The sequence below is a fragment of the Trachypithecus francoisi genome, unplaced genomic scaffold (assembly GCF_009764315.1).
Source record: "Trachypithecus francoisi isolate TF-2019V2 unplaced genomic scaffold, Tfra_2.0 Lachesis_group0, whole genome shotgun sequence".
Lineage (NCBI taxonomy): Eukaryota > Metazoa > Chordata > Mammalia > Primates > Cercopithecidae > Trachypithecus > Trachypithecus francoisi.
In genome coordinates this window covers 16375753-16431537 of record NW_022681453.1, presented here as the reverse complement: position 1 = coordinate 16431537, position 55785 = coordinate 16375753, and the positions used below count along the sequence as shown (strand labels likewise).

Here is a 55785-nt window from a genome sequence, read left to right as displayed (position 1 = left end):
GCAGCTAGCATTCTAACTTCTGTCCTTCATAGTCAGTTTTTCTCCTTCTCATTGGTCACTCCCGCCTACTCTCCCACTAAAACTTCCACCTAACAATCTCTTCCCACACAAGGCAAATGGTTCTTAGACCAAGAAAAATATCTCCTTCCAGCCTCACAGGCCGATTCTCTTCTGTCGTCATTTCATAACCTCTTCCATGTAGGTTACAAGCCGCTAGCCCACCTCTAGAGTCTCGCTCTGTCGCCCAGGCTGGAGTGCAGTGAGGTGATCTCGGCTCATTGCAAGCTCCGCCTTCTGGGTTCATGCCATTCTCCTGCCTCTGCCTCCCCAGTAGCTGGGACTGCAGGTGCCCGCCACCATGCCCAACCAATTTTTTTGTGTGTTTTTAGTAGAGACAGGGTTTCACCATGTTAGCCAGGATGTTCCCCATCTCCTGACCTTGTGATCCGCCCACCCCAGCCTCCCAAAGTGCGGGATTACAGGCATGAGCCACCACACCTGGCTCTAGCCCGCCTCTTAAAACCTCTCATTTCATTTCCATTGTGGAAATCTATCCTCAAAAAAAAAATCACTTCTCAGTGTTCCATCTCCTATTCTACTACTCCTCAGGGATTGTTTAGGCCTCTCCCTTCCCTACACATCAAGCTCAGGAATTTGCCCCTGCATTTCCCTGCCCAGGACTGGCAAATTGACTTTACTCACATGCCCCGAGTCAAAAAACTAAAATACCTCTTGGTCTGGGTAGACACTTCCACTGGATGGGTAGAGACCTTTCCCACAGGGTCTGAAAAGGCCACTGCGGTCATTTCTTCCCTTCTGTCAGACATAATTCCTCGGTTTGGCCTTCCTACCTCTATACAGTCCGATAACGGACTGGCCTTTATTAGTCAAATCACCCAAGCAGTTTCTTAGACTCTTGATATTCAGCAAAACCTTCATACCCCTTACCATCCTCAATCTTCAGGAAAGGTAGAATGGACTAATTTTATATATATATATATATATATATATATATATATATTTTTTTTTTTTTTTTTTTTTTTTTGAGACAGAGTCTGCTCTGTTGCCCAGGCTGGAGTGCAGTGGCCCGATCTCGGCGCACTGCAAGCTCTGCCTCCTGAGTTCATGCCATTCTCCTGCCTCAGCCTCCGTAGTAGCTGCGACTACAGGCGCCTGCCACCACGCCTGGCTAATTTTTTTGTATTTTTTTTTTTAGTAGAGACGGGGTTTCACCGTGTTAGCCAGGATGGTCTCAATCTCCTGACCTTGTGATCTGCCCACCTCAGCCTCCCAAAGTGGCTTACAGGCGTGAGCCACTGTGCCTGGCCAAAGTAATGGTATTTTAAAGACACACCTCACTAAGCTCATCCTCTAACTTAAAAAGGACCAGGCTATACTTTTACCTGTTGCCCTTCTCAGAATTAGAGCCTGTTCTCGAGATGCTACAGGGTACAGTCCATTTAAACTGTTATATGGATGTACTTTCTTGCTCAGCTCCAGCCTCGTCCCAAACACCAGCCCTCTAGGTGACTATCTTCCAGTCCTCAAGCAGTCTAGACAGGAAATTCACCAGGCTGCTTCTCTTGCCTACTCCAGATTCCCAGCCATATAAAGACACCCTAGGGCCGGGCGCGGTGGCTCAAGCCTGTAATCCCAGCACTTTGGGAGGCCGAGACGGGCGGATCACGAGGTCAGGAGATCGAGACCATCCTGGCTAACATGGTGAAACCCCGTCTCTACTAAAAATACAAAAAACTAGCCGGGCGACGTGGCGGGCGCCTGTAGTCCCAGCTACTCGGGAGGCTGAGGCAGGAGAATGGCGTGAACCCGGGAGGCGGAGCTTGCAGTGAGCCGAGATCTGGCCACTGCACTCCAGCCTGGGCGGCAGAGCGAGACTCCGTCTCAAAAAAATAATAATAATAAAATAAAGACACCCTAGCTAGATGATCAGTTCTTATTAAAATTCTGACCCCTCAAACTCTACAACCTTGATGGACTGGACTCTACTTAGTCATCTGTAGTACCCCAACTGCCGTCCGCCTGCAGGACCCTCCTCATTGGGTTCACCATTCCAGAATAAAGCTTTGTCCATTGGACAGCCAGCCTGATCGCTCTTCTTCCTCCTGGAAGTCGCAAGTACTCTCCCCTACTTCCCTTAAACTCATTCACATTTCTGAAAAACAGTAATAACTCTTATGAGCCTAATACATCCCTTCATTCTATTAAGTCTATTCATCCTTACCCTACTTTTTGCAACAGGGCTCTACGCAGTCACTCCCACTACTTGGACTGTGCCCCAAAAACCTGTCATCCCTACTATATTCTGTCTAGTCATACTCCTATTCTCCATTCTCAACTACTCACAAATGCCCTGCCCTTGTTTACACTGCCGGTTTACTCTTTTCCTCCAAACCATCATAACTGATATCTCCTGGTTTTATCTCAAACCGCCTTAAGTCTCTCTTGAAGTAAATAAAAGATCTTCGGTGGCAAGGTACACTCCACTACTTTCACCCTGATGAAGTCCTATTCTCTCCATAGTTTTGTCATTGCTACATTGCTTACTTTGATGTCCATTCCTTGCCTTCTGATGAGTTTCAACATCTTTTCATGCTGTGAGGTTCTGTCCATTGCCTCTTAATACCCTTTTCTCCTTCTTTGCTAACAAATCTTGATTTTGTCCAGGAGGGTAAGTGTCCAGTCCCAAGTAATGGACAAATCCTGACCTGTTCTCTGACTTCTCAGCCTCCTTGTGAGCCTGAGAAGTCTGAGTCATTGGTCAGTGAACAATAAATGGAAGTCTGCTGGGGCTTCTGGGAAAGCATTTGCTTACCTGATAAAGGGGATAGATGTGGCTAGTGCCAGCCTACCTCCTACTTTGAATACATGATGTTTGGAAAGGATGCAGCTATCTTTCTTTTTTTTTTTTTTCTTTTTTTTGAGACGGAGTCTTGCTCTGTTGCCCAGGCTGGAGTGCAGTGGCTGGATCTCAGCTCACTGCAAGCTCCGCCTCCCGGGTTTAGGCCATTCTCCTGCCTCAGCCTCCGGAGTAGCTGGGACTACAGGTGTCCGCCACCTCGCCCGGCTAGTTTTTTGTATTTTTAGTAGAGACGGGGTTTCACCATGTTAGCCAGGATGGTCTCGATCTCCTGACCTCGTGATCCGCCCGTCTCGGCCTCCCAAAGTGCTGGGATTACAGGCTTGAGCCACCGCGCCCGGCCAGATGCAGCTATCTTTCAAAGCGAGGGCCATAAGCCTGAGGACAGAATCCAACACATCAAGGATGATGGTGGAAGGATCCAAATAGCCTGAGTTATATGCAACAGAAACAAATGGTGTGTCCACCAAAAGACATGTAACAGAACATTCGGCCAGGCATGGTGGCTCACGCCTGTAATCCCACCACTTTGGGAGACTGAGGTGGGTGGATCACCTGAGGTCGGAGTTCAAGACCAGCCTAACCAACATGGTGAAACCCTGTCTTTACATAAAATACAAAAGTTAGCCCAGCATGGTGGTGCACACCTGTAGTCCCAGCTACTCGGGAGGCTGAGGCAAGAGAATCAGTTAAACTTGGGAGGAGGAGGTTGCAGTGAGCTGAGATCATGCCACTGCACTCCAGCCTGGGTGACAGAGCGAGACTCTGTCTCAAAAACAAAAACAAAAACAATATTTTATATTTTTGTTCTTAGTTAAATATTTGTAAATTAAATATTTTTCTCATTTTTATTCATTTTTAGGGGCCAATTTGTAGCAAATGCTATTATTTTTCATGTATTTTTCTTGTATTTATCACCTTAACATTTTATCTTATTAATTGTAATAATTTTCAAGAAAGTCCTTTGGATTTTCTAGATTTGCAATCATGGCATTAACTAAAGAGATAGTTTAATGTCTTTCTCTCCAATATTTATAGCATGCCATTTTCTTTTCTTATTATATTCGTTAGGACTCTTTTCTTTCCTCCAAAGCCAAATACTTTGGAAATATTTGCTAGAATTCTAAGACAATGTGTTATAATAGTGTTGCCATCATCCCTGTCTAGTTCCTGTTTTAAAAAAATGTTTTGCATATCTGGTGTACCTCAACTTATTGTTATATCGTTTATGTATAGTTTATGTCTGTTTCTTTTTTCTTTTTTTTTTTTTTTGAAGATAGAGTCTTGCTCTGTCACCTAGGAGTGCAGTGGCATGATCTCAGCTCACTGCAACCTCCGCCTCCTGGGTTCAAGCGATTCTCGTGCCTCAGCCTCCCAAGCAGCTAGGACTATAGGCATGCATCACCACGCTCGGCTAATTTTTGTATTTTTGATAGAGATGGGGTTTCGCCATGTTGGCCAGGCTGGACTTGAACTCCTTGTCTCAAGTGATCTGCCCGCCTTGGCCTCTCAAAGTGCCGGGATTACAGATGTGAGCCACAGTGCCCGGCCATGGCTGTTTCATAAATTGTCTCTTTCTGTGTTAGATAGTGGCCCTGTTTATTTCGCTCAATGCCTGTCACCTTAAATCCTACCTTTTCTCATGTGTACTCCTGTTCTCCTCTAGTTTGTGCTGGCCTGATCTCTCTGCCCACTCCTTTATTTTTCAGCCTTTTCTATTCATGTGGTCTCAAATATCCTACAAATAGCATGTGGCTGGGTTTTGTTTCTCTAATCCAGTCTCTATGTTTTTAAAGGGAGTTCAGGATTTATTTACTGTGATAAAGATGTTTAGTTTTGCTCATTCCATCAATTCTTTTTTTTTTTTTTTTTTTTAAGACACAGGATCTCACTATGTTGCCCAGGCTGGACTTCAAATCCTGGGCTCAAGCAGTTCTCCTGCCTCAGCCTCCAGAGTAGCTGGGATTAAAGGTGAGAGCCATAGTGCCCAGCCCCATAATTTAGATTTATTATTATTATTACTATTATTATTATTATGTTTTTGAGATGGAGTCTCGCTCTGTAGCCCAGGATTGAGTGCAGTGGCGCTATCTCGGCTCACTGCAAGCTCCACCTCCTGGGTTCACTCCATTCTCCTGTCTCAACCTCCTGAGTAGCTGGGACTACAGGCGCCCGCCACCACGCCCGGCTAATTTTTTTGTATTTTTTTAGGAGAGACGGGGTTTCACCGTGTTAACCAGGATGGTCTCGATCTCCTGACCTCATGATCTGCCTGCCTTGGCCTCCTAAAGTGTTGGGCTTACAGGCGTGAGCCACCGTACCCGGCCTAGGTTATTTTTTACATTGTAGTTTTATATTTATATTCAGTTGACCTATATAAAACTACTGTTTTTGTAGGTTAAAACAGTTGAATATTAGCAGTTTCATAGGGTCAACCTAATATTTTCCTCTTTCTCTTGCTCTCTGATTAAACTGTCATTCATTTAATGTTTCCCCTTGGTAATTTGAACATTCTACTATTTTTTTTCTTGTTCCATTTATGGTTATTGTTTCTCTCCAGGCATGACAACTGTCCTTTAGCTGGGCCTAGGTGGGCCGATAGTGCACCTGTGTTACGGGGAAGAGTTTGAGGCCAGCTGGCCCTTCTTCCTTGGTATATAATTTGTTTTATCTATCTAGAAGCTTGTATAATGGTCTCTTTCTCCCTGGAGTTTAAGAATTTTACTGTAGTCTTTCTCTTTCATCCTTCTTGGGAATGTGATCAGCTCCTCCCATCTACACACAGCGTTTTCTTTTTTCTTTTCTTTTCTTTCTTTTTTTTTTTTTTTTTGAAAGGGAGTCTCGCTCTGTCACCCAGGCTGTAGTGCAGTGGCGTGATCTTTGCTCACTGCAACCTCTGCCTCCCAGGTTCAAGCGATTCTCCTGTCTCAGCTTCCAGAATAGCTGGGACTACAGGTGCGCACCACCACGTCCGGCTAATTTTTGTATTTTTTGGTGGAGACAGGGTTTCACCATGTTGGCCGGGCTGGTCTCAAACTCCTAACCTCAAGCAATCTACCTGTCTCAGGGTCCCAAAGTGCTGGGATGACAAGTGTGAGCCACCGCGCCTGGCCGACACAGCGTTTTCTTCATGTCGTGAAAGTTTTCTTCTGTAATTTGACTAGCCAATGCCTCCATTTCAGCTGTCCCTTTTTCTCCTTTTAGGACTCCTGCTGTCTGCGCATCAGAATTCCTGGACTTGCCCCCCAGATCTGTGGTCTATTCCTTCATCCTTTTCTGCTCTTTGCATCTTTCCCTTAAGTTCTGAGCTACTTCTTCCATTAGACCCAAGTGGCTTTTTCATATTCCTTCAGAATGTCAAACTTCTTCTTTCCTCAGGGTCTTTGTACTTTCTGTGCTTTTCTGCCAGAAATGGCTTCCTCTAGATCTTTTCATGCTCAGTCAGTGCCTTTGGGCTGATCTTAGCTCAGATGTCCCCTTCTCTACCTCTCCTGCTGCTTTAGACGTAAACACCATACTCTGCACTTTTGCTTGGTTCCTTTTCTCCATTGTAGTCACTCTGCCTATAATTGTGTTATTTGTTCTTTTACTGTCTGTTGCCTCTCACCCACCTCTGGACAAATAAATCATTTTAATTCTTACTGTGTTTATTCATGCTGCATCCCTGGTGTCTAATCTAAGTCAGACCTTGATAAGCACTTGCAAAAGGAATGGAAGAGTGAATAAATGCTCAGGCTGCTCCAAGGAGACTCTGCCTTGCCCAGCCTTATACCCCACACAGAGGAGCACTGGAATGGGAGATGGGGTGGGGAGAGGGTAGAGCACTGGTCTATGTGTTAAGGACCTGAATGTGTAACTGCCCAATGGGTTCACCTTGCCCACTGACTAGACAGAGCCAATTTATCAAGACAGGGGACTTGCAATGGAGAAAGAGTAATTCACGCACAGCCGGCTGTATGGGAGATCAGAGTTTTATTATTACTCAAATCAGTCTCTGGAGCATTCAGGGATCAGAGTTTTTAAAGATAATTTGGCCGGTAGGGGCTCAGGATGTGGGGAGTGCTGATTGGTCAGGTTGGAGATAGAATCACAGGGATGTCGAAGTGAGGTTTTCTTGCTGTCTTCTGTACCTGGCTGGGATGGCAGATTACTGGTCTGGGTGGTGTCAGCTGCATCGAGTGCAGGGTCTGAAAACATCTCAAACATTGATCTTAGGTTTTACAATAGTGTTGTAATCCCCAGGAGCAGTCTGGGGAGGTTCAGACTCTTGCAGCCAAAAGCTGCATGACCCCACTAAACTGTAGTTTCTAATCTTGTAGCTAATTTGTTAGTCCTACAAAGGCAGACTGGTCCCCAGGCAAGAAGGGGGTCTTTTGGGAAAGGGCTACTATCAATTTTGTTTCAGAGTCAAATCATAAACTAAATTCCTTCCCAAGGTTAGTTCATCCTATGCCCAGGAATGAACAAGGACAATTTAAAGGTTAGAAGCAAGATGGAGTCAGTTAGGTTTGATCTCTTTCAGTGTCATAATTTCCTCAGTTGTAATTTTTGCAAAGTCAGTTTCAAATGATTGGTGCCTTTTGAGCCTTTATTCAGCAGCCACTGTAGGTCCTGAAGCCACAGGCAGGGAACAGGAACAGGAACTGGGCCAGGCTTCCCAGTGATTCTGCTGGTATGAGGGGCCTTCTGGGCCTGACCTTAACCTGCGGGATTCTCACCTTGCCCCAACCGCTAGCGGCCCCATTTTATTTTTCTCCACAGTACTCCCCACTTAACACCGTGTGGTACTCAAGTTATTCAGTCAGTCAACTGGTATATCTACAGCTTAATTGGTATTTGAGTTGCTCAGGATACATCCATGAATGAAAGGGCGACTCTCACTTCACAGACCTCTCTTTCTTGTGGGAGAAGCGAGGCAATGCCATATAAGGATAATAAGCATTTACTTTTAAAGTGCGTGAAGCTGAGTGCAGTGGCTCACATTTGTAATCCTAGCACTTTAGGAGGCTGAAGCAGAGGGATTGCTTGAGCTCAGTAGGTCAAGCCCAGTCTGGGCAATATAGCAAGGCCTTGTCTCTACTAAAAATTAAAAAAATAGAGGACCAGTCTCGCTGGCTCATGCCTGTAGTCCCAGCACTTTGGGAAGCTGAGGTAGGCGGATCACTGGAGGTCAGGATTTTGAAACCAGCCTGGCCAACATGGCAAAGAAGCCTCATCTCTACTAAAAATACAACAATAGGCCAGGTGCGGTGGTTCATGCCTGTAATCCCAGCACTTTGGGAGGCCAAAGCGGGTGGATCACCTGAGGTCAGGAGTTTGAGACCAGCCTGACCAACATGGAGAAACCCCGTCTCTACTAAAAATACAAACTTAGCTGGGCGTGGTGGCACATGCCTGTAATCCCAGCTTCTCGGAAGGCTGAGGCAAGAGAATCACTTGAACCCAGGAGGCGGAGGTTGCAGTGAGCCAAGATTGCGCCACTGTTCTCCAGCCTAGGCAACAGAGAGACTCCATCTCAAAAAAAAAAAAAACAAAACTATTCCCCAGTTGTAGTGGTGCATGCCTATAAACCCAGCTACTCGGGAGGCTGAGGCAGGAGAATGCAGAAGGCTGAGGCAGAAGATCACTTGATCCCAGGAGGTGGAGGTTACAGTGAGTTGAGATCACACCACTGTGCTCCAGCCTGGGTGACAAAGTGAAACTGTGTCTCAAAAAAATAAAAAAATTGCCAGGCATGGTGTCATATGTGCCTGTAGTCCTAGCTACTTGGGATTCTGGGAGTTTGAGGTTGCAGTGAGCCATGATAGAACCACTGCACTCCAGCCTGGGTGACAGGGCTAGACCCTGTCTCCAAAAAATAAAAAAAAGTGTGGCCGGGCGCGGTGGCTCAAGCCTGTAATCCCAGCACTTTGGGAGGCCGAGACGGGTGGATCACGAGGTCAGGAGATCGAGACCATCCTGGCTAACACGGTGAAACCCCGTCTCTACTAAAAAATACAAAAAAAAAAACTAGCCGGGCGAGATGGCGGGCGCCTGTAGTCCCAGCTACTTGGGAGGCTGAGGCAGGAGAATGGCGTGAATCCGGGAGGCGGAGCTTGCAGTGAGCTGAGATCCGGCCACTGCACTCCAGCCTGGGCGACCGAGTGAGACTCCGTCTCAAAAAAAAAAAAAAAAAAAAGTGTATGAGACGGTGGTAACTGCTAATAAGCGGCCGGGCGCAGTGCCTCACGCCTGTTATCCCAGTACTTTGGGAGGTCAAGGAGTGTGGATCACTTGAGGCCAGGAGTTTGAGACCAGCCTGGCCTGGATAACATGGTGAAACCCTGTCTCTATTGAAAAATAGAAAAATTAGCCGGGTGTGGAGGTGCACGCCTGTAATCCCAGCTACTTGGGAGGCTGAGGCATGAGAATCGCTTGAACCCTGGAAGCAGAGGTTGCAATGCCATAGCACTGCAGCCTGGGCGACAGAGCAAGATTCTGTCTCAAAAAATAAAAAAATTCTGAGAAGGTGGTAACTGCTATGGAAACATATAGAGCCAGGATAAGGGGATAAAGGTGATCATGAGTGCTGGGGCAGAGTGGGGCAGGTTACAGTCTGAAATGAGGGGCTCTGAGAGCTGGGGTGCAGCCCTTTGGAAATCTGTGCAATCCAGGCACGGAAACAGTCATAGCTCAAAGACTGTGCAGGAGAGTGCATGGGGTGTTATGTGTGAGGAACACTGGAGATTGAGCAGCAAGGCCAAAAGCTGGCCGGGGAGATACAGTCAGAGGGGTAATAGGGAATCATGAGGGTCCTGCTGTCTCTGGTTTTTCCTTGGAGAGGAGGTACTCCATGGTTCTGAGCAGGGATTGGGAGGGTCTGACTCATATATTCACAGGTTGATGTGTGCAGAACAGACTGAAGGCATCAGGGGCGGCAACAGGGGACCAGGAGGCAGCTGTGACATTGCCCTTGAGAGAAATGGTGGCAGTTTGGACTCAGTGGAGCATGGACATGGTAGGAAGTGATTTCATTTTGGGTAGATGATGCTGATGGGGACAACAGAACTTCCTGTTGCACTGGATATAGCTGGGAAAGAGAGTAGTCAAGGGGTACTTTGAGGTGTTTGGCTTGAGCAATAAGAAGGGTTGAGGTGCTATCACTCAATTTGGGGGAAGTGGGGTGAAGTAGGTTTAGCAGATGAGCCAGCGTTAGGGTGGCACAAGTTGCGTTTGAGATGCCAATGACTGGAACTCAGAGTGCAGACATTTAGTTGACAGTGGGACTAGTGAATCTGCCACTCAGGAAGCGTCTGGACTGGACAAATACTTTTAGGAGTGATTGACATGGTGGCATTCGAAGTCATGAGCCTGGATAAGCTTTTGGAAGAGTGAGCGTAGACAGAAAACACACAGATGAGAAACTTGTGAGATTGGAGGAAACCAGGAGGACATGGAGCCCTGGAAACCACATGCTAGGGTGAGAGGAGCTGCTCACAGGAAGTCTCTCCTGTCCACCGTTACAAGGTCAGGGGTATTTATTTATTTTCCCTTTTTGTTCACTGCTGTATTTCCAATACGGAGTGTAAGTGCTTAATAAATACTTGTTGAATTAAGGAGTGTATGAGTGAATTTACACCTTTGCAAATACCCAGTACACAGGGCTGCAACACTGGCCTTCTTTACAGAAAGAGCAGAGATCAGGTAGGAGGCTCTGCTCACTCTCAGTGGCACTAACCCTCTCCTTTGCCTTTCACAGCTACACTCACATTCAGTCAGGTGAGAGCCCTTCTGCCCAACACAGGCCCAAGACAAATGAGCCTCAGACAAGCCCTGTGGTGTGGAGCTTGATGGGAGCTGGGTTGGGCACTGGGTCATCCACCAGTCCCCAGAAGACTCTATGGCCACTTCTCTGTCTATCCTTCCATATCTAATAATCTGTCTGTCTGTATATATAACCATTTCTTTGTCCACCGTCTGCAGTCACTCTTTTGTCCCTCTTTCCGTCTATTCACATCCAGTCTTCTATCCATCTGCGAGAGTCACCAACCTCCCAGTTTGTAGTGGACTGTCTCTGTGTTAGCATTGAAATTCTTGCATCCTGCGAAATCCCTCAGTACTGAACAAACCAGGACTGTTGGTCAATCCATCTGCTTCCCAGGTATCCTGCTGTCCATCGGCTCGCAGCTAGTCTGTCCACCCAATCGCCCATCACACCTCCCGACCATCCTCCCCGACCGGGGACAACGCTCCGCGCTCTCTGGCCCCGCCCCCAGTCACCGCCTTTTCCGGAAGCTGCTGCAGCGAATCCTGGCACCCTAGCAACAGCGCCTTTCAGGCTGTCCAGTCCGCGTGCGCAGCTCCTAGGACGAGCCAATAGCGAGGGGCACCGGGAGCGAGGTGCAGGGGGCGGGGCTCGGCCTGGCTGCAGCCATTTTGGTGCGAGAGAAACAATAGGACGGAACCGCCGAGGAACCCGGCTGAGGCAGCAGGTAACGCTCGCGTCCTATGGCCCTAGTGCCCCAGGAGCTTTGAGGGAGATTTTTTGGGGCTACTGGGAGATGGGGTCTCTGATCATTGGAGTCTCCCAGGTTATTTGGGAAGGACTTCTTCCGTGGTCTTTGTGGGGGAAATCTCCTGGGGTCCTTGTGGATTCGATTTCCCTGGGTAATTTGGGAGGAGCATTTTTCTTCTGATCATTGAGGGAGAGATTTCCCTCATTTTGGGGGTGCAGAATCTTCCCCGGTCATTGGAGAGGTCTCCCGGCTTGGTGGGGGGGGGGCAGGATCTTTCCTGGTCATTGAGGAGATCTCCCCGGGTCTTGGGGAACGCAAGATCTACGGTGTCATTGAGGGGTCTCCCCAGGTCGTTGGCGGCCACGATCTCCCCAGGTATTTGGCGGGTTGGGGGGTCTTCTTCCTAGATCTTTGGATAGGGAGTCAGCTGAGCGCCTCAGGTACTGTTACCTGGGGTCGGCAGATGTGCAGCCATTTTGAATGTTGAATGCCATTTGGGCCCGTCAGATCGTGTTCGATGAGGGAATCTACACACCTAACCTCACTGTAGAAAAAAGGCCTTTAAATGGGTAAGAGGACACCTTTATAGTGATATTTCCACTCTTTACATTTGATTAGAGACCGCTTTTGTCTTTTGCATCCTAATGCCTTATTTCATTTTAGGATTGTATTCAGTTTCATATATCAAGAAAACTACATTAGCAGAAAAATGAGTGAAAATAAAATGTAGAAACCAGTAAAATCTAGTGCTCTTAAATACCAGAGGAAATAGAACTAGTCACTGCTTGGAATTAAGCATTTCCGTAGCAGAATGTACATGGAACAAAAAATCATCTTGAATAGTTTTAAGAAAAAGTACTGGAACTTTGGAACGTAGTAACAAAAATGTTGTAGATCATCAGTTCTATGATATTTTTGATAAAGGACCATGATTACAGTAATTTTGTTGAATTCTAGTGTTTAAAATGTTTGCTGTATTTGCAGTTGTAGCCAGGTAATATTTTAAGTGAACTAAGATGCTTATTTATATAGGTTGTTGCTGTGGGGTTTGTATAATTGCATCTTGTAACTTGGGTGTTAAGTATTTAAAGAGAAGCTTCAGGGTGTTGTTTTAACTTTAGCCACTATCAGAGTTAGAAAGGGCCAAATGAATACTTTATCATATTTGACATAATAGGCAAGTTGATGGCCTAGTAACTTTTTTTTTTGAGAAAAGTTAAACTATTAACTGTCATTAAAAATTTTTTTTTCTATTTTCTGTGGTCTTGTCTGACATTGTCATTTCGATAGATTTACCTGTTTTGTGACTGTAGAATTCACAGGCATTGTTAGAAATCAGATGGAGAATCACTTGAGCCCAGCAGTTCAAGATCAACCTGGGCAACATAGCAACACCTTGTCTCTACAAAAAAAAAAAAAAAAAAAAAAAAGGAGAGAAAGAAATCAAATGGATAAGAACAAGGACTAGAGTTGATACAGTTGTAGAAACTAGTTTTTTTGTTTGTTTGGTTTGTTTTTTATGCAGGGCCTGGGTAGGGAGGGAGCAAGGCAGGGACCTGGGAGATCTAGAAATCAGTGTAACAGATATAATAGACTTCTTTTGTGCTTCAAAGCTTCCTAGGTGACAGACAGGTACACTGTATGCTAGCCCTGTATCTGTCTGAGCAGTGGAATGTGCCGGGAAAGAAGGAGCAACCACTGACTGATGAACCTTTGCCAGTCTCCCTTCCAAGAGGGATGCCAGAGCCTTCTGTAAGCTCCTGAGATGTCACTGGTATCTAGGCAACAGGGATGAGCCTGAACCTCCCTGAGGCCAGCTTGCTGGGGTGAAAATTTTCCATTGTTTGGCTCATAAAGAGGATGCATTGGGGAAGAATTTTCCCTTTAAGTGAAGTTATTTCACCTAGTGAGATAATCTTCTTAAGTAACAAATTGAACACACTCTTGTACATTAGAAAGTAAGCAGTTGATTATTCTCATGTTATTACATTTTAAAGCATATATTTGTTTTTTTAAATAAATTATGTTTTTGCCCGTTTGTGTACCATGTAATAAAAGTAATAAGAAGTAGTTGTGTTTTACAGTATATTCTGGTGGCAAGGAAATGTCCTTTTCTCCAAAAATTGAATTTAGAGCCCACCTCAGGATTTGGAGAAGTCAATTTGCCGAGATGACGCACAGTTGATTTGGGTCTTTCACGCATCACCAGCTTCAGTAGTTACTAATTGCTGGCCAATCTTGTTTCATCTACACTGTGCCCATCCCCATCACTGCCCTACTTTTTTTTTTTTTTTGATACACAGTCTCGTTCTGTCACCAAGGTTGGAGTGCAGTGGTGCGATCTTGGCTCGCTGCAAGCTCCGCCTCCTAGGTTCACGCCATTCTCCACGCTCAGCCTGCATGCCTGGCCTGCCCTACCTTTTAAAGAAAGGGCCAGGGCCAGGCTTGGTGGCTCACGCCTGTAATCCCAGCACTTTGGGAGGCCAAGGCGGTTGGATCACGAGGTCAGGAGTTCAAGACCAGCCTGGCCAACGTGGTGAAACCCCATCTCTACTAAAAATACAAAAACTAGCTGGGCACTGTGGCAGGTGCCTGGAATCTGAGCTACTCAGGAGGCTAAGGCAAGAGAATTGCTTGAACCCAGTGGGTGGAGATTGCAGTGAGCCAAAATCGCGCCACTGCACTCCAGCCTGGGTGACAGAGTGAGACTCTGTCTCAAAAAAACAAAAAGGAAAAATAAAGGGCCGAGGGTGGTGGCTCACACCAGTAATACCAACACTTTGGGAAGCCGAGGTGGGCGAATCACTTGAGATCAGGAGTTTGAGACCAGTCTGACCAACATGGTGAAACCCCGTCTCTACTAAAAATACAAAAATTAGCTGGGCGTGGTGGCGGCAGCCTCTGTCTCAAAAAAATAAAACTAAACAGATTTCTGGGATGTACTCCCTTTAAAATTCAGGGTTTTTTTTTTTTTTTTTTTTTATGAGATGGAGTCTCGCTGTGTCACCCAGGCCTGAGTGCAGTGGTGCGATCTCGGCTCACTGCAACCTCCACCTCCTGGGTTCAAGCTATTCTCATGCCTCAGCCTCCCGAGTAGCTGGGATTACAGGTGCCTGGCACCACACCTGGCTAATTAATGTTGTTTGCTTTCTCTATGTATCCACCTATCTTACTTGAGACACTCCTATGTGTTTTCGAAATTAGAATGTCTAATCCCAAACCTAAGGAAGAGTAAAACTTCTTTAAATGGAATGAAACGTGTTAGTTAACAAGAAGCAGAACATCTGGCTCTAGTGTTGTTGCTTTTGCATTTAGTTTGTGAGAATGTGCCCATTTGGAACCTGGGCTACATCTCCTAAGTCTGGGTTTGTGGAAGGCTGCCACGTTGCTTGGTCTGACCCTGAGGTGCTATGGCCCAAGTTCCCCAGGCCATATTACTCTACCTTAACCCCACCTGTTAGAAGAGCCCACCTGTTATGGCTCCTTGCCTTTTTTTTTTTTTTTTTTGAGACGGAGTCTCGCTCTGTCGCCCAGGCTGGAGTGCAGTGACCGGATCTTGGCTCACTGCAAGCTCCGCCTCCCGGGTTTACGCCATTCTCCTGCCTCAGCCTCCCGAGTAGCTGGGACTACAGGCGCCCGCCACCTCGCCCGGCTAGTTTTTTTGTATTTTTTAGTAGAGACGGGGTTTCACTGGGTTAGCCAGGATGGTCTCGATCTCCTGACCTCGTGATCCGCCCGTCTCGGCCTCCCAAAGTGCTGGGATTACAGGCTTGAGCCACTGCGCCCGGCCGGCTCCTTGCCTTGAACCTTGTCTTGCTCTTTTAGTTTGGGCTGCTTCGGGGCCAACAGGCCTTCCTAACTAAAGCTGCACACTCAAATGAGATGACCCATGGGCTATGTGAGCTTGTCTCAGCTTTCATGGGGATTGCAAAAATCTCACGTCCCCCTTCAGTGTTTGTTTTATAAGAATAGTAGGTTATTTTTGCTTTGCAAGTGTGAAACTAACATTGGATATGACTTTTTGGTATAACTACTGCCAATTCAGATTTTTATATATGTCCAAGTGTCTGAGATTTATATATTTATTATTATTATTATTATTATTATTATTATTTTTGGAGACGGAGTCTCACTCTGTTGCCCAGGTTGGAGTGCAGTGGTATGATCTTGGCTCGCTGCAGCGAGCCTCCCGAGTTTAAGCAATTTTCTTGCCTCAGCCTCCTAATCAGCTGGGCCTACAGGTGTCTGCCACCACGCCTGGGTAATTGTTGTATTTTTGTAGTGATGGGTTTTCACCTTGTTGTCCAGGCTGGTCTTGAACTCCTGACCTCAAGTGATCTGCCCACCGTGGCATTCCAAAGTGCTGGGATTACAGGTGTGAGCCACCGCGCCCAGCCTGTACATATAGATTTTAAATAAAGACGGTCTCACTCAGTTGCCCAGGCTGGAAGGCACTGCAGCGATCATAGCTCGCTATGGCCTCAACCTCCTGGGCTTAAGTGATCCTCTTGCCTCAGCCTCCCAAGTAGTTGGAGCCACAGGCATATGCCACTCGGCCCAGCTCATTTTTAAAATTTTATTGTAGGCTGGGCACGGTGGCTCACACCTGTAATCCCAGTGCTTTGGGAGGCTGAGGCGGGTGGATCACGAGGTCAGGAGATTGAGACCATCCTGGCTAACACAGTGAAACCCCGTCTCTACTAAAAAAAATACAAAAAATTAGCCGGGCGTGGTGGTGGGTGCCTGTAGTCCCAACTACTCAGGAGGCTGAGGTAGGAGAGTGGCGTGAACCCAGGAGGTGGAGCTTGCAGTGAGCCAAGATCACGCCATTGCACTCTAGCCTGGGCGACAGAGCAAGACTCTGTCTCAAAAAAAACAAAAAAACTTTTTTTGTAAAGACAGGGTCTCACTCTTTTTAACCCAGGCTGGTCTTGAACTCCTGGCATTAAGCAATCTTCCTGCTTCAGCAGGAAAAAAGCATCCAGAAAAAATCCTCAGTGTCCAAAAGCGCTGGGATTACAGGTGTGAGCCACTGCATTTGTCAGAGATCCCTTTTCTACACAAATTTGATGGTATTGTTGAGGCTGCAGCCACATTTGTTTGGGGATTAACCTAACTGCAAGCCTGCCCACTTTCATTCTGATGTCCATTTGTTTAGATGTGCTTTATACTTGGTGTCTGTGGACTGTGCTATGGTTCCTTCCTCATCAGCAGGGGGTGGTGGTAAGCAGTTTACCTGCTTTTATGGGGTACCCTAAGGAGGTGTGCACACCTGGTATCTGCTTAGCTCTGGTGCTGAAGAGTCATCATATTTTTTGAGAACTTGCCTAGTTATTCAAGGAAGAAAGGAGGGCTGATTGTAGTATACTTGACCAAGGAATGTATATTTTTATGAGCTTGAACAACCTGAAAGAAAAACAATAACAAATAACTTGTTAAACCAACTTTTTGCACGTTGCTGAGATTATGATCTTCTTAAATTAGTTAATTCTTACTGAAGATTTTCAATTTTTCATCTACTATGAATAGAAGTTTTACTTGTAAGGCAGTAAAAGGTGTCATGCCTTGAACAGTATCTGTTCTTTTTTTTTTTTTTTTTGAGGCGGAGTCTCGCTCTGTCGCCCGGGCTGGAGTGCAGTGGCCGGATCTCAGCTCACTGCAAGCTCCGCCTCCCGGGTTTACGCCATTCTCCTGCCTCAGCCTCCCGAGTAGCTGGGACTACAGGCGCCCGCCACATCGCCCGGCTAGTTTTTTGTATTTTTTAGTAGAGACGGGGTTTCACCGTGTTAGCCAGGATGGTCTCCATCTCCTGACCTTGTGATCCGCCCGTCTCGGCCTCCCAAAGTGCTGGGATTACAGGCTTGAGCCACCGCGCCCGGCCGAACAGTATCTGTTCTTCCAGGCAAGTGCCTCTGGAGGAGAGAGAGCCCAGTTGATTACAGACCCACTACTGAAGGGGCTGGGCTTTTTCTTGCTTTGTGTTTGTATCTGAGCATGAGGATAAAAGTGTCTGTCTCTTCCTCAGGTTTTTGGGCTACCTCTGCCCTTTGTAGATTCTCTGCTGGGCATTTGGAACTAACACAGCAACTTCTAGGGTCTCACGTTGAAGACTTTATGGGTTAGTCAGAATGCTGCATTTACACTGGGAAGGCCAGAGGAGGACTGTAAATCCAGGAGACAAGGTCCTGGGGGATTTGGGAGGGTGGCACTTACAGGGGTGCCAGTTGGCAGCTGGCAGGTTTAGATTCTGGGGCTTAAAAACTAATAGATGTGTGACCTGGTTCAGTGGTTCATGCCTATAATCCCAGGACTTCAGGAGGCTGAGGTAGGCGGATCATTTGATCCCAGGAATTCGAGACTAGCCTGGGCAACGTGGCGAAACCTTGTCTCTACTAAAAATAACAAAAAATTAGTTCGACATGTAGCATGTGCCTGTAGTCCCAGCTACTTGGGAGGCTGAGATGGGAGAATCACTTGAACCCAGGAAGGCAAGGCTACAGTGAGCTGTGATTACACCAACTGCACTTTAGCCTGGGAGACGTGAGTGAGACCCTGTCTTAAAAAAACAAAAACAGGCCGGGCACGGTGGCTCAAGCCTGTAATCCCAGCACTTTGGGAGGCCGAGACGGGCGGATCACGAGGTCAGGAGATTGGGACCACCCCATCTCTACTAAAAAAATACAAAAAACTAGGCCGGGCGCGGTGGCTCAAGCCTGTAATCCCAGCACTTTGGGAGGCCGAGACGGGCGGATCACGAGGTCAGGAGATCGAGACCATCCTGGCTAACACAGTGAAACTCCGTCTCTACTAAAAATACAAAAACTAGCCGGGTGAGGTGGCGGGCGCCTGTAGTCCCAGCTACTCGGGAGGCTGAGGCAGGAGAATGGCGTAAAACCCGGGAGGCGGAGCTTGCAGTGAGCTGAGATCCGGCCACTGCACTCCAGTCCGGGCGACAGAGCGAGACTCCGCCTCAAAAAAAAAAAAAAACAAAACAAAACAAAACAAAAAACTAGCCAGGCAAGGTGGCGGGCGCCTGTAGTCTCAGCTACTCGGGAGGCTGAGGCAGGAGAATGGCGTGAACCCAGGAGGGGGAGCTTGTAGTGAGCTGAGATCCGGCCACTGCACTCCAGCCTGGGCGACAGAGTGAGACTCCGTCTCAAAAAAAAACAAAAAAAAAAAAAAAAACAAAAACAAAACTAATGAACATGAGCAGCAGGATGAGGGCAGGTGAGTCCTGAGAAAGTAAGGGACAGGACCCCTAGGATGATTTATCTCACACTCAAAGACTGTTTTTACTTTGGAAAATAACTTAAGCTCCTTGTAATGAGCAAGAGAAGAGTAAGATGTTAAAACTGGAAGTACCTTGTTGGCCTTCACTGCTGGTCCTGAAATGCAATCTTATTTTATTTTTACTTTTTTTAGAGACAAGGTCTCACTCTGTCACCCAGGCTAGAGTGCAGTGGCAGTCTCATAGCTCATGATAACCTCGACCTTCTGGGCTAAGGTGATCCTCCTGCCTCAGCCTTCTGCGTAGCTAGGACTACAGGCATGTGCCACCAAGCCTGGCTAATTTTTAAAACATTTTTTTAAAGACAGAGTCTCACTGTGTTGCCCAGGCTGGTCTCAAACTTCTGAGCTCAAGCAATCCTCTTACCTCATCTTCCCATACTGCTGAGATTAAAACTGCTGAGGATGAATTCATGTGTCATTTGGGTTTGGCAGTGAGCTAAGAGCTAAACGGGGTAAACATTGCCCACTGGCAGGAAACGTATAATCTTGTCTGAAGCTAATGGACCGTTACTTTTTTGTTTGTTTGTTTGAGACAGTGTCTCGCTCTGTCACCTGGGCTGGAGTGTGGTGGTATGATCTCGGCTCACTGCAACCTTGAGCTTTCTGGCTCAAGTGATCCCTCCACCTCTGCCTCTCAAGTAGCTGGGACAACAGGCATGTACTACCACACCTGACTAATTATTTTTTGTAGAGACAAGGTCTCACTGTGTTGCCAGGATTGTTCTCAAACTCCTGGGCTCAAACAGTCCTCCTGCCTTGGCCTCCAGGTGCTAGGATTACAGGTGTGAGCCACCACACTGGCCCTATGGGACCATTACTTACTGGCATATGAGAGAACTGTGACTTGAGGTAGCAAAAATCCCTCAGAGATTGAGACCTCTGAGCAATTTTGGCTTTAGTCTGAGAGAGTTGCTTCTCTGTGTTCCTGTTGAGTTACTTTTCTTACAATGTGGTGGAAGACGGGAGACTGAGAATTGTCCTTGAAAAAGGGGTAACTGGCTTTTACAAGAGAACTGAAAATTCCTGATATGTGTACAGAATCCATTTAGCTATTTCTAAGAACATTTGGCCAGATGACTCATGCCTTGTATCCTAGCACTTGGAGAGGCTAAGACCGAAGGATCACTTGAGACCAGGAATTTGAGGCCAGCCTGGGCAACATAGCGAGCCCCCATTTTTTTTTTTTGGGACGGAGTCTCGCTCTGTCGCCCAGGCTGGAGTGCAGTGACCGGATCTCAGCTCACTGCAAGCTCCGCCTCCCGGGTTTACGCCATTCACCTGGCTAGCTTTTTTTTAAAATTTTTTTAGTAGAGACGGGGTTTCACCGTGTTAGCCAGGATGGTCTCGATCTCCTGACCTTGTGATCCGCCCGTCCCGGCCTCCCAAAGTGCTGGGATTACAGGCTTGAGCCACCGCGCCCGGCCGCCCCATCTCTTAAAACAAAATAAAGTTTGATATATTGATAAAGGGGACATACGAGACCTTAGAATCAATCGTTGTTTTATCTAGAAGCTTTTAAAAATTGCTAAAATTCTTTATAATTCTAGCAGGTTATTCAGATAAACATTTCTTTTTTATTATTTTTTTGTTGTTGTTTGTTTGTTTTGTTTTGTTTTTTTTGAGACAGGGTCTCGGTCTGTCACCCAGGCTGGAGTACAGTGGTGTGATCACGGCTCACTGCAGCCTTGACCTTCCAGGCTCCAGTGACCCTTCCACCTCAGCCTCCCAAGTAGCTGTGACCACAGGTACACGCCATTGCACCTGGCTATTACTTTTTATATTTGGTAGAGACAAGGTGTCCCCATCTTGCCCAGGCTGGTGATAAACATATTTCTAGGTAGGCTGAAAGTTCCTTCTTCCTGTTTCCCTTACTTTGGAGCCCTCTAGTCTGTCATTCCAGAAACCTGGTCAGATGAGGCAAAGAGATAGGGCAGCATAGTCGTGCTGGTGGTTCTAGAAAGGAGAAGCAGCTGAGAGGCTACTGTGTCCCTTATGGAAAAGCTGAGATTTGTCCAGATTTTTGGAACAGAATCTGCTGTTTTGGGGGAAGAAGCTACATTGTTGTATGACTTTCATGAAATCACTCCAGTTAAAATCCGTGGTTTCTTCTTTATTAAAACCAGAATGAGGCTGGGTATGGTGGCTTACACCTGTAATCCCAACACTTTAGGAGCCTGAGAGTGGATCATCTGAGGCTGGGAGTTTGAGACCAGCCTGTCCAACATGGAGAAACCCTGTCTCTACTAAAAATATATATAAAAATTAGCCAGGCGTGGTGGCGCATGCGTGTAATCCCAGCTACTTGGGAGGCTGAGGCAGGAGAATCACTTGAACCTGGGAGGCGGAGGTTGTGGTGAGCCGAGATCAGGCCATTGCACTCCAGCCTGGGCAACAAGAGCGAAACTCCGTCTCAAAAGATAACGTAACGTAACATAACATAACATAACATAACATAACATAACATAACATAACATAACACCACACCAGAATGAAATGCTATTGAGGGCTCTGACCTTCTAGCACCTTGTATACACCTTAAGGACAGTGTGTATTGTGGTTGTTATTCTCACTTGGAGTGAAGCTCTGAGTATGAAGGGTGGGCTGGATCAGTGTTTGTTTCTAGATGGATTTTAAACCATCAAGAGCCAGGCAGCCATCTGTGTTTTCCTGTTTCAATCTTGAATCCTCCTCTTCCCCCAGTATTTTCTCTCTCAGTTATAAAGGTAATGTGTGCTCAGAGTTGGAGGATATTATAAGAAGTTTGAAACATTGAGAAAACTGAAAAGCGGGCAATCATGATCTTACCACCTAGTTAGTATAGGGCAGCTTTTGTGGTGTCTGAAGCTTATATAAAATAATATAAATATATATAACATAAATATATAATTTGTAATTATACATGTGATTATAAATGCCATCTTTAAACAAAATAATGTAGAAATATGAAAACAAAATTAGGTAAGAAAGTGAATGTTTAGATTGATAAAAATCACAAAAAGTTACACATTTAAAAATGCAGAAGAAAGTTCTACAGTACTTACCTCCCTACATTTTGGGGCAGCATTTTGATCACCGCTTGCTTGCCTTTTTATTTTTTGGGGGACAGGGTCTCATTTTGTCACCAGGCTCACTGCAGGCTCAGTCTCCCAGGTTCAAGCTATTCTCTTGCTTCAGCCCCCCAAGTAGCTGGGACTGTGGGCCCGTGCTACCACGCCCAGCTAGTTTTTGTATTTTTAGTAGAGATGGGGTTTTACCATGTTGCTCAGGCTGGTATTGAACTCTTGAGCTTAAGCGATCTGCCTCCCAAAGTGCTACGATTACAAGCCTGAGCCACTGCACCTGGCCTGACCACCGCTTTCTATAATAGCAATATTACAGCTTTCTATAGAGAGAACAGAAGGGTCACCATAGTACTCCTCAAGGATAGTTGATCCCAACTTTGTTTGTTTGTTTGACATGGGGTCTCACTCAGTCATGCACACTGAAGCTCAGTGGTATGATCAGAGATCACTGCAGCCTCAAACTCCTGGGCTCAAGAGATCCTCCTGCCTCAGCCTCCTGAGTAGCTAGGGCTACAGATGTGCACCACCACAACTTGCTAATTTTTTTGTAGAGATAGGGTCTTGCTGTATTGCCAAGACTGGTCTTGAACTTCTGGCCTCAAGTGATCCTATTGCCTTGGCCTTTTTTTTTTTTTTTTTTTTTTTTGAGACAGAGTTTCACTCTTTTTGCCCAGGCTGGAGTGCAATGGCGTGGTCTCGGCTCACTGCAACCTCCACCTCCCAGGTTCAAGTGATTCTCCTGCCTCAGCCTCCTGAGTAGCTTGGAATACAGGTGCCCACCACCACGCACAGCTAATTTTTTGTATTTTTAGTAGAGACTGGGTTTTGCCATGTTGGGCAGACTGGTCTCGAACTCCTGACCTCAGGTGATCCACCTGCCTCGGCCTTCCAAAGTGCTGGGATTATAGGCGTGAGCCACTGCACCTGTCCTTCTTATATTTTTTTATTTTTTGTTTATTTTATTATTATTATTATTTTTGTAGAGAGGGGTTTTTGCCATGTTGCTTTGGCTGGTCTCGAACTCCTGGGCTCAATCAGTCCACCTGCCTCAGCCTCTCAAAGTGTTGGGATAACAGGCGTGGCCAAGCTGTAGTGTATCCTTGAATACACTTGGCCAAGCTGTAGTGTATCCTTGAATAATTCTTTCAGAGAAGGCTTGTGAATATCAAGTCTTTATTTATTTATTTATTTATTTTATTAATAGACAAGGTCCTGCTCTGTCACCCAGGCTGGAGTGCAGTGGCATGATCATACCTCACAGAATTCTGTAACTCCTGCACTCCAGTGATCCTCCCACCTCAGTCTCCCCACCATGCCTGACTAATTAAAAAATTATTTAGAGAGTGGCTCTCACTATGCAGCTTGCCCAGTCCGGTCTCGATCTCTTGACCTCGTGATCTGCCCGCCTCGGCCTCCCAAAGTGCTGGGATTACAGGCGTGAGCCACCGCGTCCGGCCCCATCTTCCTTCTTGTAACTTAAAAGTTTATCATAAGTGAGGCTGGGTGCGGTGGCTCATGCCTATAATCCCAGTACTTTGGGAGGCTGCGGCGGGCAGATCACTTGAGGCTAGTAGTTTGAGACCATCTTGACCAACACGCTGAACCCAGTCTCTACTAAAAAATGCAAGTTAGGCCAGGCGCAGTGGCTCACGCCTGTAATCCCAGCACTTTGGGAGGCTGAGGTGGGCAGATCATGAGGTCAGGAGATCGAGACCATCCTGGCTAACATGGTGAAACCCCGTCTCTACTAAAAAAATGCAAAACATCAGCCGGGCTTGGTGGCAGACACCTGTAGACCCAGCTACTCGGGAGGCTGAGGCAGGAGAATCTCTTGAACCCGGGAGGCAGAGGTTGCCTTGAGGTGAGATCATGCACTCTAGCCTGGGCAACAGAGCAAGACTCTGTCCCAGAAAAAAAAGAAAAGTGTATCATAAACGTCCCGGTTTGGTGGCACACGCCTGTAATCCCAGCACTCTGGTTAGGCCAAGGCAGGAGGATCACTTGAGCTCAAGAGTTCAGGACCAGCCTGAGCAACGTAGCAAAACCCGATCTCTACACAGAAATACAAAAATTAGGCCGGGCGCGGTGGCTCAAGCCTGTAATCCCAGCACTTTGGGAGGCCGAGACGGGCGGATCACGAGGTCAGGAGATCGAGACCCTCCTGGCTAATACAGTGAAACCCCGTCTCTACTAAAAATACAAAAAAAAAAAACTAGCCGGGCGAGGTGGCGGGCGCCTGTAGTCCCAGCTACTCGGGAGGCTGAGGCAGGAGAATGGCGTAAACCCGGGAGGCGGAGCTTGCAGTGAGCTGAGATCCGGCCACTGCACTCCAGCCTGGGCGACAGAGCGAGACTCCGCCTCAAAAAAAAAAAAAAAAAAAAAAAAAAGAAATACAAAAATTAATTGGATGTGGTGGTGTGTTCCTGTAGTTGTCCCAGCTACTTGGGAAGCTGAGGTGGGAGGATCACTTGAGCCTGGGTGGACAAGGCTGCGGTGAGCTGAGATTACACCACTTGCACTGCAGCCTTAACAATGGAGACCTTGTCTCAAAAAAAAAAAAAAAAAAGGTATATCATAAGCATTTTCTCCTGGTTAAAAAATATAAAATTGATAAGAAAGCTCTTTGTGGTATCCTAATAGTCTGTCACACAATTGTATGAAAAAAATATTTTTGTTTCATTCCTCTCCTGTTGCTGGATGTGGAGGCAAATGTGTTCATCATCAAGGATGATAGATGTCCTGATTTTATGGAGCAGTGGACTTGATTTTTATGGAGTTTTCCTGAGGTTGATGGTAGTTTGATGCCATGTACCCAGACAGGTCAATTTGGTGTTTCCCACAAGACATCCTTTCAGAGTCAGACATTGACTGTTTCCTTCCTGGCTTTATTTTACTAAAAATGGTTTTTAGTTTTTTATTTTTTTCTTTTCTTTTTTTTTTTTTTTTTTTGAGACGGAGTCTCGCTCTGTTGCCAGGCTGGAGTGCAGTGGCGCGATCTCAGCTCACTGCAACCTCCGCCGCCTGGGTTCAAGCAATTCTCCTACCTCAGCCTCCCAAGTAGCTGGGATTACAGGCGTGTGCCACCATGCCCGGCTAATTTTTGTTATTTTTAGTTGAGACGGGGCTTCACCATGTTGGCCAGGCTGGCCTCGAGCTCCTGGCCTTAGGTGATCTGCCTGCCTCGGCCTCCCAAAGTGCTGGGATTACAGGCATGAGCCACTGCACCCGGCCGATAGTTTTTATTTTAAAAAATATTTTTAGGCCGGGCACGGTGGCTCAAGCCTGTAATCCCAGCACTTTGGGAGGCCGAGATGGGCGGATCACGAGGTCAGGAGATTGAGACCATCCTGGCTAATATGGTGAAACCCCGTCTCTACTAAAAAAATACAAAAACTAGCCAGGCGAGGTGGCGGGCGCCTGTAGTCCCAGCTACTTGGGAGGCTGAGGCAGGAGAATGGCGTAAACCCGGGGGGCGGAGCTTGCAGTGAGCTGAGATCCGGCCACTGCACTCCAGCCTGGGCGACACAGCGAGACTCTGTCTCCAAAAAAAAAAAAAAAAAAATATTTTTAGGCCGGGCGCGGTGGCTCAAGCCAGTAATCCCAGCACTTTGGGAGGCTGAGACGGGTGGATCACGAGATCAGGAGATCGAGACCATCCTGGCTAACACGGTGAAACCCCGTCTCTACTAAAAATACAAAAACTAGCCGGGCGAGGTGGTGGGCGACTGTAGTCCCAGCTACTCCGGAGGCTGAGGCAGGAGAATGGGGTAAAACCCGGGAGGCGGAGCTTGCAGTGAGCTGAGATCCGGCCACTGCACTCCAGCCCGGGCAAAGAGCAAGACTCCGTCTCAAAAAAAAAAAAATTTTTTTTAATATTTATTTCCTCATCTCCGTGGTTAGCAAGAGATTTCTTGTTGTTGTTTTGTTTGTTTTTTTTTTGAGACAGAGTCTAGCTCTGTCTCCCAGGCTGGAGTGCAGTGGCACAATCTTGGCTCACAGCAAGCTCCGCCTCCCGGGTTCATGCCATTCTCCTGCCTGAGCCTCCTGAGTAGCTGGGACTACAGGTGCCAGCCACCATGCCTGGCTAATTTTTTTTTTTTTTTTTTTTTTTTGTATTTTAGTAGAGACGGGGTTTCACCGTGTTATCCAGGATGGTCTTGATCCCCTGACCTTGTGATCCACCCGCCTCGGCCTCCCAAAGTGCTGGGATTACAGGCGTGAGCCACCGTGCCCGGCCTCATTACAGATACACAGTTTTATATTTATAGTTTTATTTTAAAACTATTCTGGGCCGGGTGCGGTGGCTCACGCCTGTAATCCCAGCACTTTGGGAGGCCGAGATTGGCAGAACACGAGATCAGGAGATCAAGACCATCCTGGCTAACACGGTGAAACCCTGTCTCTACTAAAATAAAATACAAAAAAATTAGCCGGGCGTGGTGGCGGGCACCTGTAGTCCCAGCTACTCAGGAGACTGAGGCAGGAGAATGGCGTGAACCCGGAAGGCAAACCTTGCAATGAGCCGAGATCTCACCACTGCACTCCAGCCTGGGTGACAGAGCAAGAGTCCATCTCAAAAGAAAAAGAAAGGAAAAATTAAGCTGGGCAGTGCCAGAGATCATGTGCCCTAGAGACAGCTGTGTGGGATTCACTTGGGAGAAGTGGCTTATTGTCTGTGGCCCTGGGTGAGTTTCCTAACCGTCTCTAATCAGCTTCATTGTTTGCAATAGGGAGAGTAGTGTCTACCGCAAAGAAAGTGTCATGAGGACCAAATGACATAAGAAATTCCTGTCATGAGCCTGATACATAATAGGTGCTTTCCCCATATTAGAGGTCAGAGGGCACATCTCCTGCAGATCCATCCTCACTCCTCTCTCAGTTGGAGTCATGGGAACTGAAGGAGTTCCCAGTAAAATCTCTGTACAGACACTGAAATATAACTCAAGCCCTGTAAATAATGCTAGTAGAGACTGCATAACTTGTAAATTAGACAAAACAGAGAACGAGTGTGACATGACCTGAACCGGTTAACAAGGTGCATACAGAGGTGTGCTTCATTGATGCAGCATCCAGTGTGTGGCTGAGCGAGTGGATGCGAGCCCTGATTGCCCCAAAAGCATAACTTTGGTTTAAAGGTGTGTACCAGCTTTCGGTGATCAGGATAGAACTGATAAAAATAGTGACCTAGAACACTGTGTATCTTTTTAAATGGAGTTAACCAGCATTGATCAGTTGTTTTTAGTTGTTAATCATTAAAACTGGACCCAAGTTCCATTGCTAATAAGGTTAATGGGGCTTGTCTTTGGCCTTGGGCAGGAACAGTGTGCATAAACAAACTGGACAAGTAAATAAGGAGTCTTACTAGATAATGAAGTAAGCAGGTTTTCCCTGTATTTAAATGCATTTTATAAAAATATAATTAATGGGGCTGGGTGCGGTCGCTCACGCTTGTAATCCCAGCGCTTTGGGAGACCGAGGCGGGCAGATCACGAGGTCACGAGATCAAGATCATGCTGGCCAACGTGGTGAAACCGCGTCTCTACTAAAAATACAAAAATTAGCTGGGCATGGTGGTGCATGCCTGTGATCCCACCTACTCGGGAGACTGAGGCAGGAGAATGGCTTGAACCCGAGAGGCGGAGGTTGCAGTGAGCCGAGATTGTGCCACTGCACTCCTGCCTGACAACAGAGTAAGGCTCCATCTCAAAAAAAAAAAATGTATGTGTGTGTGTGTGTGTGTGTGTGTGTGTGTATAAAATTAATGGGAGACTTGGGCATCACCCACTTAAAGCTTGACACTCTTATTAGAAAATGGTAAGATTTAATCCAAATATTAGGCATGAAATTGTGATTTCACCTCACCATGGCATCAGTTTTGCCTGCGGTAGTGGCTTTCTAACACCGTAGTGGGACCTCTGCCTTTTTAGGGCCCCTGGAACCCATTCCCTGCCTGTCTGCATCTAACCCCGCCCCATGAGCTCATAGTGTTTTTGTTTTTCTGCCGGAGAAGGAGGGGCCAAGGTGGGTGGCATGGGCGGAGTCCCGCAAGAGCTCAGACTGTCTTTGTCTTTCTGCTGGAGGAGCAGGGTGAGCAGCTCTAAGGCACTTCCCACGCTACTTCGAACCCCCATGTCATCATTGTGTTTGCTTCCAGCAGAGCATCCTGGCCAGAACAAGCCAAGGAGCCACGACGAGAGGGACACACAGACAACAGACGGAAGACGTACTGGCCGCTGGACTCCGCTGCCTCCGTCTCCCCGCCATCTGCGCCCGGAGGATGAGCCCAGCCTTCAGGGCCATGGATGTGGAGCCCCGCGCCAAAGGCGTCCTGCTGGAGCCCTTTGTCCACCAGGTCGGGGGGCACTCATGCGTGCTCCGCTTCAATGAGACAACACTGTGCAAGCCCCTGGTCCCAAGGGAACATCAGTTCTACGAGACCCTCCCTGCTGAGATGCGCAAATTCACTCCCCAGTACAAAGGTAAGTCCCAGCTGCTTGAGGGGTTGCCACACTGGTGAGGAGATGTGAGGGATCGTGGCCATGGAAGGCCCTGGCAGCCATCCCTGGAGCCCTCACTCCCTCCCACTCTGTGCTTTCCCTCCCTCTCCTCCTTCTCCTCCTCCTGGCCCTCAGCCCAGCATCTCACACCCTCAGTTTTCAGCCCTGGTAAGATTGCTCAATTCTGTTTTGTTTTGTGGATATGAGTTTGATTTTGGTAGAAGTGTAGTTGTGTTTTATGTTCAGGTGTCTCTTGATCACAGTAACCCATAGTTCCCCACTGGGGGGACAGTGGGGGAAGACTTTGGGAGGATTTTAACCCAGAATACTTGCCGCCTGCTTTTTGTCCTCCAGGAAACCAGAAGCCCGGGTGATTAGGTAGGCCGGGGGAGCAGGGTTGAGTCAGATGGAATGCAGGAGTGGGAGGCCTGTGCTGATTAGCCCAAGCCCTTTGCTGTTACAGAATGTCCCCAAAATTGCTATGTGAAAGCAACCTTTCGATTCACATATGATAATTTCTGATTTCTTTTTATAATGTATTTTATAGGGGACATGAGCAGCCACCAGCATGGTGGGGTCTTTGTTGGGGAGTGGGGGAGACTTTTATAAATCTAGGAAGAATCCATTAAATAAATTAATTTTAAATGTGCATTACCTGGTTACATAAAGGACTCTAGAACAACTTAGGTTCTTTTGGGACTCTTGAAACATTGTCTTTAAGGACAGAACGTACTGGGTGCCTTTCTCTGTACTCTGAATATGCATGTGTATTGCGGTGGGGATGGGGGAGTTGGGGGCCCTCACTTGGTCCTTCTCTGTTGTTTTTTTCCAGGACAAAGCCAAAGGCCCCTTGTTAGCTGTCCGTCCCTGCCCCATTTTTTCCCCTGGTCCTTTCCCCTGTGGCCACAGGGAAGTGTGGCCTGAACCCCCCACCCCAGCTCCTCTGCACCCAGAGCTGGGAGCCACCTCAGAAGTGTCGTCTCTCTCTGAGCACGCATTCCCCTGCAGCAGTCGAGCGGGCGGGCAGCAAGGACTGAGCAGATTGAGTGATGCTGGGGCAGAGAGGCCTGGGAGGAAAGGTGTTCAGCCAGTCGTTTGTAAGGCGCTCGTCGGCACCTGCTGAAACGCCCCCACCTGACAGCCCCATCCTCAAAGACTGTCTAATTACTCATGGCAGGTTCTAGAGACTTAAGGGGGAACGCTGCTTTCAAGGCCACCACATGTCTGTGCTCCCCAGCCAACTCTATCTGCCTTGTGTTCATTTTGTTATTTTGTGACGTGAGACTGCAAAGACCAATAAAAACATATTTTAAAAGAACAAAAGGCCTGGGTGCCTACCCACGTGGGGGCACTGTGGGAAGCCTTTGCTAGGGTGTCTTGTGCTGTGTGGTTTGTTTTGTTTGCCCCTTTATTTTGTTTTGCTTACCCAGTCTTCCCTTATTCTTGGATGCTTCTTAACCCTCAGGCAAACCTGTGTTCCCGCTGTATTCAGGCTCTGCTTTAAAGCAAGCCATGAGGCTGTTGGAGTTTCTGTTTAGGGCATTAAAAATTCCCGCAAACTATAAAGAGCAATGTTTTCAGTCTTTTAGGATTAGAAGAATTACATAAAAATTAATAAACATTTTCAATGATGGAAAAATGTGTCTTGTAATTCTTTGGCTCTTGCCTCGTTGAGTACATAAGAGAAGACTCTCGGCCATGTTTGCTCCCTAATTGCTTGTCTTGTATGGTGTCATCTTTTCTAGCTGTTTTGATATTTGTTAAGTTTGCAGATGAGTTTGGGGCCTCTGGCAACATAGAGACTAAGGAACTGGGTAAGAAAAAAACAAATGTTACAATCATGTTACTTACAGTGCTTCTTCCTGTGGAATTAAAAGTTCTTTCTGCTCCTCACCCCCTTCCAGGTGTGGTATCTGTGCGCTTTGAAGAAGATGAAGACAGGAACTTGTGTCTAATAGCATATCCATTAAAAGGGGACCATGGAATTGTGGACATTGTAGATAATTCAGACTGTGAACCAAAAAGTAAGCTCCTAAGGTGGACAACAAACAAAAAACACCATGTCTTAGAAACAGAAAAGACCCCTAAGGACTGGGTGCGTCAGCACCGTAAAGAGGAGAAAATGAAGAGGTGAGTGTAGACAGAGGACAACTCTGGGCTATGTGGGAGGGGAAGTGTTGGGGGTTTTGTTTACAGCCCAGTTCCCTGGAGCTAAGGACTCAAGTGGATTTAGTAGGTACCTGTCATTCAGTGGCCAATTCCCACATGGCATGCTCAGCCTCTTTCTTTAGTTGACTCTGGTTAGATCCTGCCAGTTTGGGTATGACTGCTCTGTGCCAGGCTGTGTTCTGGAGATGTAGCAGTGACCAAGAGAGGAGCTATCCTTTTACCTCAGGTTGTTCACCAATGGTGGGGGACAAAATGGGCAGTTGGGCATCCCTGAAACTCAGCGATCCCCCTAAGCAGGGCCATCCTACTGCTGCACCTTGGCAAAGCTTGTGAAAATATAAATAGTATATATATATAAAGTAAGGTACATGTAATGTAGCTAACTAAGTAGGTTAACTTAGTCCCATGGAATTTCAGTTCCTGTTTTCCCAGTTGCCAGCTTTTGGAGTCAGGGGAACCTGGTTGTACTGGAGGCTAGGTGGTACCACTGCCTAGAAGAGGGCAGTGAAGGCTCTCCACATACAGGGCTGGGGAGCAAGGGCTGATCTTAAGTTCTTTTTGCTGTAGAAAATAGTGGATGGCTGGTCCCTTATTTTATTTTCTAAAATCAACTTTCAAATGCATCCATTTGAAGTGTTCAAAGAGTTTTGGCAAATGTGTACATGGTAAGCCACCACCACATCAAGAAGTCACTTTTCATTACTCTAGAACGTTTCTGGCCGGGTACGGTGGCTTATGCCTGTAATCCCAGCACTTTGGGATGCCAAAACGGGCGGATCACCTGAGGTCAGGAGTTCGAGACCAGCCTGACCAATATGATAAAACCCCATCTCTACTAAAAATACAAAAAGTAGCCAGGTGTGGTAGCATGCATTTGTAGTCCCAGCTACTTGGGAGGCTGAGACAGGAAAATCGCTAGAACCCGGAGGCGTAGGTTGCAATGAGCTGAGATCGCGCCATTGCACTCCAGCCTGGGCAATAAGAGCGAAACTCCATCTCAAAAAAAAGAAAAAAAAAGAAAGATTCTTTGTGCTTTAACCCTGGATTTTTTTGTTTTGTTTTGTTTTGTTTTGTTTTTGGAGTCTTGCTTGCTCTGTTGCCCAGGTTGGAGTGCAGTGGCATGATCTTCTTGGCTCACTGCAACCTCTGCCTCCCGGGTTCAAGTGATTCTCCTGCCTCAGCCTCCCGAGCACACCACCACGCCTGGCTAATTTTTGTATTTTTATTAGAGACAGGGTTTCACCATGTTGGCCAGGCTGGTCTCTAACTCCTGACCTCAAGTGATCTGCCCATCTTGGCCTCCCAAAGTGCTGGAATTACTGGCGTGAGCCACCGCACCCAGCCTTCTGAATTCTGATAAGACATACTGATTTATTGGTCTTTATCTCTTTATAGCCATAAGTTAGAAGAAGAATTTGAGTGGCTAAAGAAATCTGAAGTCTTATACTACACTGTAGAGAAGAAGGGGAATATAAGTTCCCAGCTTAAACACTATAACCCTTGGAGCATGAAATGTCACCAGCAACAGTTACAGAGAATGAAGGAGAATGCAAAGCATCGGAACCAGTACAGTATCCTTTGTTCATGGGCATCTCTGCATTTGAGGGTAAGAGGAGAGGAAATGAGGAAGTCCCTTGGAGCTTGGAGAGAGAGGTTGGGTTTTTATAGTCATGGCTGAGTTTCTCCTACCTGGGTTATTCCAGGACACCCTGTATGATAATTATGGGCAAATAATCACTTCCCTCAGGGCAGCTACTGGCCTAGGAGTGTAGATGATGAGGAGTGAGGTATAATAATGGGTCTCTGGGGGGTAAGGGGTGCCTCATGAAGGGGCCAGCTTGCATCAGGTGGGCTTTAGCCTAGGTAACCTAGAGGAAGAGGGCAAGGGGCTGCCCTCTGTTTTCAGACTCTTCAGAAGTCTCAAAACATTGCTCACCTGCCAAGGGCTGGGGTGTTTGGGTGAGGAGACTGACCTCTCAGTCCTGGTTCACCAGACTGCCACTGGGACACGAGCTGTGCATAAGGAAATCTTTCTTTTTCTTTTCTTTTCTCTTTCCTTTTCCTTTTCCTTTTCTTTGCTTTCTTTTTTCTTTTCTCCCTCCCTTTCTTTCTCTCTTTCTTTTCTTTCTTTCTTTTTTTTTTTTTTGAGACAGAGTCTTGCTCTGTCCCCCAGGCTGGAGTGCAGTGGTGTGATCTCAGCTCACTACAACCTCTGTCTCCCAGGTTCAAGTGATTCTCATGCCTCAGCCTCCCGAGTAGTTGGGATTACAGGCATCTGCTGCCACGCCCGGCTCATTTTTGTATTTTTAGTAGAGACGGGGTTTCACCATGTTGGCCAGGCTGGTCTCAACTCCTGACCTCAGGTGATCCACCTGCTTTGGCCTCCCAAAGTGCTGGGATAACAGGCATGAAGCACCACTCCCAGCCCTCTTCCTTCCCGCCCCTCTCCTCCCCTTTGTAGAGGTGAAGTCTCACTATATTGCCCAGGCTGGTCTCAAACTCCTGGGCTCAAGTGATCCCCCTGCCTCAGCCTCCCAAAATGTTGGGATAATAGGCATGAGCCCCCATGCCTAGCCTTTATCTATTTTTTGGTCTCTTAAAAAATGTAAAAACCACTTCTAGCTTATAGGCCATAAACAGCAAGCACTGGGCCATAGTTTACCAGTTTCTGCTCTAGGGAGTACTGATTCCTTGAATGGGAAACGATGAGACAATGTTCTGTGCACTAGAGACACTCATTATTTCTGGTCATTGTTTCTAGACCTTTTTTAGTGCACACAGCTGGGAAGCAGATGCTTAAAGAGAAAACTATTTTCGTGAGTTTATACTGATATTTCCAGTTCACATTTAAGGCTACAGGATTTACTGAAGTTTCTTGATGTTCTACTTGTAACTGAGGACTTTGTTTTTGGACCCTAGTCCTACACTTAGCTAAGAGTTCAGGAAATGGTGTGTGTGTCTCCCAGGCTGGAAGAGCCCAGGCCTCTGTTGAGTCCAGGTGCAGGCTGCTTTCATGCCAGTTCCCTGACAAGAAGTAAAGGTGTCTCTCAGCTTTCTAGTCAGCTCTGGACTCCCTGTGTGGGTGATGGCAGGACTAATGGAGTATCCTGTGGGTTCAGGCTTCTCTGGGTCACTGCATCCAGGTCCTTGAGAGTATCAAGGACCCATGCAGTAGCACTTCCTTTTGGGGATATTCTTCTTAACTACTCAGAATTTATCTTACTGGAAAACCTGACTTCCCGCTACGAGGTGCCTTGTGTCCTTGACCTCAAGATGGGCACACGACAACACGGTGATGATGCTTCAGAGGAGAAGGCAGCCAACCAGATCCGAAAATGTCAGCAGAGCACATCTGCAGTCATTGGTGTGCGTGTGTGTGGCATGCAGGTGAGGGGGATGCTAGGGCTGGCTAGGGCATCGAGTGGCTGTCACTTCCTCACCCTGGCATAGTCCTGTTTTCTCAAAAGATTCCAGGCCAGGTGCAGTGCCTCACGCCTGTAATCCCAGCACTTTGGGAGGTCAAGGTGGGTGGATCACCTGAGGTCAGGAGTTTGAGACCAGCCCAGCCAACATGGCGAAACCCTGTCTCTACTAAAAATACAAAAATTGGCTGGGTGTGGTGGTGCACAGCTGTAATACCAGCTACTTGGGAGACTGAGGCATGAAAACAGCTTGAACCCAGGAGGCAGAGGTTGCAGTGAGCTGAAATCACGCCATTGCACTCAAGCCTGGGCGACAGCGAGACTGTCTTAAAATAAAAAGATTCCAGATTTGACCCCACACGAGTCTGTTGCTTTTTGGTTGAAAAAGAAAGCATGCATGCCTGCATGATTCTCTCTCAGATTGGTCTGGTTAGCTGAGTCCAGAATCTGTGGATAGTAGGGAAGAAGGCAAGAGGGTTAGGGCGTCTCCAGTGACCCAGATGTTGAGTTGGGGTGCTGGGGCACAATGACCAAACCCAGGTTGGATGACTGCATCCAGGTGTGGGCTGATTAGAGAGTATAGTGGATAGTGACTCATGTGCAACTCGTGTACTTTATCTGATTTGGGCTTTCACATGCCGCCGCCACCCAGAGTCCAGGGTTTGATATGACCCTCAGCCCCTGACTTGCTGGTCTCTCTCTTACAGGTGTACCAAGCAGGCAGTGGGCAGCTCATGTTCATGAACAAGTACCATGGACGGAAGCTGTCGGTGCAGGGCTTCAAGGAGGCACTTTTCCAGTTCTTCCACAATGGGCGGTACCTGCGCCGTGAACTCCTGGGCCCTGTGCTCAAGAAGCTGACTGAGCTCAAGGCAGTGTTGGAGCGACAGGAGTCCTACCGCTTCTACTCAAGCTCCCTGCTGGTCATCTATGATGGCAAGGAGCGGCCCGAAGTGGTCCTGGACTCAGATGCTGAGGATTTGGAGGACCTGTCAGAGGAATCAGCTGATGAGTCTGCTGGTGCCTATGCCTACAAACCCATCGGCGCCAGCTCTGTAGATGTGCGCATGATCGACTTTGCACACACCACCTGCAGGCTGTATGGCGAGGACACTGTGGTGCATGAGGGCCAGGATGCTGGCTATATCTTCGGGCTCCAGAGCCTGATAGACATTGTTACAGAGATAAGTGAGGAGAGTGGGGAGTGAGCTTGCTAGCTGCTCCAGTACTTGAGAGAGACTCTGTGTCCCAGGCACAGCTGCGCTGTGTCAGGGAGGAGGCCGGTATGGCCAGGTGGTGGCTCCTGCAGCCTGGAGCTGATGTGCAGTGGCCTCTGTGAGCCCCAGCCTGAGCCAGCCTTAGCTGCACTTGGAGTCTTTATTTATTTTAACTATTTCTTCAACATTCCACATTTGATGATGATACCTCTTTCTTCCCTGAGTGTATATGTTCTAATACAAATCTTTTTGTTTATTGTATACAGTGCTACTGTCATTCTTTCCAAGGGTAGGCAATCCCCCTCCCAAGCCTCACCACATGTTGTGACCACCTCTCTGGCTCAGTAAGTATTCTGGCTGCCCCATGGATCCTAAAGTCAGCACAGCCTCTTGGCATGGTGTACAGTCTCCAACCCAGCCCCTGCAGGTTACCCAGAAAGGATCCCTGAGTTACATACCTTCTGGGGTCTGTGCTGGCTGAGTGTATCAGCACCTCTATCCAAAAACCACATGACACTTGACACAGGTCTTCTCCTGGGCCCTATGCAGCTTAAGCCAGTTAGATAGCAGGTGCTCCAAACCTTGGGTCCAGCTTTTAATCCTCCTATGCCACTGGCAGCAGCTAACTGGCTGGCTATTGTGATAGATGTCCTGCAGCCAATACTAGGGTCTCTAGCCTCTAGGGTCTGGTCCATTGGCAGCCATGGACTGTGTTATAAAGGGGCCCAGGTGATGGAGGGATACGATAAAAGGGCGTATTTGGGTAGGTAGGGTGGTACTCTTGGCCTCACCACCTGTCACCACTCCTGCCCAGCCCTAGTCCCCATTGCAATTTCACCAGTCTTGTCCCAGGCAGCACAGACCCTGAGATTCTACGCTGCCCCAGGAGGGCTTCTGGGAGGAGGAGCCAAGAGAGGTCTTGAACTGCAGAGCCAGACCTGGTGCAGAGATGGCAGGGTGTGGGTGTCAGTTTCCTGCAGTTCTACCCCTCACCTGAACCTTGCACTAGGCCTATGCACTTTAGGTCTAAAAATAGGCAACTGGGTCAGACAGATTACGGGATAATGCCCGTAATTCCAACACTGGAAGGCCAAGGTAGGAGGACTGCTTGAGTCCGGGAATTTGAGACTAGCCAGAGCAATTTGCAAGACCTTGTCTCTACTAAAAAAAAAGAAATTAGCGGAGTGTGGTGGTGCATGCCTGTAGTCCCAGAGACAGGAGACTTGAGCCTGGAAGATCAAGGCGGCAGTGAGCTTGATCATCCCACTGCACTCCAGCCTGGACAACAGAGCAAGACCCTGTCTCAAAAAATAAACACAAATAAAAATAGAAAACTTGCACACACTGGCCTGTACTCGCCCCCTGCTTCCTGGGCTCCAGCTTCCTGTGGGGTGTAGCTGGACCATTCTCAGCCACCATGTCTCCAGGACCCTGAGGGCCTCTTCCCTGGGTCTTAAAGGCACTCTTACTGCAAGGATTTCAAATACCTGGAGATCTGGACTAACAGGAAAACTGGGTGGATCAAATAGGCTCTTAAGGCCACCGTGGTACCCCACTCCCTCTTTCAGCCCTTCTGTATGCTCTCAGGGGCATTGCAAATCTTAAGTCCTATAAAGACAATAAAACACAGCACGACGATAGCGATTGATAGTGGTGGGAGCTTGATGGACTATAGGAGAGGGAAGGGAAGAGTGTTCCAGGTAGAGGGAACCGAATATACAAAGGCCCAATATAGAGAAAAGCAGCCATGGCTGATGAGAGAGGAGGAGCAGGTGTGAGGAGCAAAGATGCGAGGGCTTTAGATAGGGAATAGCACTACCTGGTTTCTGTTTTTAATGGCCCCCTTTTCCCCACACTTGCTCCCCACTGGCCACCACCGGCACTCGGTGAAGAAGAGAGGTGGTGAGGCCTAGACACACCGACAGCCGGGCCCCGCGGGGGCTTCCAAGTTTCAGATCAGCAAGATCGTCCTTTCGAGGTAAAGTCGCTGTCCTTGCAGTTAATAGATGGGACCCCACTCCCCCAGGGCGGCGGGGGCGCACCCACTACGGGCAGAGCGCCCTTTTCACCGTGAGATAGGACGGGACGCAGCGTTCGGACTGAAGCGCGGAAAGGGAGCAGAGGGCTGGACGGGTGAAGCTGAGGCCGGATGAAGAGTGAGGGTGCGGGGTTCGGGGATGAGGCGCCTGGAGCCAGGTGGGGACCAGAACCAGAGTAGACAGCGAGCTGTCGACGCCCGCCCCGCCGCACCTCTTGGGGCCGCGCGGGGGCGCTGCTCTCCGATGCGTGGAACGATACAGCCCGGGGCGGGGCTTCGGCTGACGGGCGGGCGCGCGCGCGCCTGCGTGGTGTGTCACGGGGCGGGGCGAGCGCGGCGCGGCGCTCCCGGCCTGGCGTTGTGGCTCCGCAGCCCCTGCCACCATACCTGCACCTGCCCTGCCCGGCCCCATGTACCGCGCGCTGTACGCCTTCCGCTCGGCGGAGCCCAACGCGCTGGCGTTCGCCGCCGGCGAGACCTTCCTGGTGCTGGAGCGAAGCAGCGCGCACTGGTGGCTGGCAGCGCGGGCGCGCAGTGGTGAGACCGGCTACGTGCCTCCAGCCTACCTGCGCCGCCTGCAGGTGAGTGCGCCCCTCCCCGCCCGGCCTCCGCGCCCCTGCGGCAGGACCCCTTTACAGCCGTGCGGAACCGACCCAGGAACCCCACCCGTTCCGGGACCCGAGGCCAAGACCTCTATCAGGGAGGGAGTTTGAGAACCTGACCCTGAGACCCGCGGACCCACGGGGACTGAGACCCCTTGCCAAGAGTCAGCATCACCCACAAAAGACCAGGCCCTTGACAGCCCAATTCCGATCGACCAAAAGCCTAACTCTGGGACTGAGATTCGTCAGGACCTCAGACCTTTCAGTATCGAGTGCGCTATCCGAATGGCGACCCTGAGCCGCACCGAATCCTGGCCAATTATTCAAATCCCTGAGACCCCAGACCCTGAGACCCCGATGCCCTTTCTCTGGATTCCTAGGACCCCACAACCAACCTGCCTCCCTCCCTCCCTTCCTTCTCCCCCCACTCCCCCCCCCACACCTTGCCCCCCGTTGGAGCCACCACTGAAACCTGGACCACCTTGGACACCACCTGTTTCCCCAACCATCCTCCAGGTCCTCAACCCCCTAACTTGGACCCTAGAGCTATAGACATCTCCATCCCCTATGTGACACCCAAGCTTTGGTAATGTCTTTCACTAGCCTGTGCTCAGCCACCCTCTAAGCTCTTAAGTCTCTCCCAACCTTATTTGAACCAAGGACCCATGCCCCTTTTGACACTGTCTGGCACTGCTCCCTCCACTCCCCAACTCTGACTTCTCAAACTGTCTTCCTTTGAAAGTGAGGGGCTCCATCCCTTCTTGTCCCCAGCCTGGAGTGAGGACTGCTCCCATTGTGACGAAGTGAGTTCTTATAGCTTCCCCTGGTCTGACCGTGGCCCCATTTCCTTCCAGTGGAAGCTGCAGTCCCAGTTCCTGTTTCCCTAAGAGTAGCCCTGCTGCGGGGGTTGGGGTGTGGTATCTCCAGCTGGTCTATTCTGACCACGGGGGAAGAAGGGCCCAGAGCTGCCGGGCCTGTGCCAGACACCCCCGCCCCGTCCTAGTCGCTATCCTTTAGGAAACATCCTGTCCCAGCCCGGTTCAGGACAGAAATAACGGGATAAATTTGGAAGTGTCATCTGGTCTTACCAGGGAGGATGGGCCCTGGGGGCCTAGGGGCTTCCTCATAGACCCTTGGCGTGATCCCATCTAGGATTGCCAGGGTGGGAGTGGGGGCTGTGGACACCATGGCTGCTGTGTGTCAGACCCAGTAAGTGTGTCAGACCCAACCTCTTTGGGAATGGGGTCTCATTGAAGGTCTCTGAGGAAAGTCCTGTCTCTTCCCCTACTGGGCATAGCTCAAGGACCTGTGAGTCCCCTGTCCCCAGCCAGGACCAGTGGGGCAAGGTATTTGGGTGGGCAGAGAGGCTACCATCTTCTCTGTCACTGTCTCTCAGTTTCTTTCTGCGTGTCTCTGTCTGGATTGCTGTGACTCTGTGCCTCTGCCTGTGTCGTTCCGACTCCACCTATGTGTGTTTTTGTTTCTTCCTCCAGCTCTCCCCACACTCTGGCTCTGGCTCTCAGTTTCTTTCTGCATTGTTTTCCTCTCAGTTCCTCTCTGAGCTCCTCTCTTTCCCCATTCCTTTCTCTCTCTCTCTCTGTCTCTCTCTGTGTCTCTTTCTCTTTCTGTACCCCATCTCCTCTCCCTGCACTCTGGCACACCTCATACCACCTGGAGGGCTTTGCTGACTTCTGTGCCTGCCTGTCTGTCCCCAACAGGGAAGCTTCTCAAACCCATGGTGGAGTGAATTCATCTCGGCTCTGGGGCTCCTGTGTAGCCTGATGGACTACGTGTACCAAGGCCAGGGGGGTGCTGGGGGTAGCTGGTTTGATAGCTGCTACCCCATACCCCCCATGCCAGATAGGCGGAGTAGACTGGACCCCTGGGATGTTGGGGATGGCAATAAGAGCCTGGGGCAGGGGCTAGGCCCCTCTCTCATGTTTATCTTTTGCCACAAACACAGAACTGCTTCCCAGGGCAGGTCTGGAAGCTTGCTGAGACACCCTGTGGGGATGAGGGCCAGCAGCAGGGTTAGGGAGGGTAAGTCCCTTTGACCCTTTCTCAGCACCCAGGGCTTACAGAGGACTCTTAGGACAGGGCTGTTCTGGGGTGTGACCTTGGTTTTGTGGAAGATCAGCAAGATGCAGAGTGATGTATTAAGGATTCCAGATACTGGAGGCTTCCTGTTTGGCATCTCAACCTGGGCTCTGAGCCAAGACCAGGGATAGACTAGGTATGCGCTCTTGGCTGCAAGCTGGGAGTCCCTGGGCTATGTTTTTGCTTTAGACCTCTGATTTTCAGAAACATCTTAGCCAAGAGCCTTGCTGTGGGGTAAAATCCTGATCGGGACGTAATATGTAATGTGGCAGCATGGGGGTCACCTGTGCCTCAGCTCCCTGAGTGATGCGGTTTGAGAACCCAGTTCCATATTCTGGTTCAACTTTCTGTGCTATGTCTAGCATTCAAGGCTTTAGCTGTATTGGTTCTTTGCCCTGGGTTTTATCTTGGGCTAGGTCTGGGCTGAGCACCTCCATTTGGCCTTCAGGTCTAACTGCTGTCCCCTGCCCCCCAGGGCCTGGAGCAGGATGTCCTCCAGGCCATTGACCGGGCCATCGAGGCTGTACACAACACAGCCATGCGGGATGGTGGCAAGTACAGCCTGGAACAGCGTGGAGTCCTCCAGTGAGTGTTGGGGGGAGTGGAGTGGGACCTCCCGGTGAGCATGGTGGGGTCAGGTTCTTCAGTGAGTGTCATGGGAAATGCAAGGGTTGGCAGGGGTAGTCGGGGAGTGGCACCTCCCAGTGAGCATGGTGGGGTCGGGTCCTTCAGTGAGCACCAGGAGTGTGCAGAGTGCAGGACTAAGGATAGTATAGGGTACTGCAGGCTGGGGTGGAGCATGGAGGAGATAGGGGTGTCTGAGGGGCCTGGGCTGTGGGGTCCCAGCATCCCACAGGGGCATATGAGGACTTTGAGGTGTGAGATGCAACCCCCCAATAGCCTCCCTGTCCCTCCATCAGGAAGCTGATCCACCACCGGAAAGAGACCCTGTCACGCAGAGGCCCCTCAGCCTCCAGTGTTGCAGTTATGACCCCATCAACCAGTGACCACCACTTGGATGCTGCTGTGGCCAGGCAGCCCAATGGGGTGTGTCGAGCTGGGTTCGAGCGGCAGCACAGCCTACCCAGTTCTGAGCATCTTGGGGCAGATGGAGGCCTCTACCAGGTGTGTGGTGAGGGCATTCTGGAGAAGGGAGGTGGGTGGGGCTTAAGGCTTCATCCAGAGGCTCAAGGGGTCCACTCAGGAGTGACGCAGCCCAGAGCCATAGTCCCGCCCACACCCAGGGCTCAGGGCCCGAGCCTGGCTGCCACCCTAGATGTCAGTCTGTCCTCCCAGATCCTACTTCCATCTTCCAGATCCCACTTCCATCTTCCCAGATCCCACCACAGCCTCGCCGAGCAGCACCCGCTACACCTCCCCCACCAGTGAAGCGCCGAGACCGAGAGGCCCTGATGGCCTCTGGGAGTGGTAAGAAGGGTTAGGGGGATTCAGGTGGAGGCACCCTATGCTTGAAATGGTTGTTCTGCCTGTGTCAGGGAGATGGAGGCCCTAAGCTTGGGAGGAGGGCAGGACTCCCATGTTGGGGCAATTAGGGGCTCTGGGCTTTGTGAGGAGACAGTGCCTAGCAGAGAAACTAGCTCCTGTATTGGGGGAAGGGGATCTGGGCTGTGAAGGGTATGGTTTTCCAGGGGGCTGCCGTGGCACAGCTTCTACTCACTGCTTGCAGGTGGCCACAACACCAGGCCCTCCGGGGGTAACTCTGTATCCAGCGGCTCCTCAGTCAGCAGCACCTCCCTGGACACGCTCTATACCGGCTCCAGCCCATCTGAGCCGGGTTCCAGCTGCTCACCCACACCCCCACCTGTGCCCCGCCGAGGCACCCACACCACTGTGTCCCAAGCCCAGCCCCCTCCCTCCAAGGCATCAGCACCTGAACCCCCTGCAGAAGAAGAGCTGGCAGCTGGTACAACCTCAGCCTCTGATGACCTGGAAGCCCTGGGTACACTGAGCCTGGGGGCCACAGAGGAGAAGGCAGCAGCTGAGGCGGCTGTGCCCAGGACCATTGGGGCCGAGCTGATGGAGCTGGTGCGGAGAAACACTGGCCTGAGCCACGAATTATGCCGGGTGGCCATTGGTGTCATAGTGGGCCACATCCAGGCTTCCGTGCCGGCCAGCTCACCTGTCATGGAGCAGGTCCTCCTCTCACTCGTAGAGGGCAAGGTGAGGGTGGACGACACAGCAGGGCCACCCTGCTACCCACCCTGTTCCCACCGTCACACACTGTCCAGCCTGTACATTACAGGTATTTCTCAAGCTCTGGCTCTGAGCTCTTATTGTGCTGGGCACTGGGGACATTGAGCTGATTTCTGAAGCAGAAAGGAAGGACAAGCATTCCAGGCAGATGCGCAGCCTGGACAAGGGCCACAAGGCAAGACTGAGCCTGGCTTGTGGGAGGAAGTAGAACAAGGCCTGCAGGGCTGGAACACAGGGAGTGAGGGAGTGGGTGCTGTAAGAGGAGGTGAGACCTGGGGCAGGTGACAGATGAGACCAGATGCGGGTGACCATGAGTTCTGTCTGGCTGCAGGGAAGGAATGGACACAGGGCATGGGTGAGGGCAGTGCCTTGCTGACCTTGGCAGTAAGAGACATGGGTGCTGGGAGAGCTGTGATGAAGTCCTAGCTGCTGACTTGGACGAGAGGGAGTGAGGTGTGTGGGCATCATGGGATGGGTGGGATCCTTGGCACTCACGAGCAGGATGGGGGCGGTGAGCCCAGCATACATGATTGGGGTCAGACAAACCAAAGGTCCCTCTTTAGGGCTCCGTGATTCCTCTTACACTTCTAGTTTGGGTGTTGGGGAGTGGGCCAAGGGGCTTGGCTATGCTGGGTACAACAGCCAGTTCCTGGTCAGCAGGGTTCAAGGAAAATGTGGCAAGTTGGTAGATGACAGGCCTGTGCCGTTTTGTGTGGAATGGGAGAGTGAGGTCTCAGAGTCACATTCTGGCAGTGACAGAGTTCATGGCCCTCCTAGTTGGGGATGTTTATCCAGGTCTGGGATGAGAGGCGAGCTGTTGAAAACCCCCCTACAGATGAGTATTCTGTTGACTCCTGTCCTGGGAGGTCATCAAGACCGGAGTTGAGCCCCCTGTCCAGTGTGGCCCAGGAGGGACTTGAGTTCATGGAGTATAGGTCCACAGGTGGACTCTCCAGGCCTTGGAGGCTTCCCGGAGATGGTAAGGGCAGGAAGTGTGCTGAGTCATGCCTTGCCCTCTCCCCTTAGGATCTCAGCATGGCCCTGCCCTCAGGGCAGGTCTGCCATGACCAGCAGAGACTGGAAGTGATCTTTGCAGATCTGGCTCGACGGAAGGACGACGCCCAGCAGCGCAGCTGGGCACTGTATGAGGACGAGGGTGTCATCTGCTGCTACCTGGAGGAGCTGCTGCATATTCTGGTAAGGGTAGGGGCCCACACACACACCCCACATGGGAAACAGTGGTCCCTGCCCTGTAGCATCCCTCACAGTGTTAGGAGTCTCCCCTACACATATGTGCTCAGCCCTCTCTTGTGTGGCCGCACAGCTCTGCTCATGCTGGCTGACACTCTCACTTTCTCATTTCTCTAGACTGATGCAGACCCTGAAGTTTGCAAGAAAATGTGCAAGAGAAACGAGTTCGAGTCTGTCCTGGCCTTGGTGGCCTATTACCAAATGGTATGTGCAGGATGGAGGGGAGGGGTAATGGAGAGACCTAGGTAGTGGGGGAGTTTCAGGCACTGAGCATGCAGGGTTCCCTGCCAGGAACACCGAGCATCGTTGCGGCTGCTGCTTCTCAAGTGCTTTGGCGCCATGTGCAGCCTGGATGCAGCCATCATCTCCACGCTTGTGTCATCTGTGCTGCCTGTGGAGCTGGCGAGGGACATGCAGACAGACACGCAGGGTGAGGCTGGAGGGCGGAGTGGGAGGGAACTTCCTGCCATCTGGAGGGTGTTCCTGCCATCTGCTGGGATTTCCTGCCATCTTTGGGGACTCTGACTGCCTCCCTTGTCCCCCCAGACCACCAGAAACTCTGTTACTCTGCCCTCATCCTGGCAATGGTCTTCTCCATGGGAGAGGCAGTGCCCTATGCACACTATGGTAAGAATGCAGTCGCCGACCAGCTGATCACAGGTCCTAAGCCAGTGCCCATTGCCCAAAGGCCTGGGACCTGCTGACTCTACAGCCTAGCAGGGATAGGCTATCCCCAAGGCTCATAGAAAGCCAGGAAGGGTGGGTGGTGCGGGGGTCGGGGGAGAATGGGGCTGCAGACTTCTGTGCACCTCTCTCGCAGAGCACCTGGGCACGCCTTTCGCCCAGTTCCTACTGAGCATCGTCGAGGACGGGCTGCCCTTGGACACCACAGAGCAGCTGCCAGACCTCTGTGTGAACCTGCTTCTGGCTCTCAACCTGCACCTGCCAGGTGGGGTGGGGCCTGGCCGGGTGGTGGCTGAGCACATGAGTGCTCTCAGGCTCAGCACCCTGTCTATACCCATGTCCTTCCTTAGCCCCTGACCAGAATGTCATCATGGCTGCCCTGAGCAAACACGCCAATGTCAAGATCTTCTCCGAGAAGCTGTTGTTGCTCCTGAACAGAGGGGGTGAGGGCTCAGGAATCTGCGCGGGTACCACTTCGATGCCCTGTGACTCCATGACCCCTGCCATGACTCCCGTAACCCCCTGGGGTGACTCTGGGACCCCCACAAGGTCCACCCTGACCGCTGTGACCCCTGCCTCCTAGATGACCCTGTGCGCATCTTCAGACATGAGCCACAGCCGCCACACTCTGTCCTCAAGTTTCTGCAGGATGTGTTTGGCAGCCCGGCCACAGCTGCCATCTTCTACCACACAGACATGATGGCTCTCATTGACATCACTGTGCGGCACATCGCAGACCTGTCACCGGGAGACAAGGTGCCTGGAGGTGGCTGCAGCAGGGAGGGTCACTGTGTGGAAACTGAAACAAAATGGTGGGGGTCATGACATTGAGTGGAGATGAGGGGGCACAGTCACTGCTGGAGCCAGGTAGGTGAAGGAGGCCACGATAGGTGCACCAAGACCCAAAGGAGCCAGCCATGAGGTGATCTGGAGGTGATGTGACTGGAGGAGGCTGGAGAGGAGGGAGTGGTGGGAGATGAGGCATGGAGGATGGAGTTTACACAAAGCCTCGGAGACTGCTGCAGGAGGTCGTGATCTCAGGAACGGGGAATGTGATGTAATTAACATCCCACATGGAATCTGAACTGCGTGCCAGCAGAGTGGAAGCCAGCCAGCGGGGAAGCAGCCGCAGTGGTCCAGGTGGCATGGATGGGGTGGGGACGGGATAGGCCATGGCAGTGGTAAGAAGAGGCCAGCTGTAGAGTGTTTAGTAAGTGGATCTGGCAGGGCTTGCCACTTGACTTATCTTGAGCAGCTAGATGGATGAAGTGCTGATTTTTGAAGTTGGGGAGGCTGGGAGAACTTCTTGGGGGAAGAGAGAGAGTTGTGTTTTGAATGTGTCAAGAGTGGGGAAATAACCTACTATATATCAAGGTACCGAAGGCATCAGGGAGGCAGTGGGGAATGAGTTGAGACTAGAGAGACATTTTGGAGTTGTCTATGCAGAGATATGATGGGAAGCCTGTGACAGTGTGATTGCCTCAGAAATGAGATAGATAGGTGAGCAGGAAGCTTGGGCTGCAGTCCTGGGCACAACTGAAACAACTAGGGAGAAACCCAGGAAGAGAACCAAGAAAGCAGGAGCCCAAAGCCCCGTGTTTAGAGGAAGATGATCAGCCATCTCTACACCGTTAGGAGCCTGAGCGAGACTGGGGTTGGCCATTGGATTCACCACACAGAGGTCAGTGGTGCCTGACAAGCAGTGTCAGTGGGGTGCAAGGAGGAGAGTCAGAATGAAAGTTTGAGAGAACTTGAAGTTATTGGGGAGTAGAAATGAGGGGAGGGTTGGAAGCAGTAAATGGAGACAACTCTTGTGAATTTTTTGTGAAGGGGAAGAGAAAAATAGGAGGGAGGTTGCTGGAGGGAGATGGCATGGGGATAGGGAGAGTTTTGTTTGTTTGTTTGTTTGTTTTTTGAGATGGAGTCTCCCTCTGTTGCCAAGGCTGGAGTATAGTGGCGTAATCCTGGCTCATTGTAACCTCCGCCTCCTGGGTTCAAGTGATTGTCCCCACCTCAGCCTCCCAAGTTGCTGGGATTACAGGCACCCACTACCACACCCAGCTAATTTTTATATTTTAGTAGAGATGGGGTTTCGCCATGTTGGCTAGACTGGTCTTGAACTCCTGACCTCATGCGATCCACCTGCCTCAGCCTCCCAAAGTGTTGGGATTACAGGTGTGAGCCACCGCGCCTGGCCAGGGAGAGTGTTTTGAAGATGGGGGATGTTGGCCAGGTGCAGTGGCTCATGCCTGTAATCCCAGCACTTTGGGAGGCTGAGGTGGGTGGATCACTTGAGGTCAGGAATTGGAGACCAGCCTGGCCAACATGGTCTCTACTAAAAATACAAAATACGAAAAATACAAAAATTAGCTGGGCGTGGTGGTGGGAGCCTGTAATCCCAGCTACTTGGGAGGCTGAGGCAGGAGAATTGCTTGAACCCGGAAGGCGGAGGTTGCTGTGAACTAAGATCACACCACTGCACTCCAGCCTGAGCGACAGATGGGGGATGTTGGCCGGGTGCAGTGGCTCACGCCTATAATCCCAGCAGTTTGGGAGGCCAAAGCAGGAGGACCACTTGAGTCCGTGAGTTCAAGATCAGCCTGGGCAACATAATGAGACCTCTGTATAGCCTGAGGACCACAGTAAAAAATAAAATTAGCTGGGCATGGTGGTATGCACTTGTAATTCCAACTACTTTGGAGGCTGAAGTGGGAAGATTATTTGAGCCCAGGAGGTCAAGGCTGCAGTGAGCCATGATTGTGTCATTGCACTCCAGCCTGGGCAACAGAGCCAGATCTTGTCTCTTTAAAAAACAAAGATGGCCGGGCACGGTGGCTCAAGCCTGTAATCCCAGCACTTTGGGAGGCCGAGACGGGCGGATCACGAGGTCAGGAGATCGAGACCATCCTGGCTAATACGGTGAAACCCCGTTTCTACTAAAAAATACAAAAAAAACTAGCCGGGCGACGTGGCGGGCGCCTGTAGTCCCAGCTACTCGGGAGGCTGAGACAGGAGAATGGCGTGAACCCGGGAGGCGGAGCTTGCAGTGAGCTGAGATCCGGCCACTGCACTCCAGCCCGGGCGGCAGAGCAAGACTCCGTCTCAAAAAAAAAAAAAAAAAAAAAAAAACAAAGACAAAAATGGTAGGGATGATGGTGCATGTTCTGAGCCAGAGGGAATGGTCCAGCAAGCACAGAGAGATAGGTGGCGTGTTGGAGATGGTGAGCCACCACAGGAGTCAAGTGGGTGGGGCAGGAGAGGGAGTCCAGGTCCAGGCCCACATGGACAGGAGCTAGGGCCGCTCATTCTGGTAGGGATAGGTGAGATGTGGGTACTGAGGGGAAAGACAGGTTTCTGCAAGATTTCTTCTGTATTCTCTATGAAGCACAAAGCCAGCTGACCAGGTAGGTAGGTTTCGAAGACAGAGAGGGTGGGTATTATTGCTACTCTAGGGGAGAGTGACACAACAGAGAAAAGCAGCGGGAGGCCTAGGCAGTGCTGCGTGTCCATTTGAGGTTTGTGGTGGTGAATGACATTCAGGCCTGCACATGGCTCTGCATTTGTCTATAGCTTAGACACTGGCATTTGATGTGCAGGCACCTCGGTATGACTCCCAGGGCTGGGACTTAGCAGGGTGTGCTGCCTAAAGGAGGTTTTGGTATTATTCCTCTAAGTAAAGGTAAAGAGAGAAATGAGGGATGTTGAGGGAAGCAGACATAGTGCTAGGTCAAATTAATGGATTGGGGGTCTCTGTAAGAACAAGCTGTCAAGTCATAAGGGCTGGCCGGGCGCAGTGGTTCACGCCTGTAATCCCAGCACTTTGGGAGGCCGAGGTGGGCGGATCACTTGAGGTCTGGAGTTTGAGGCCAGCCTGGCCAACATGGCGAAACCCTGTCTCTTCTAAAAAAAAATACAAAAATTAGCTGAGCAGTTTGGCGCATGCCTGTAATCCCAGCTATTTGGGAGGCTGAGGCAGGAGAATCGCTTGAACCCAGGGGGCAGAGGTTGCAGTGAGCCGAGATTGTACCACTGCACTCCAGCCTGGGTGACAGCATGAGACCCTGTCTCAAAAAAAAAAAAAAAATATATATATATATATATATAAAATACACACACACACACACACATACATATATAATAAGGGCTGTTGGAACTGGTTCAGCCAGAGGTGCTGGGAGTATAGATTGGAGGAGAGGCTGTTAGAGATGAATTCGGGGCATATGTAGGAGGTAGGATGGCCAGGTCTTAGACATGGCTTGAATATGAGATATGTGGGAGACAAGAAGAAAGAGGACATCATATTTCAGGCCTGTGCTTTTGAATCGACAACAGTGCTCTTTCTAAAGGTAAGAACATGAGAAATCCTTCAGCTCTGGGAGGATGGGAAAGATCATGAGTTTGATCGTGGATATGTGGATTTGAGGTCTGTGAGATGTGCAGGAGATGACAAGTGAGCAGTTGAATATTCTCGTCTGGAGCTCACAGGGGAGCTCTAGGTGAGAGGTGTGAGAGTGGGTCACTATTTGAAGCTGGGAATGTGCACGAGATCTTCCAGGGCAAGAGAGGATAGGATGAGAAGCAGAGGGCCTCTGACTGACAGACAGAGGCATCTTGAGGGACCAGCTTCAAAGGATGGGCAGGACTTCCCTGGGCAGGCCTCATACCTGGGGCTGTCGGTGGCTGGGATGATTCATTTATTCACTTACTCAAAAACTATTGAAGACCAATTCTGCGCCAGGTATATTGTGGGTGCTGGGGATGCAGCCCTGATATTTAGGTCCACAGCCCTGGGGTCTGTGGGACAGTGGGGTCCTGTCCCTGACCAGTGGTGGTTGCAGTACTTCCCTGGGGTCCCTGAGCTGGCCTGCTCTTCCCACAGCTGCGCATGGAGTACCTCTCCCTGATGCATGCTGTAGTCCGCACCACACCCTACCTGCAGCACCGCCACCGGCTACCCGACCTGCAGGCCGTACTGCGACGCATCCTGAATGAGGAGGAGACCTCACCCCAGTGCCAGATGGACCGCATGATTGTCCGAGAGATGTGCAAGGAATTCCCGGTGCTGGGGGAGGCTCCCAGCTAGCACCTTGCTGTCCTCCCTTCCCTGCAGCTCCAGTCAGTGTGCAGGGGACTCAGGGGCTTGGCCCTAAGAATGTTTTGCACTGACAGTGGGAGGGGATAAGGTGGCAGAAGGAACCTGAGCAGGACCCCCCACCTGAAGTAGAACGTATGAGAGGGGCCAAGTGTAGGATTGGGGACCATGGTCTGGGAGCTGTTCTGGGGCAGGGGGAATATGCAAGCTAAAACTCCTCTATACCCTGGTAGGCTTCCTTTTCAGCATGCCCCCCTCTTAACCCCACACCCACGTGTACACTCAGAGTCCTGCTGCTGCTCCAGGCTGGACCAGACCCCCGTCCCCACCCCTCCTGGTCTGTATCCTGGGCCTCAGCAAGCCATGCCCCTGGGGTGAAGGGAGGCATCTCCCACCAGCTCTATTCTTTGCCTTAGCTTTGCAGTGAGTGCTGCTCATGTGCTCCCCTCTACCCCCACATGGGGGTCGCTGCCCTTCACTCCTACCCCCAGAGGCCTTGGCCAAGCTGCTGCTTTGAAAGCGGGATCTTGGAGACAGGCCATCTATCCCAGAGCCTTATGGAACAGGATGATGGCACTGAGAAAGCCAATGACCGAATCTCTTCTCTCTGTAAAAATGTAGACTGAAAAGCCATGTGTATTTTCCTATGTGCTGTAGCTCTCCTTTGGAAATAAATCACAGGCATCTGGAAACAGGCTTCCCTGTATGATCTTGGAAGACAGTGGGAGAGGATGGGCATAAGTACTGGGGCCTCAGGACCCCATCACTGCAGCTTGCACTGACTTCTCCAGCCTGAGGAGGTGATGGACCCTGACAGGCCTGGCCTTCAAGGTCCTTTGAGCCCAGTTCCGGCCTCTCTTTCCTGAGCTCCCACTTCTCCCGGACCCCAGCCACAGCCAAGTGCCCCCCAGTGGCCCATTTGCAGGTGTCTGCATCTCCAGGCTTCACTTACACACTTACACACTTACATCTTTCTTTTTCTCTCTCTTTTTTTTTTTTTTTTTTTTTTTTGAGACAGGGTCTCACTCTGTTACCCAGGCTCACTGTAGCCTTGACCTCCCAGGCTCAAGTGATCCTCCTGCCTCAGCTTCCTGAGTAGCTGAAACTACAGTAGTCACCATGCCCAGCTAATTTAAAGGTTTTTTTGGTAGAGACAGGGTCCTACTGTGTTGCTCAGGCTGGTCTCGATCACCTCAGTTCTGGTGATCCTCCTGCCTTGGCCTCCCAAAGTACTGGGATTATAGGCATGACCCATTGCACCGGTCCACTTACATCTTTCACTTACATCTTTTGCTTTGCTTTGAATACCGGTACTGTCCCCCTGTTGAAACCCTATTGTTCTTCATAATTGTTCTCAAATGAAGCAGGCCCCTACCTACCCCCAGCCCTGGCCTCTGTGAATGTTTGGACCTGTCCAGCCCTATTTTCTTCCCCCATTTGTCCTTGTTTCCCCAAGATCACCTCATCTTACAACCTCAGCAGAGATTTGGTAATCATGGTAGGGCAGAAAGAGGGTCTTAACAAGCATGGGGAGACCATCCTGGCGAACACTGTGAAACCCCGTCTCTACTAAAAAAATACAAAAAACTAGCCGGGCGAGGTGGCGGGCGTCTGTAGTCCCAGCTACTCGGGAGGCTGAGGCAGGAGAATGGCGTGAACCCGGGAGGCGGAGCTTGCAGTGAGCTGAGATCCGGCCACTGCACTCCAGCCCCAGCGACAGAGCAAGACTCCGTCTCAAAAAAAAAAAAACAAGCATGGGGTTAGGTCTCCATTACTGTTTTAGAGGAACTCAGGGCCAAAATTTGGGAAATTTCTTCGTTCTTGTGGGCTCCTGAGTTAGCAAAGAAGTTCTCGCCATAAGTCTGGGAGCAGAGTCAGAAACCCACAGGCAGACAACAGTCAGAAGTGTTTTTGTTTCTGTTTTCTAGATTGAGTCTCGCTATCTTTTCAAGGCTGATGTCCAACTCCTGGGCTTAAGCAGTCCTCCCACTTCACCTTCCCGAGCAGCTGGGACTACAGGCACACACCACTGTGCTTCACACAGAAGTGGTTTTCATCAGTTCCCTTTATTTTTTACAAAAACCAAACTCCTCATTCATCAGATGGTTCCACACATCAGGAATCACTGACGCTGCTTATTCTTTCTCATTGGGGTGCTGAAAACAGAGGGCAGTTATCCTTCCAAAAAGAAGGTAAAGCAGCACAGGGAGGCAAGGGCTAAGGATGGGACTCCCCAGCAAGAGGCTCTCAGAAGTTGAGGCAGGAACATTCCATAGGAAACCCATGGGAGCAAAGTATGGGGCCTGGTGGGGGACGCCCTGCTCACCGCTGACTCTGTCAGAAGGCCAGGTGCACAGGCTCACACGGACCTGAGGAGGGGTTGACAGTGTTTGGCCCCCAGTAAAGCTCTGTGGGACACAACCTGATTACTAACTTTTTTTTTTTTTCTTATTGAGACGGAGTTTTGCTCTTGTCCCCCAGGCTGGAATGCAATGGCGTGATCTTGGCTCACTGCAACCTCTGCCTCCCGGGTTCAAGCGATGATTCCCCTGCCTCAGCCTCCCGAGTAGCTGGGATTACAGGTGCCCACCATCACATCCAACTAATTTTTGTATTTTTAGTAGAGATGGGGTTTCACCATGTTGGTCAGGCTGGTCTCGAACTCCTGATCTCAGACGATCCACCTGTCTCAGCCTCTCAAAGTGCTGGGATTACAGGCCCAGCCCCTCTTTTTTTTTTTTTTTTTTTTTTTGAGACAGAGTCTTGTTCTGTGGCTCAGGCTGGAGTGCAGTGGCATGATCTTGGCTCACTGCAACCCTTGCCTCCTGGGTTCAAGCAATTCTTCCTGCCTCAGCCTCCCCAGTAGCTGGGATTACAGGTGCCTGCCACCCCACCCGGCTAATTCCTGCATTTTTAGTAGAGATGGAATTTCGCCATGTTGGCCAGGCTGGTCTTGAACTCCTGACCTCAAGTGACCCACTCGCCTCCGTCTCCCAAAATTCTGGGATTACAGGCATCAGCCACCATGCCCGACCTGGTTACTACTGTTAACCCTGGAGACATTTGGCCTCCCTTTTCATTTCCAGAGTTGATGACACTGACTTCCAGTCACAACTCCTTTCTCACTGCGGTGCGGAAGGTAGGGAAGTATTCTCATGAGATAGTGTATTTCAGTAGAAAGCACAGGTCCTCAGGAAGCTGAGACAGGGACATTGGACAGCCTCTGTGACTTGCCGTGTTTCCTGTCATGATGCACACACAAACCTTGTGGGAACGGTAGGACTGTATTGTGCCATCAGTCCCAGTGCTGGCACCTAGGTCAAACAAGGTATGCCCCCATGGCAGAAGCCTCTACTCACTTCTGCCCAAGGTGGGCCCTGGCACCTGTTTGTAAGAGAAGCAGAAGCCCCAGCTGATGAAGTTACATAAATGCTGACTCCTGGTAGCAAGCATGCTCTGAGGGACTCCAGGGCCTCTTCAGCAAACACCCTGTGGTGGCCTCACAACACAAAATTACAACCAAAGGCAGATTATGATTAGCCAGAGAAGTCCTCTTGGGGAGGGAACTGTCTTTGATAGAACACATCTATGGCTGCATGGAAGGTTGGTAGATGTGATATGTGGCTAGGCAGTAGGAAGGGCAATGAGAGAGAGCATTAAGCCACCCCAAGAAAGGGGAGTGTTTGGGTAGAGTTGAGACGAACTCAAATTTTGGGGGACAGTGAGGGGGTTTGGGCTGACTTCTGGGTCAGAAATTTCTGAAGCTACAGCTAGGAATGGGCGTGTAAGTGTGCGGGTGGCTCACGCCTGTAATGGCAGCATTTTGCGAGGCCGTGGCGGGAAAATCGCTTGAGCCCAGGAGTTTGAGACCAACCTGGACAGCATAGGAAGACCCCATCCCTACAAAAAATACAAAAATTAGCTGGATGTGGTGGCCCGCACCTGTAGTCCCAGCTACTCGGGAGGCTGAGGTGGAAGAATCACTTATGCTCAGGAGCAATCGCACCACTGCACTCCAGCCTGGGTGAGAGTGAGACCCAAAAACAAAAAACAAAAAACAAAAAAAATGTGCTGGCACCGTGTCTCTGGCACATGTGCTGAGCCATAAGCTGCACAAGCATAATGCAAACCCCAGGATGAGGGGTCAAGTAATTCTGCCTCAGCCTCCTGAGTAGCTGGGATTACAGGCACACACCACCACACCCAGCTAATTTTTGTATTTTTAATAGAGACAAGTTTCTCCATGTTGGCCAGGCTGGTCTCAAACTCCTGACCTTGCGTGATCCACCCGCCTCGGCTTCTCCAAGTGCTGGGATTACAGGCGTGAGCCACCGCGCCCGGTGTATCCACCCACTGTTGATGGCCTTTCAGTTGTTTCCAATTTTTGTCTATTGCAAATACTGCTGCCAGCAGCACTGTTGTACATGTCTTCACGTTGCTCGTATGCATTATTTTTGGAGGATATATTCCCAAATAAAGAGTGGAATTTTAGGGTCACAGGCAGATACTGCCAAATAGGTTTCCAAAGTAGTTGTACCCAATGTATGCTCCTTCAGTAGTGTCAGAGAGTTCAAGCTTTCCCTGTCTTTCCCAAAACTTGGTATTGTCAAGTCATTTTTATTTTAGCTATTCTGGTAGAATAGCTCCCCCCGCCTCCACCTCCCCTGCATTTTTTTTGGAGGTAAAGTCTTGTTCTGTTGCCCTGGCTGGAGTACAGTGATGCAATCTTAGCTCACTGCATCCTCCATCACCTGGGTTCAAGTGATTCTCTTGCCTCAGCCTCCGGAGTAGCTGGGACCACAGGTGTGGGCCAACATGCCCAGCTAACTTTTGTGCTTTGAGTAAAGACAGGGTTTCGCCATGTTGGCCAGGCTGGTCTCAAACTCCTGGCCTTAAGTGATCTGTCCATCTCAGCCTCCCAAGGTGCTGGGATTACAGGCGTGAGTCTCCTCACCTGACCAGTATATATTTTTTTCAATTTGCATTTCCCTGATGACTAAAGAGGTTGAGCACCTTTTCATTATTATTTGAATGTTCTCTTTTGTGAAGTAACTATTCGAATCTCTTGCCCCATTTATCTGTTTGTGTATATTTTATTGATTTGTAGTATGTATTCAGGATATGAGTCCATGAATGTTCTATCTTAAAATATCTTCTCCTACTTTTAATGTCTTTTGATAAAAGAAGGTTCTTAATTGTTACATAATTCCAATTTATCAGTATTTGATTAGTTTTATTATTTCCTTTAGTACATTTTATGTCCTGTTAGACAATCCTGTCCTGTTAAAAAATCTTGGCCGGGCGCGGTGGCTCAAGCCTGTAATCCTAGCACTTTGGGAGTCTGAGACGGGCGGTTCATGAGGTCAGGAGATCGAGACCATCCTGGCTAACACGGTGAAACCCCATCTCTACTAAAAATACAAAAAACTAGCCGGGCGAGGTGGTGGGCGCCTGTAGTCCCAGCTACTTGGGAGGCTGAGGCAGGAGAATGGCGTAAACCTGGGAGGCAGAGCTTGCAGTGAGCTGAGATCCAGCCACTGCACTCCAGCCTGGGCGACAGAGCGAGACTCCGTCTCAAAAAAAAAAAAAAAATCTTGACTGGCTGTGGTGGCTCATGCCTGTAATCCCAGCACTTTGGGAGGCCAAAGCAGGAGGATCACTTGAGCCCAAGAGTTCCAGACCAACCTGGGCAAAATGATGAGACCCTGTCCCTACAAAAAATTAAAGAAGTTAGCTGGGTGTGGTGGAGCATACCTGTAGTCTCAGCTACTCAGAGGCCAAGGCAGAAGGGTCCCTTGAGCCTAGGAAGTCGAGGCAGCAGGGAGCTATGATCGCGCCACTGTACTCCAGGCTGGGCCACAAAGTGAGACCCCCATCTCTAAAAAATTTTTTTTTAATTTTTGCTTTCACACTTGTGAATAGCCACTGCACTCCAGCCCCTACCTCTTTAAAAAAAAAAAAAAAAAAAAAAAAAGTTTGCTTAAAGTCATCTTTAAGATCTTCTCTTGGCCAGACGAGTGGCTCACGCCTCTAATCCCAACACTTTGGGAGGTCAAGGCGGGTGGATTACAGGGTCAGGAGATCAAGACCATCCTAGCCAACATGGTGAAACCCCATCTATACTAAAAATACAAAAATTAGCTGGGTGTGGTGGTGCATGCCTGTAATCGCAGCTACTCAGGAGGCTGAGGCAGGAGAATTGCTTGAACCAGGGAGTCGGAGGTTGCAGTGAACCAAGATTGCACCACTGTATTCCAGTAGCCTGGTGACAGAGTGAGACTCTGTCTCAAAACAAAAAAAAAACAAAAAAAAAACAAACCCACACACACAAAAAACCATGGTCGTCTCTTATATTGTTTTCTAGAAGCTGTATATTATCTTTCTTTTTACGTCCAGATGTCAAATTTATATGGAATTGATTATGCAAGCAGTGTGAAATAGGGATCTCATTTAATTTTTTCAATATGGATATCCAGCTGATCCAGCATCATTTATTGAAAAGCCTATTCTTTCAGTTAATAGGGTTGCTCCTGGGGGGTGGGCGGGGGGAAATGCTTTCTTCATGTTGGCTCTGAAGAGCCACCCTTGTCAAAATTCAAGTTTCCACACATCTTCAGGCCCGTCTCTGAATTTCGTTCCATTAGTCTTCCTATCCTCGTACCAGTACCACACAATCTTGGTTTCTTTTTATTTTTTATTTTCATTCGTTTTTTAGAGACAGGGTCTCTCGCTCTGTTGCCTAGGCTGGAGTGCAGCAGGTGATCATAGCCTACTACA

The 55785-nt window shown here is 49.5% G+C and overlaps 2 protein-coding genes across 11 annotated transcripts; both read left to right on the top strand.

Annotated features, from left to right (window-relative positions):
- Window positions 1–11214: 11214 nt before the first annotated feature.
- IP6K2 (inositol hexakisphosphate kinase 2) lies at window positions 11215–35291 on the top strand. 6 transcript variants are annotated; one of them, XM_033206527.1, is made up of 7 exons: window positions 11262–11349; window positions 12987–13199; window positions 27883–28204; window positions 30127–30352; window positions 31787–31962; window positions 33603–33778; window positions 34521–35291. In XM_033206527.1, exons 3-7 carry the CDS (start codon window positions 28003–28005, stop codon window positions 35019–35021), a joined length of 1281 nt encoding a protein of 426 aa, XP_033062418.1. In that variant the 5' UTR covers window positions 11262–11349; window positions 12987–13199; window positions 27883–28002; the 3' UTR covers window positions 35022–35291. The 6 variants fall into 6 exon arrangements, with proteins under 6 accessions (XP_033062446.1, XP_033062406.1, XP_033062438.1 ...); XM_033206538.1 differs by having other exon boundaries at window positions 27880–28204; XM_033206515.1 differs by lacking the exon at window positions 12987–13199 and having other exon boundaries at window positions 11228–11349; window positions 27880–28204.
- A 2072-nt stretch (window positions 35292–37363) lies between these two features.
- NCKIPSD (NCK interacting protein with SH3 domain) lies at window positions 37364–49700 on the top strand. Of its 5 annotated transcripts, none has more exons than XM_033206480.1 (13): window positions 37364–37649; window positions 40243–40352; window positions 40688–40892; window positions 41105–41195; window positions 41455–41948; window positions 43008–43178; window positions 43350–43436; window positions 43524–43662; window positions 43779–43859; window positions 44053–44181; window positions 44267–44359; window positions 44500–44672; window positions 48796–49700. In XM_033206480.1, exons 1-13 carry the CDS (start codon window positions 37479–37481, stop codon window positions 48997–48999), a joined length of 2148 nt encoding a protein of 715 aa, XP_033062371.1. In that variant the 5' UTR covers window positions 37364–37478; the 3' UTR covers window positions 49000–49700. The 5 variants fall into 5 exon arrangements, with proteins under 5 accessions (XP_033062371.1, XP_033062363.1, XP_033062374.1 ...); XM_033206472.1 differs by having other exon boundaries at window positions 41084–41195; XM_033206502.1 differs by having other exon boundaries at window positions 37370–37649; window positions 40216–40352; window positions 41084–41195; window positions 48796–49684.
- Window positions 49701–55785: the final 6085 nt, after the last annotated feature.

Excerpts from the sequence above, each read along its gene's own strand:
- IP6K2 (XM_033206515.1), top strand. The coding sequence starts at position 28,003 with ATGAGCCCAGCCTTCAGGGCCATGGATGTGGAGCCCCGCGCCAAAGGC. Across the intron at positions 30,353-31,786 it reads AAAGAGGAGAAAATGAAGAG|CCATAAGTTAGAAGAAGAAT; the intron begins GTGAGTGTAGAC and ends ATCTCTTTATAG. Across the intron at positions 33,779-34,520 it reads TGCGTGTGTGTGGCATGCAG|GTGTACCAAGCAGGCAGTGG; the intron begins GTGAGGGGGATG and ends TCTCTCTTACAG.
- NCKIPSD (XM_033206472.1), top strand. The coding sequence starts at position 37,479 with ATGTACCGCGCGCTGTACGCCTTCCGCTCGGCGGAGCCCAACGCGCTG. Across the intron at positions 43,860-44,052 it reads AGTGCCCTATGCACACTATG|AGCACCTGGGCACGCCTTTC; the intron begins GTAAGAATGCAG and ends CCTCTCTCGCAG. Across the intron at positions 44,360-44,499 it reads GTTGCTCCTGAACAGAGGGG|ATGACCCTGTGCGCATCTTC; the intron begins GTGAGGGCTCAG and ends CCTGCCTCCTAG.